This window comes from Calliphora vicina, chromosome 4 (genome assembly GCF_958450345.1).
Source record: "Calliphora vicina chromosome 4, idCalVici1.1, whole genome shotgun sequence".
Taxonomy (NCBI): Eukaryota; Metazoa; Arthropoda; class Insecta; order Diptera; family Calliphoridae; genus Calliphora; species Calliphora vicina.
Genome location: NC_088783.1, coordinates 95,087,827 through 95,159,915, shown reverse-complemented (window position 1 = coordinate 95,159,915; position 72,089 = coordinate 95,087,827). Strand labels below are relative to the sequence as shown.

Below are 72,089 nucleotides of genomic sequence, written 5' to 3'. Positions count from 1 at the left end.
GAAGCTAAATTTTTTTTATATTTGGATTGCATGAGATTGTAGCTTTCTAACAAGGTATAACTTAAGTAGCTAGCATAAATAGTACCCGATATATATGAGGGTATATCGGACATTTTTCGAAAAATGTCACAAAATTACCCCAGTTTTTAACGACTTCATATAAATCGCAATTCTAAAGGCCGCTAAAGAGCTAGGAAACTCATTTTTTTATATTTGGATTGCATGAGATTGTAGCTTTCTAACAAGGTATAACTTAAGTAGCTAGCATAAATAGTACCCGATATATATGCGGGTATATCAGACATTTTTCGAAAAATGTCCCAAAATTACCCCAGTTTTTAACGACTTCATATAAATCGCAATTCTAAAGGCCCCTAAAGACCTAGGAAGCTAATTATTTTTAAATTTGGATTGCATGAGATTGTAGCTTTCTAACAAGGTATAATTTAAGTTGCTAGCATAAATAGTACCCGATATATATGCGGGTATATCAGACATTTTTCGAAAAATGTCCCAAAATTACCCCAGTTTTTAACGACTTCATATAAATCGCAATTCTAAAGGGCCCTAAAGACCTAGGAAGCTAATTATTTTTAAATTTGGATTGCATGAGATTGTAGCTTTCTAACAAGGTATAATTTAAGTTGCTAGCATAAATAGTACCCGATATATATATCAGACATTTTTCGAAAAATGTCCCAAAATTACCCCAGTTTTTAACGACTTCATATAAATCGCAATTCTAAAGGCCCCTAAAGACCTAGGAAGCTAATTATTTTTAAATTTGGATTGCATGAGATTTTAGCTTTCTGACAAGGTATAACTTAAGTAGCTAGCATAAATAGTAGCCGATATATATGTCCCAAAATTACCCCAGTTTTTAGCAACTTCATATAAATCGCAATTTTAAAAGGCCATAAAGAGCTAGGAAGCTAATTATTTTTAAATTTGGATTGCATGAGATTGTAGCTTTCTAACAAGGTATAACTTAAGTAGCTAGCATAAATAGTACCCGATATATATGCGGGTATATCGGACATTTTTCGCAAAATGGCCCAAAATTACACCAGTTTTTAACGACTTCATATAAATCGCAATTCTAAAGGCCCCTAAAGACCTAGGAAGCTAATTATTTTTAAATTTGGATTGCATGAGATTGTAGCTTTCTGACAAGGTATAACTTAAGTAGCTAGCGTAAATAGTACCCGATATATATGTCCCAAAATTACCCCAGTTTTTAACGACTTCATATAAATCGCAATTTTAAAAGGCCATAAAGAGCTAGGAAGCTAATTATTTTTAAATTTGGATTGCATGGGATTGTAGCTTTCTAACAAGGTATAACTTAAGTAGCTAGCATAAATAGTACCCGATATATATGCGGGTATATCGGACATTTTTCGCAAAATGTCCCAAAATTACACCAGTTTTTAACGACTTCATATAAATCGCAATTTTAAAAGGCCCTAAAGAGCTAGGAAGCTAAATTTTTTTTTTATTTGGATTGCATGAGATTGTAGCTTTCTAACAAGGTATAACTTAAGTAGCTAGCATAAATAGTACCCGATATATATGCGGGTATATCGGACATTTTTCGAAAAATGTCACAAAATTACCCCAGTTTTTAACGACTTCATATAAATCGCAATTCTAAAGGCCGCTAAAGAGCTAGGAAACTCATTTTTTTATATTTGGATTGCATGAGATTGTAGCTTTCTAACAAGGTATAACTTGAGTAGCTAGCATAAATAGTACCCGATATATATGCAGGTATATCGGACATTTTTCGAAAAATGTCCCAAAATTACCCCAGCTTTTAACGACTTCATATAAATCGCAATTCTAAAGGCCTCTAAACACCTAGGAAGCTAATTATTTTTAAATTTGGATTGCATGAGATTGTAGCTTTCTAACAAGGTATAACTTAAGTAGCTAGCATAAATAGTACCCGATATATATGTCCCAAAATTACCCCAGTTTTTAACGACTTCATATAAATCGCAATTTTAAAAGGCCATAAAGAGCTAGGAAGCTAATTATTTTTAAATTTGGATTGCATGAGATTGTAGCTTTCTAACAAGGTATAACTTAAGTAGCTAGCATAAATAGTACCCGATATATATGCGGGTATATCGGACATTTTTCGCAAAATGTCCCAAAATTACACCAGTTTTTAACGACTTCATATAAATCGCAATTTTAAAAGGCTCTAAAGAGCTAGGAAACTAAATTTTTTTTATATTTGGATTGCATGAGATTGTAGCTTTCTAACAAGGTATAACTTAAGTAGCTAGAATAAATAGTACCCCAGTTTTTAACGACTTCATATAAATCGCAATTTTAAAAGGCCATAAAGAGCTAGGAAGCTAATTATTTTTAAATTTGGATTGCATGAGATTGTAGCTTTCTAACAAGGTATAATTTAAGTTGCTAGCATAAATAGTACCCGATATATATGCGGGTATATCAGACATTTTTCGAAAAATGTCCCAAAATTACCCCAGTTTTTAACGACTTCAATTCTAAAGGCCCCTAAAGACCTAGGAAGCTAATTATTTTTAAATTTGGATTGCATGAGATTTTAGCTTTCTGACAAGGTATAACTTAAGTAGCTAGCATAAATAATACCCGATATATATGTCCCAAAATTACCCCAGTTTTTAACAACTTCATATAAATCGCAATTTTAAAAGGCCATAAAGAGCTAGGAAGCTAATTATTTTTAAATTTGGATTGCATGAGATTGTAGCTTTCTAACAAGGTATAACTTAAGTAGCTAGCATAAATAGTACCCGATATATATGCGGGTATATCGGACATTTTTCGAAAAATGTCCCAAAATTACACCAGTTTTTAACGACTTCATATAAATCGCAATTTTAAAAGGCCCTAAAGAGCTAGGAAGCTAAATTTGTTTTATATTTGGATTGCATGAGATTGTAGCTTTCTAACAAGGTATAACTTAAGTAGCTAGCATAAATAGTACCCCAGTTTTTAACGACTTCATATAAATCGCAATTTTAAAAGGCCATAAAGAGCTAGGAAGCTAATTATTTTTAAATTTGGATTGCATGAGATTGTAGCTTTCTAACAAGGTATAACTTAAGTAGCTAGCATAAATAGTACCCGATATATATGCGGGTATATCGGACATTTTTCGCAAAATGTCCCAAAATTACACCAGTTTTTATCGACTTCATATAAATCGCAATTTTAAAAGGCCCTAAAGAGCTAGGAAGCTAAATTTTTTTTATATTTGGATTGCATGAGATTGTAGCTTTCTAACAAGGTATAACTTAAGTAGCTAGCATAAATAGTACCCGATATATATGCGGGTATATCGGAAATTTTTCGAAAAATGTCACAAAATTACCGCAGTTTTTAACGACTTCATATAAATCGCAGTTCTAAAGGCCGCTAAAGAACTAGGAAACTAATTACTTTTAAATTTGGATTGCATGAGATTGTAGCTTTCTAACAAGGTATAATTTAAGTTGCTAGCATAAATAGTACCCGATATATATATCAGACATTTTTCGAAAAATGTCCCAAAATTACCCCAGTTTTTAACGACTTCATATAAATCGCAATTCTAAAGGCCCCTAAAGACCTAGGAAGCTAATTATTTTTAAATTTGGATTGCATGAGATTTTAGCTTTCTGACAAGGTATAACTTAAGTAGCTAGCATAAATAGTAGCCGATATATATGTCCCAAAATTACCCCAGTTTTTAACAACTTCATATAAATCGCAATTTTAAAAGGCCATAAAGAGCTAGGAAGCTAATTATTTTTAAATTTGGATTGCATGAGATTGTAGCTTTCTAACAAGGTATAACTTAAGTAGCTAGCATAAATAGTACCCGATATATATGCGGGTATATCGGACATTTTTCGCAAAATGGCCCAAAATTACACCAGTTTTTAACGACTTCATATAAATCGCAATTCTAAAGGCCCCTAAAGACCTAGGAAGCTAATTATTTTTAAATTTGGATTGCATGAGATTGTAGCTTTCTGACAAGGTATAACTTAAGTAGCTAGCGTAAATAGTACCCGATATATATGTCCCAAAATTACCCCAGTTTTTAACGACTTCATATAAATCGCAATTTTAAAAGGCCATAAAGAGCTAGGAAGCTAATTATTTTTAAATTTGGATTGCATGAGATTGTAGCTTTCTAACAAGGTATAACTTAAGTAGCTAGCATAAATAGTACCCGATATATATGTCCCAAAATTACCCCAGTTTTTAACGACTTCATATAAATCGCAATTTTAAAATTCCATAACGAGCTAGGAAGCTAATTATTTTTAAATTTGGATTGCATGAGATTGTAGCTTTCTAACAAGGTATAACTTAAGTAGCTAGCATAAATAGTACCCGATATATATGCGGGTATATCGGACATTTTTCGCAAAATGTCCCAAAATTACACCAGTTTTTAACGACTTCATATAAATCGCAATTTTAAAAGGCCCTAAAGAGCTAGGAAGCTAAATTTTTTTTATATTTGGATTGCATGAGATTGTAGCTTTCTAACAAGGTATAACTTAAGTAGCTAGCATAAATAGTACCCGATATATATGCGGGTATATCGGACATTTTTCGAAAAATGTCACAAAATTACCCCAGTTTTTAACGACTTCATATAAATCGCAATTCTAAAGGCCGCTAAAGAGCTAGGAAACTCATTTTTTTATATTTGGATTGCATGAGATTGTAGCTTTCTAACAAGGTATAACTTAAGTAGCTAGCATAAATAGTACCCGATATATATGCGGGTATATCAGACATTTTTCGAAAAATGTCCCAAAATTACCCCAGTTTTTAACGACTTCATATAAATCGCAATTCTAAAGGCCCCTAAAGACCTAGGAAGCTAATTATTTTTAAATTTGGATTGCATGAGATTGTAGCTTTCTAACAAGGTATAATTTAAGTTGCTAGCATAAATAGTACCCGATATATATGCGGGTATATCAGACATTTTTCGAAAAATGTCCCAAAATTACCCCAGTTTTTAACGACTTCATATAAATCGCAATTCTAAAGGCCCCTAAAGACCTAGGAAGCTAATTATTTTTAAATTTGGATTGCATGAGATTGTAGCTTTCTAACAAGGTATAATTTAAGTTGCTAGCATAAATAGTACCCGATATATATATCAGACATTTTTCGAAAAATGTCCCAAAATTACCCCAGTTTTTAACGACTTCATATAAATCGCAATTCTAAAGGCCCCTAAAGACCTAGGAAGCTAATTATTTTTAAATTTGGATTGCATGAGATTTTAGCTTTCTGACAAGGTATAACTTAAGTAGCTAGCATAAATAGTAGCCGATATATATGTCCCAAAATTACCCCAGTTTTTAACAACTTCATATAAATCGCAATTTTAAAAGGCCATAAAGAGCTAGGAAGCTAATTATTTTTAAATTTGGATTGCATGAGATTGTAGCTTTCTAACAAGGTATAACTTAAGTAGCTAGCATAAATAGTACCCGATATATATGCGGGTATATCGGACATTTTTCGCAAAATGGCCCAAAATTACACCAGTTTTTAACGACTTCATATAAATCGCAATTCTAAAGGCCCCTAAAGACCTAGGAAGCTAATTATTTTTAAATTTGGATTGCATGAGATTGTAGCTTTCTGACAAGGTATAACTTAAGTAGCTAGCGTAAATAGTACCCGATATATATGTCCCAAAATTACCCCAGTTTTTAACGACTTCATATAAATCGCAATTTTAAAAGGCCATAAAGAGCTAGGTAGCTAATTATTTTTAAATTTGGATTGCATGAGATTGTAGCTTTCTAACAAGGTATAACTTAAGTAGCTAGCATAAATAGTACCCGATATATATGCGGGTATATCGGACATTTTTCGCAAAATGTCCCAAAATTACACCAGTTTTTAACGACTTCATATAAATCGCAATTTTAAAAGGCCCTAAAGAGCTAGGAAGCTAAATTTTTTTTTTATTTGGATTGCATGAGATTGTAGCTTTCTAACAAGGTATAACTTAAGTAGCTAGCATAAATAGTACCCGATATATATGCGGGTATATCGGACATTTTTCGAAAAATGTCACAAAATTACCCCAGTTTTTAACGACTTCATATAAATCGCAATTCTAAAGGCCGCTAAAGAGCTAGGAAACTCATTTTTTTATATTTGGATTGCATGAGATTGTAGCTTTCTAACAAGGTATAACTTAAGTAGCTAGCATAAATAGTACCCGATATATATGCGGGTATATCAGACATTTTTCGAAAAATGTCCCAAAATTACCCCAGTTTTTAACGACTTCATATAAATCGCAATTCTAAAGGCCCCTAAAGACCTAGGAAGCTAATTATTTTTAAATTTGGATTGCATGAGATTGTAGCTTTCTAACAAGGTATAATTTAAGTTGCTAGCATAAATAGTACCCGATATATATGCGGGTATATCAGACATTTTTCGAAAAATGTCCCAAAATTACCCCAGTTTTTAACGACTTCATATAAATCGCAATTCTAAAGGCCCCTAAAGACCTAGGAAGCTAATTATTTTTAAATTTGGATTGCATGAGATTTTAGCTTTCTGACAAGGTATAACTTAAGTAGCTAGCATAAATAGTAGCCGATATATATGTCCCAAAATTACCCCAGTTTTTAACAACTTCATATAAATCGCAATTCTAAAGGCCCCTAAAGAGCTAGGAAGCTAACTATTTTTAAATTTGGATTGCATGAGATTGTAGCTTTCTAACAAGGTATAATTTAAGTAGCTAGCATAAATAGTACCCGATATATATGCGGGTATATCAGACATTTTTCGAAAAATGTCCCAAAATTACCCCAGTTTTTAACGACTTCATATAAATCGCAATTCTAAAGGCCCCTACAGACCTAGGAAGCTAATTATTTTTAAATTTGGATTGCATGAGATTGTAGCTTTCTGACAAGGTATAACTTAAGTAGCTAGCATAAATAGTACCCGATATACAGTGAGCCTCAAAAGTGAGTAAACCGCAGCGAATTTTTTGATTTTTTAAGATCATGAAAATCATTATAGTCCGACTTAAATCTATATTTTTCACAACCAAAGATATTATTCAAGCCAATCTCTATCAAACCGAAACTTTAAAATTTTAATCATGGATAAATTTTAGAATTTTCATTATCTTAAAAAATATCCAATAATTTTTGGTGTATACTCACTTTTGCGGCTCACTGTATATGTCCCAAAATTACCCCAGTTTTTAACGACTTCATATAAATCGCAATTTTAAAAGGCCATAAAGAGCTACGAAGCTAATTATTTTTAAATTTGGATTGCATGAGATTGTAGCTTTCTAACAAGGTATAACTTAAGTAGCTAGCATAAATAGTACCCGATATATATGCGGGTATATCGGACATTTTTCGCAAAATGGCCCAAAATTACACCAGTTTTTAACGACTTCATATAAATCGCAATTCTAAAGGCCCCTAAAGACCTAGGAAGCTAATTATTTTTAAATTTGGATTGCATGAGATTGTAGCTTTCTGACAAGGTATAACTTAAGTAGCTAGCGTAAATAGTACCCGATATATATGTCCCAAAATTACCCCAGTTTTTAACGACTTCATATAAATCGCAATTTTAAAAGGCCATAAAGAGCTAGGAAGCTAATTATTTTTAAATTTGGATTGCATGAGATTGTAGCTTTCTAACAAGGTATAACTTAAGTAGATAGCATAAATAGTACCCGATATATACAGTGGTGGCCAGGAATTTAAGACAAAAATTGTTTGCTAAATTCCACGTGATTGTCAATTATTTTTTCAAATATTTCGACAAATATGTATGCATGAGGATTGTTTTAACACACAAGTGTGTTTTATTCGACTGTGTCAATTCATACATATTCACCACGAACACATAACATTTTTCTACAACTTGACCAAAAAAAAAATTTTTTTAAATAAACATATTTTCTCACATTTATATCATTATATTTTTATTATTATAAAATATTCGGACCAAATTTCGTATTTTTAGTTCCATTAGTTTCGGTCATATCATGTTATTAACAGCGGATGTTCGCTGAGGTGGGTCAACGTATTTCCACATATCTTTGTCCATATATGTTTTACCGATTTTTCCAAACATTTTTCAGAAACTAGAAACATTAATAATAAATTTCATACCCTTAGAGGTCCTTTTATTTTGGCTCTATCGCACTTAAAATACAGATGATGAAAAAAATTCAAGTATTTGTCTTAAATTGGTGGCCACCACTGTATGTCCCAAAATTACCCCAGTTTTTAACGACTTCATATAAATCGCAATTTTAAAAGGCCATAAAGAGCTAGGAAGCTAATTATTTTTAAATTTGGATTGCATGAGATTGTAGCTTTCTAACAAGGTATAACTTAAGTAGCTAGCATAAATAGTACCCGATATATATGCGGGTATATCGGACATTTTTCGGTGTAACATAAGTAGCTAGCATAAATAGTACCCGATATATATGGGGGTATATCGGACATTTTTCGAAAAATGTCACAAAATTACCCCAGTTTTTAACGACTTCATATAAATCGCAATTCTAAAGGCCGCTAAAGAGCTAGGAAACTCATTTTTTTATATTTGGATTGCATGAGATTGTAGCTTTCTAACAAGGTATAACTTAAGTAGCTAGCATAAATAGTACCCGATATACATATATGCAGGTATATCGGAAATTTTTCGAAAAATGTCCCAAAATTACCCCAGCTTTTAACGACTTCATATAAATCGCAATTCTAAAGGCCCCTAAAGAGCTAGGAAGCTAATTATTTTTAAATTTGGATTGCATGAGATTGTAGCTTTCTAACAAGGTATAATTTAAGTTGCTAGCATAAATAGTACCCGATATATATGCGGGTATATCAGACATTTTTCGAAAAATGTCCCAAAATTACCCCAGTTTTTAACGACTTCATATAAATCGCAATTCTAAAGGCCCCTAAAGACCTAGGAAGCTAATTATTTTTAAATTTGGATTGCATGAGATTTTAGCTTTCTGACAAGGTATAACTTAAGTAGCTAGCATAAATAGTAGCCGATATATATGTCCCAAAATTACCCCAGTTTTTAACAACTTCATATAAATCGCAATTTTAAAAGGCCATAAAGAGCTAGGAAGCTAATTATTTTTAAATTTGGATTGCATGAGATTGTAGCTTTCTAACAAGGTATAACTTAAGTAGCTAGCATAAATAGTACCCGATATATATGCGGGTATATCGGACATTTTTCGCAAAATGGCCCAAAATTACACCAGTTTTTAACGACTTCATATAAATCGCAATTCTAAAGGCCCCTAAAGACCTAGGAAGCTAATTATTTTTAAATTTGGATTGCATGAGATTGTAGCTTTCTGACAAGGTATAAGTTGCTAGCATAAATAGTACCCGATATATATGCGGGTATATCAGACATTTTTCGAAAAATGTCCCAAAATTACCCCAGTTTTTAACGACTTCATATAAATCGCAATTCTAAAGGCCCCTAAAGAGCTAGGAAGCTAACTATTTTTAAATTTGGATTGCATGAGATTGTAGCTTTCTAACAAGGTATAATTTAAGTAGCTAGCATAAATAGTACCCGATATATATGCGGGTATATCAGACATTTTTCGAAAAATGTCCCAAAATTACCCCAGTTTTTAACGACTTCATATAAATCGCAATTCTAAAGGCCCCTACAGACCTAGGAAGCTAATTATTTTTAAATTTGGATTGCATGAGATTGTAGCTTTCTGACAAGGTATAACTTAAGTAGCTAGCATAAATAGTACCCGATATACAGTGAGCCTCAAAAGTGAGTAAACCGCAGCGAATTTTTTGATTTTTTAAGATCATGAAAATCATTATAGTCCGACTTAAATCTATATTTTTCACAACCAAAGATATTATTCAAGCCAATCTCTATCAAACCGAAACTTTAAAATTTTAATCATGGATAAATTTTAGAATTTTCATTATCTTAAAAAATATCCAATAATTTTTGGTGTATACTCACTTTTGCGGCTCACTGTATATGTCCCAAAATTACCCCAGTTTTTAACGACTTCATATAAATCGCAATTTTAAAAGGCCATAAAGAGCTACGAAGCTAATTATTTTTAAATTTGGATTGCATGAGATTGTAGCTTTCTAACAAGGTATAACTTAAGTAGCTAGCATAAATAGTACCCGATATATATGCGGGTATATCGGACATTTTTCGCAAAATGGCCCAAAATTACACCAGTTTTTAACGACTTCATATAAATCGCAATTCTAAAGGCCCCTAAAGACCTAGGAAGCTAATTATTTTTAAATTTGGATTGCATGAGATTGTAGCTTTCTGACAAGGTATAACTTAAGTAGCTAGCGTAAATAGTACCCGATATATATGTCCCAAAATTACCAAAGTTTTTAACGACTTCATATAAATCGCAATTTTAAAAGGCCATAAAGAGCTAGGAAGCTAATTATTTTTAAATTTGGATTGCATGAGATTGTAGCTTTCTAACAAGGTATAACTTAAGTAGATAGCATAAATAGTACCCGATATATATGTCCCAAAATTACCCCAGTTTTTAACGACTTCATATAAATCGCAATTTTAAAAGGCCATAAAGAGCTAGGAAGCTAATTATTTTTAAATTTGGATTGCATGAGATTGTAGCTTTCTAACAAGGTATAACTTAAGTAGCTAGCATAAATAGTACCCGATATATATGCGGGTATATCGGACATTTTTCGGTGTAACTTAAGTAGCTAGCATAAATAGTACCCGATATATATGCGGGTATATCGGACATTTTTCGAAAAATGTCACAAAATTACCCCAGTTTTTAACGACTTCATATAAATCGCAATTCTAAAGGCCGCTAAAGAGCTAGGAAACTCATTTTTTTATATTTGGATTGCATGAGATTGTAGCTTTCTAACAAGGTATAACTTAAGTAGCTAGCATAAATAGTACCCGATATACATATATGCAGGTATATCGGAAATTTTTCGAAAAATGTCCCAAAATTACCCCAGCTTTTAACGACTTCATATAAATCGCAATTCTAAAGGCCCCTAAAGAGCTAGGAAGCTAATTATTTTTAAATTTGGATTGCATGAGATTGTAGCTTTCTAACAAGGTATAATTTAAGTTGCTAGCATAAATAGTACCCGATATATATGCGGGTATATCAGACATTTTTCGAAAAATGTCCCAAAATTACCCCAGTTTTTAACGACTTCATATAAATCGCAATTCTAAAGGCCCCTAAAGACCTAGGAAGCTAATTATTTTTAAATTTGGATTGCATGAGATTTTAGCTTTCTGACAAGGTATAACTTAAGTAGCTAGCATAAATAGTAGCCGATATATATGTCCCAAAATTACCCCAGTTTTTAACAACTTCATATAAATCGCAATTTTAAAAGGCCATAAAGAGCTAGGAAGCTAATTATTTTTAAATTTGGATTGCATGAGATTGTAGCTTTCTAACAAGGTATAACTTAAGTAGCTAGCATAAATAGTACCCGATATATATGCGGGTATATCGGACATTTTTCGCAAAATGGCCCAAAATTACACCAGTTTTTAACGACTTCATATAAATCGCAATTCTAAAGGCCCCTAAAGACCTAGGAAGCTAATTATTTTTAAATTTGGATTGCATGAGATTGTAGCTTTCTGACAAGGTATAACTTAAGTAGCTAGCGTAAATAGTACCCGATATATATGTCCCAAAATTACCCCAGTTTTTAACGACTTCATATAAATCGCAATTTTAAAAGGCCATAAAGAGCTAGGAAGCTAATTATTTTTAAATTTGGATTGCATGAGATTGTAGCTTTCTAACAAGGTATATTACCCCAGTTTTTAACAACTTCATATAAATCGCAATTCTAAAGGCCCCTAAAGAGCTAGGAAGCTAACTATTTTTAAATTTGGATTGCATGAGATTGTAGCTTTCTAACAAGGTATAATTTAAGTAGCTAGCATAAATAGTACCCGATATATATGCGGGTATATCAGACATTTTTAGAAAAATGTCCCAAAATTACCCCAGTTTTTAACGACTTCATATAAATCGCAATTCTAAAGGCCCCTACAGAGCTAGGAAGCTAATTATTTTTAAATTTGGATTGCATGAGATTGTAGCTTTCTGACAAGGTATAACTTAAGTAGCTAGCATAAATAGTACCCGATATACAGTGAGCCTCAAAAGTGAGTAAACCGCAGCGAATTTTTTGATTTTTTAAGATCATGAAAATCATTATAGTCCGACTTAAATCTATATTTTTCACAACCAAAGATATTATTCAAGCCAATCTCTATCAAACCGAAACTTTAAAATTTTAATCATGGATAAATTTTAGAATTTTCATTATCTTAAAAAATATCCAATAATTTTTGGTGTATACTCACTTTTGCGGCTCACTGTATATGTCCCAAAATTACCCCAGTTTTTAACGACTTCATATAAATCGCAATTTTAAAAGGCCATAAAGAGCTACGAAGCTAATTATTTTTAAATTTGGATTGCATGAGATTGTAGCTTTCTAACAAGGTATAACTTAAGTAGCTAGCATAAATAGTACCCGATATATATGCGGGTATATCGGACATTTTTCGCAAAATGGCCCAAAATTACACCAGTTTTTAACGACTTCATATAAATCGCAATTCTAAAGGCCCCTAAAGACCTAGGAAGCTAATTATTTTTAAATTTGGATTGCATGAGATTGTAGCTTTCTGACAAGGTATAACTTAAGTAGCTAGCGTAAATAGTACCCGATATATATGTCCCAAAATTACCAAAGTTTTTAACGACTTCATATAAATCGCAATTTTAAAAGGCCATAAAGAGCTAGGAAGCTAATTATTTTTAAATTTGGATTGCATGAGATTGTAGCTTTCTAACAAGGTATAACTTAAGTAGATAGCATAAATAGTACCCGATATATATGTCCCAAAATTACCCCAGTTTTTAACGACTTCATATAAATCGCAATTTTAAAAGGCCATAAAGAGCTAGGAAGCTAATTATTTTTAAATTTGGATTGCATGAGATTGTAGCTTTCTAACAAGGTATAACTTAAGTAGCTAGCATAAATAGTACCCGATATATATGCGGGTATATCGGACATTTTTCGGTGTAACTTAAGTAGCTAGCATAAATAGTACCCGATATATATGCGGGTATATCGGACATTTTTCGAAAAATGTCACAAAATTACCCCAGTTTTTAACGACTTCATATAAATCGCAATTCTAAAGGCCGCTAAAGAGCTAGGAAACTCATTTTTTTATATTTGGATTGCATGAGATTGTAGCTTTCTAACAAGGTATAACTTAAGTAGCTAGCATAAATAGTACCCGATATACATATATGCAGGTATATCGGAAATTTTTCGAAAAATGTCCCAAAATTACCCCAGCTTTTAACGACTTCATATAAATCGCAATTCTAAAGGCCCCTAAAGAGCTAGGAAGCTAATTATTTTTAAATTTGGATTGCATGAGATTGTAGCTTTCTAACAAGGTATAATTTAAGTTGCTAGCATAAATAGTACCCGATATATATGCGGGTATATCAGACATTTTTCGAAAAATGTCCCAAAATTACCCCAGTTTTTAACGACTTCATATAAATCGCAATTCTAAAGGCCCCTAAAGACCTAGGAAGCTAATTATTTTTAAATTTGGATTGCATGAGATTTTAGCTTTCTGACAAGGTATAACTTAAGTAGCTAGCATAAATAGTAGCCGATATATATGTCCCAAAATTACCCCAGTTTTTAACAACTTCATATAAATCGCAATTTTAAAAGGCCATAAAGAGCTAGGAAGCTAATTATTTTTAAATTTGGATTGCATGAGATTGTAGCTTTCTAACAAGGTATAACTTAAGTAGCTAGCATAAATAGTACCCGATATATATGCGGGTATATCGGACATTTTTCGCAAAATGGCCCAAAATTACACCAGTTTTTAACGACTTCATATAAATCGCAATTCTAAAGGCCCCTAAAGACCTAGGAAGCTAATTATTTTTAAATTTGGATTGCATGAGATTGTAGCTTTCTGACAAGGTATAACTTAAGTAGCTAGCGTAAATAGTACCCGATATATATGTCCCAAAATTACCCCAGTTTTTAACGACTTCATATAAATCGCAATTTTAAAAGGCCATAAAGAGCTAGGAAGCTAATTATTTTTAAATTTGGATTGCATGAGATTGTAGCTTTCTAACAAGGTATATTACCCCAGTTTTTAACAACTTCATATAAATCGCAATTCTAAAGGCCCCTAAAGAGCTAGGAAGCTAACTATTTTTAAATTTGGATTGCATGAGATTGTAGCTTTCTAACAAGGTATAATTTAAGTAGCTAGCATAAATAGTACCCGATATATATGCGGGTATATCAGACATTTTTAGAAAAATGTCCCAAAATTACCCCAGTTTTTAACGACTTCATATAAATCGCAATTCTAAAGGCCCCTACAGAGCTAGGAAGCTAATTATTTTTAAATTTGGATTGCATGAGATTGTAGCTTTCTGACAAGGTATAACTTAAGTAGCTAGCATAAATAGTACCCGATATACAGTGAGCCTCAAAAGTGAGTAAACCGCAGCGAATTTTTTGATTTTTTAAGATCATGAAAATCATTATAGTCCGACTTAAATCTATATTTTTCACAACCAAAGATATTATTCAAGCCAATCTCTATCAAACCGAAACTTTAAAATTTTAATCATGGATAAATTTTAGAATTTTCATTATCTTAAAAAATATCCAATAATTTTTGGTGTATACTCACTTTTGCGGCTCACTGTATATGTCCCAAAATTACCCCAGTTTTTAACGACTTCATATAAATCGCAATTTTAAAAGGCCATAAAGAGCTACGAAGCTAATTATTTTTAAATTTGGATTGCATGAGATTGTAGCTTTCTAACAAGGTATAACTTAAGTAGCTAGCATAAATAGTACCCGATATATATGCGGGTATATCGGACATTTTTCGCAAAATGGCCCAAAATTACACCAGTTTTTAACGACTTCATATAAATCGCAATTCTAAAGGCCCCTAAAGACCTAGGAAGCTAATTATTTTTAAATTTGGATTGCATGAGATTGTAGCTTTCTGACAAGGTATAACTTAAGTAGCTAGCGTAAATAGTACCCGATATATATGTCCCAAAATTACCAAAGTTTTTAACGACTTCATATAAATCGCAATTTTAAAAGGCCATAAAGAGCTAGGAAGCTAATTATTTTTAAATTTGGATTGCATGAGATTGTAGCTTTCTAACAAGGTATAACTTAAGTAGATAGCATAAATAGTACCCGATATATATGTCCCAAAATTACCCCAGTTTTTAACGACTTCATATAAATCGCAATTTTAAAAGGCCATAAAGAGCTAGGAAGCTAATTATTTTTAAATTTGGATTGCATGAGATTGTAGCTTTCTAACAAGGTATAACTTAAGTAGCTAGCATAAATAGTACCCGATATATATGCGGGTATATCGGACATTTTTCGGTGTAACTTAAGTAGCTAGCATAAATAGTACCCGATATATATGCGGGTATATCGGACATTTTTCGAAAAATGTCACAAAATTACCCCAGTTTTTAACGACTTCATATAAATCGCAATTCTAAAGGCCGCTAAAGAGCTAGGAAACTCATTTTTTTATATTTGGATTGCATGAGATTGTAGCTTTCTAACAAGGTATAACTTAAGTAGCTAGCATAAATAGTACCCGATATACATATATGCAGGTATATCGGAAATTTTTCGAAAAATGTCCCAAAATTACCCCAGCTTTTAACGACTTCATATAAATCGCAATTCTAAAGGCCCCTAAAGAGCTAGGAAGCTAATTATTTTTAAATTTGGATTGCATGAGATTGTAGCTTTCTAACAAGGTATAATTTAAGTTGCTAGCATAAATAGTACCCGATATATATGCGGGTATATCAGACATTTTTCGAAAAATGTCCCAAAATTACCCCAGTTTTTAACGACTTCATATAAATCGCAATTCTAAAGGCCCCTAAAGACCTAGGAAGCTAATTATTTTTAAATTTGGATTGCATGAGATTTTAGCTTTCTGACAAGGTATAACTTAAGTAGCTAGCATAAATAGTAGCCGATATATATGTCCCAAAATTACCCCAGTTTTTAACAACTTCATATAAATCGCAATTTTAAAAGGCCATAAAGAGCTAGGAAGCTAATTATTTTTAAATTTGGATTGCATGAGATTGTAGCTTTCTAACAAGGTATAACTTAAGTAGCTAGCATAAATAGTACCCGATATATATGCGGGTATATCGGACATTTTTCGCAAAATGGCCCAAAATTACACCAGTTTTTAACGACTTCATATAAATCGCAATTCTAAAGGCCCCTAAAGACCTAGGAAGCTAATTATTTTTAAATTTGGATTGCATGAGATTGTAGCTTTCTAACAAGGTATAACTTAAGTAGCTAGCATAAATAGTACCCGATATATATACGGGTATATCGGACATTTTTCGAAAAATGTTCCAAAATTACACCAGTTTTTAACGACTTCATATAAATCGCAATTTTAAAAGGCTCTAAAGAGCTAGGAAGCTAAATTTTTTTTATATTTGGATTGCATGAGATTGTAGCTTTCTAACAAGGTATAACTTAAGTAGCTAGCATAAATAGTACCCGATATATATGTCCCAAAATTACCCCAGTTTTTAACGACTTCATATAAATTGCAATTTTAAAAGGCCATAAAGAGCTAGGAAGCTAATTATTTTTAAATTTGGATTGCATGAGATTGTACCTTTCTAACAAGGTATAACTTAAGTAGCTAGCATAAATAGTACCCGATATATATGCGGGTATATCGGACATTTTTCGCAAAATGTCCCAAAATTACACCAGTTTTTAACGACTTCATATAAATCGCAATTTTAAAAGGCCCTAAAGAGCTAGGAAGCTAAATTTTTTTTATATTTGGATTGCATGAGATTGTAGCTTTCTAACTAGGTATAACTTAAGTAGCTAGCATAAATAGTACCCGATATATATGCGGGTATATCGGACATTTTTCGAAAAATGTCACAAAATTACCCCAGTTTTTAACGACTTCATATAAATCGCAATTCTAAAGGCCGCTAAAGAGCTAGGAAGCTAATTATTTTTAAATTTGGATTGCATGAGATTGTAGCTTTCTAACAAGGTATAATTTAAGTAGCTAGCATAAATAGTACCCGATATATATGCGGGTATATCGGACATTTTTCGAAAAATGTCCCAAAATTACCCCAGATTTTAACGACTTCATATAAATCGCAATTCTAAAGGCCCCTAAAGACCTAGGAAGCTAATTATTTTTAAATTTGGATTGCATGAGATTTTAGCTTTCTGACAAGGTATAACTTAAGTAGCTAGCATAAATAGTACCCGATATATATGTCCCAAAATTACCCCAGCTTTTAACGACTTCATATAAATCGCAATTCTAAAGGCCCCTAAAGAGCTAGGAAGCTAATTATTTTTAAATTTGGATTGCATGAGATTGTAGCTTTCTAACAAGGTATAATTTAAGTAGCTAGCATAAATAGTGCCCGATATATATGTCCCAAAATTACCCCAGTTTTTATCGACTTCATATAAATCGCAATTTTAAAAGGCCCTAAAGAGTTAGGAAGCTAAATTTTTTTTATATTTGGATTGCATGAGATTGTAGCTTTCTAACAAGGTATAACTTGAGTAGCTAGCATAAATAGTACCCGATATATATGCGGGTATATCGGACATTTTTCGCAAAATGTCCCAAAATTACACCAAGTTTTAACGACTTCATATAAACCGAAATTTTAAAAGGCTCTAAAGAGCTAGGAAACTAAATTTTTTTTATATTTGGATTGCATGAGATTGTAGCTTTCTAACAAGGTATAACTTAAGTAGCTAGCATAAATAGTACCCGATATATATGTCCCAAAATTACCCCAGTTTTTAACGACTTCATATAAATCGCAATTTTAAAATGCCATAAAGAGCTAGGAAGCTAATTATTTTTAAATTTGGATTGCATGAGATTGTAGCTTTCTAACAAGGTATAACTTAAGTAGCTAGCATAAATAGTACCCGATATATATGCGGGTATATCGGACATTTTTCGCAAAATGTCCCAAAATTACACCAGTTTTTATCGACTTCATATAAATCGCAATTTTAAAAGGCCCTAAAGAGTTAGGAGCTAAATTTTTTTTATATTTGGATTGCATGAGATTGTGGCTTTCTAACAAGGTATAACTTGAGTAGCTAGCATAAATAGTACCCGATATATATGTCCCAAAATTACCCCAGTTTTTAACGACTTCATATAAATCGCAATTTTAAAAGGCCATAAAGAGCTAGGAAGCTAACTATTTTTAAATTTGGATTGCATGAGATTGTAGCTTTCTAACAAGGTATAACTTAAGTAGCTAGCATAAATAGTACCCGATATATATGCGGGTATATCGGACATTTTTCGCAAAATGTCCCAAAATTACACCAGTTTTTATCGACTTCATATAAATCGCAATTTTAAAAGGCCCTAAAGAGTTAGGAGCTAAATTTTTTTATATTTGGATTGCATGAGATTGTAGCTTTCTAACAAGGTATAACTTGAGTAGCTAGCATAAATAGTACCCGATATATATGCAGGTATATCGGAAATTTTTCGAAAAATGTCCCAAAATTACCCCAGCTTTTAACGACTTCATATAAATCGCAATTCTAAAGGCCTCTAAAGACCTAGGAAGCTAATTATTTTTAAATTTGGATTGCATGAGATTGTAGCTTTCTAACAAGGTATAACTTAAGTAGCTAGCGTAAATAGTACCCGATATATATGTCCCAAAATTACCCCAGTTTTTAACGACTTCATATAAATCGCAATTTTAAAAGGCCATAAAGAGCTAGGAAGCTAATTATTTTTAAATTTGGATTGCATGAGATAGTAGCTTTCTAACAAGGTATAACTTAAGTAGCTAGCATAAATAGTACCCGATATATATGCGGGTATATCGGACATTTTTCGCAAAATGTCCCAAAATTACACCAGTTTTTAACGACTTCATATAAATCGCAATTTTAAAAGGCTCTAAGGAGCTAGGAAACTAAATTTTTTTTATATTTGGATTGCATGAGATTGTAGCTTTCTAACAAGGTATAACTTAAGTAGCTAGCATAAATAGTACCCCAGTTTTTAACGACTTCATATAAATCGCAATTTTAAAAGGCCATAAAGAGCTAGGAAGCTAATTATTTTTAAATTTGGATTGCATGAGATCGTAGCTTTCTAACAAGGTATAATTTAAGTTGCTAGCATAAATAGTACCCGATATATATGCGGGTATATCAGACATTTTTCGAAAAATGTCCCAAAATTACCCCAGTTTTTAACGACTTCATATAAATCGCAATTCTAAAGGCCCCTAAAGACCTAGGAAGCTAATTATTTTTAAATTTGGATTGCATGAGATTTTAGCTTTCTGACAAGGTATAACTTAAGTAGCTAGCATAAATAGTACCCGATATATATGTCCCAAAATTACCCCAGTTTTTAACAACTTCATATAAATCGCAATTTTAAAAGGCCATAAAGAGCTAGGAAGCTAATTATTTTTAAATTTGGATTGCATGAGATTGTAGCTTTCTAACAAGGTATAACTTAAGTAGCTAGCATAAATAGTACCCGATATATATGCGGGTATATCGGACATTTTTCGCAAAATGTCCCAAAATTACACCAGTTTTTAACGACTTCATATAAATCGCAATTTTAAAAGGCTCTAAAGAGCTAGGAAGCTAAATTTTTTTTATATTTGGATTGCATGAGATTGTAGCTTTCTAACAAGGTATAACTTAAGTAGCTAGCATAAATAGTACCCGATATATATGTCCCAAAATTACCCCAGTTTTTAACGACTTCATATAAATCGCAATTTTAAAAGGCCATAAAGAGCTAGGAAGCTAATTATTTTTAAATTTGGATTGCATGAGATTGTAGCTTTCTAACAAGGTATAACTTAAGTAGCTAGCATAAATAGTACCCGATATATATGCGGGTATATCGGACATTTTTCACAAAATGTCCCAAAATTACACCAGTTTTTAACGACTTCATATAAATCGCAATTTTAAAAGGCCCTAAAGAGCTAGGAAGCTAAATTTTTTGGATTGCATGAGATTGTAGCTTTCTAACAAGGTATAACTTAAGTAGCTAGCATAAATAGTACCCGATATATATGCGGGTATATCGGACATTTTTCGAAAAATGTCACAAAATTACCCCAGTTTTTAACGACTTCATATAAATCGCAATTCTAAAGGCCGCTAAAGAGCTAGGAAACTCATTTTTTTATATTTGGATTGCATGAGATTGTAGCTTTCTAACAAGGTATAACTTAAGTAGCTAGCATAAATAGTACCCGATATATATGCAGGTATATCGGAAATTTTTCGAAAAATGTCCCAAAATTACCCCAGCTTTTAACGACTTCATATAAATCGCAATTCTAAAGGCCCCTAAAGAGCTAGGAAACTAAATTTTTTTTATATTTGGATTGCATGAGATTGTAGCTTTCTAACAAGGTATAACTTAAGTAGCTAGCATAAATAGTACCCGATATATATGTCCCAAAATTACCCCAGTTTTTAACGACTTCATATAAATCGCAATTTTAAAAGGCCATAAAGAGCTAGGAAGCTAATTATTTTTAAATTTGGATTGCATGAGATTGTAGCTTTCTAACAAGGTATAACTTAAGTAGCTAGCATAAATAGTACCCGATATTATTATAAAAAAATTACACCAGTTTTTATCGACTTCATATAAATCGCAATTTTAAAAGGCCCTAAAGAGCTAGGAAGCTAAATTTTTTTTATATTTGGATTGCATGAGATTGTAGCTTTCTAACAAGGTATAACTTAAGTAGCTAGCATAAATAGTACCCGATATATATGCAGGTATATCGGAAATTTTTCGAAAAATGTCCCAAAATTACCCCAGCTTTTAACGACTTCATATAAATCGCAATTCTAAAGGCCCCAAAAGAGCTAGGAAGATAATTATTTTTAAATTTGGATTGCATGAGATTGTAGCTTTCTAACAAGGTATAATTTAAGTAGCTAGCATAAATAGTACCCGATATATATGCGGGTATATCAGACATTTTTCGAAAAATGTCCCAAAATTACCCCAGTTTTTAACGACTTCATATAAATCGCAATTCTAAAGGCCCCTAAAGACCTAGGAAGCTAATTATTTTTAAATTTGGATTGCATGAGATTTTAGCTTTCTGACAAGGTATAACTTAAGAAGCTAGCATAAATAGTACCCGATATATATGTCCCAAAATTACCCCAGTTTTTAACGACTTCATATAAATCGCAATTTTAAAAGGCCATAAAGAGCTAGGAAGCTAATTATTTTTAAATTTGGATTGCATGAGATTGTAGCTTTCTAACAAGGTATAACTTAAGTAGCTAGCATAAATAGTACCCGATATATATGCGGGTATATCGGACATTTTTCGCAAAATGTCCCAAAATTACACCAGTTTTTATCGACTTCATATAAATCGCAATTTTAAAAGGCCCTAAAGAGTTAGGAGCTAAATTTTTTTTATATTTGGATTGCATGAGATTGTAGCTTTCTAACAAGGTATAACTTGAGTAGCTAGCATAAATAGTACCCGATATATATGTCCCAAAATTACCCCAGTTTTTAACGACTTCATATAAATCGCAATTTTAAAAGGCCATAAAGAGCTAGGAAGCTAATTATTTTTAAATTTGGATTGCATGAGATTGTAGCTTTCTAACAAGGTATAACTTAAGTAGCTAGCATAAATAGTACCCGATATATATGCGGGTATATCGGACATTTTTCGCAAAATGTCCCAAAATTACACCAGTTTTTATCGACTTCATATAAATCGCAATTTTAAAAGGCCCTAAAGAGTTAGGAGCTAAATTTTTTTTATATTTGGATTGCATGAGATTGTAGCTTTCTAACAAGGTATAACTTGAGTAGCTAGCATAAATAGTACCCGATATATATGTCCCAAAATTACCCCAGTTTTTAACGACTTCATATAAATCGCAATTTTAGAAGGCCATAAAGAGCTAGGAAGCTAATTATTTTTAAATTTGGATTGCATGAGATTGTAGCTTTCTAACAAGGTATAACTTGAGTAGCTAGCATAAATAGTACCCGATATATATGCAGGTATATCGGAAATTTTTCGAAAAATGTCCCAAAATTACCCCAGCTTTTAACGACTTCATATAAATCGCAATTCTAAAGGCCTCTAAAGACCTAGGAAACTAATTATTTTTAAATTTGGATTGCATGAGATTGTAGCTTTCTAACAAGGTATAACTTAAGTAGCTAGCATAAATAGTACCCGATATAAGTAGTAGTAAAATGGGGATACTAACACAGAGAATTTTTTTTTCTCATATAAAATTGAGTTTGGGATAATAAATTTTGTGTTTAGTATCTGTATGGGAGAATAATTAGAAATATTTTCTCTCATATAAAATTGATTTTGGGATAGTAAATTTGAAATTTACAATCTCTATGGGAGTGTATTTTGTTTGATTTCTGTGCCTACTTTATGTATTTTTTCCATAAGAAAAAAAATTTTTCTCTCATATAAAATATAGTTTGGGATATAAAATTGAATTTGGGATTATAAATTTTGTGTTTAGAATCTGTATGGGAGAATAATTTTTGTTATGAATTGGGATAAATATATATTTTTCTTTACAATGTATCAAATTACAAAACCAATAAAAAAATGTCAGCTGTGTGTTTTTTTTTTTTTTTTCTATTATTATATAATGTATACATAAAACTGAACTAGCTGTAGTCGACTACACAAACACACTTAAACATAAACACTCAAAAAAATATTTTCAAATTAAATTTTTATTCAAATGTTTACAATAAATATTTCTTTACATTTTCTAAAGTAGATTCTAGAATAATATCAATTTGTTATTCAAAATCAAGGGTTTATTTAGTATACAAACATTGTTGAAGTGTATAACATCTAACCAAAAAATAAATAAAAACAATATGGAAAACAAGTTTAATTGCATTGAATGTGGAAAGAAATTCGCTAGCGAAACAAATTTATTTTCACATGAAAGAGTGCATGCTAGCTCTTCAAGAAGTCTTACAAATTTTCCTTCTCCATGTATTGGAATTAAAAGAAAAAATAGTGCTTTTAAAAGACGAATTCAAACTCTATCTTTTGAAAACACAGATGAAGGATGTCTCATTCCGGAAGATTTCTTAAAGAGAGCGTGTGTCGCGTAAAAGAGGAGATGACTTTGTGGATTTCTTTATATAATGCTATGAAATTCAATATTGAGCTTTTCGCATTATATGTTAAACCTAATTTGGATAACTTAGATGACACTATGATTGAAGTAAAAACATTTCAATCAAAAATGATAACTATATTCTCAATTGAGGATTTCAGCAATGTGTTTTTGGAAAAAATTACAAGCATCTCAACAAAGATGGAGGAATTTCAAGAAAGGGATAGTGGTTGGACCTTGATTCAAATATTAAGAGCAGAAATAAACTTAAATAAGTATCAACCACTAAAGGGTTCAACATATATTCCTACCCCGAAAATGTTATCATTAAAAAAAGCTTGTATCAACATAAGAAACAATGATGAATTTTGTTTTAAATGGGCAATAGTTTCAGCAATATATAATTTTACCATAAGTGCTGAGAGGACATCATCTTATCCAGTGGATATACATTCAACAAAAATTATTATTGGCGAAACCACATTAAACTTTGAAGGTTTATGCTTTCCATTACAAATAAAACATGTTGAGCTTTTTGAAAATCTCAACGAATGGATAAGCATAAACGTCTTTGGATACGATGAAGAAAAAAACATTATAATTGGACCATATTATAAAACTAAAGAGATTAAGACGCAACATATTAATCTTCTGTTTCTTCAAAAGGAAACTAATTCATCAACTACAGCACATTACGTATGGATAAAAAATATTTCAAGGTATAATAATATGAAAACTATCGAATTTTATAAAAATACTTAAATAATTTTATTTCTCAAAAACAGATTAATTAGAAAACAAACCAGCAAACATAAAGGAAAAAATTTTGTTTGTAACTTTTGTCTACAACATTTTACGAAGGAATATATACTATCTAAACATATAACGGAGTGCAACAAACGAGTAGTATATCTGCCTAATGAAGATAAGTCTACACTAAAATTTAATAATCATGGAAAAGCAATAGATGTACCATTTGTTATTTATGCGGATTCCGAATGTATATTTCAAAATATTGATACATCCATTCCAGATCCTAATATTTCGTCAACAACATTCATAAACAAACATATACCTTATGCTTTTTCATACTTTATTAAATGTAGTTTTGATAAGAACTTAGATAAATTAAAATCTTTTAAAGGGTTGAATTCACCCAAATTATTTATAACAGAATTATTTAAGGATGTAGAGTATTTGCACACAAATTTTTTGAAAGATATCAAGCCAATGATTCCTTTGAATGAAGAGGAACAAAGAAATTTTGAAAATGATAATCTATGTCATATTTGTGGATCTCCTTTCATCAATGAATTGAAGGTAAAAGATCATTGTCATTTAAGTGGAAAATATAGAGGACCAGCACACAACATATGTAATTTAAATTATCAAATTCCAAAATTTTTTCCTGTTATATTTCATAACTTTTCTTCTTATGATTGTCATTTATTCATAAAGGAACTTAATTTAATTGATAATGGTCCAATAAATATTATCCCACTTAATAAAGAGTTGTACATATCTCTATCAAAAACTATTAGAGCGGAAAATGAAAATATAGAAATTCGATTTTTAGATTCGTTTAGATTTATGTCATCAAGTCTGGACTCATTAGCAAATAATTTGTCTAAAACTGACTTTATAACAATTAAATCAATATTTCCAGATATAAAACAGTTTTCATTACTAATGAGGAAAGGAGTTTTTCCATATAATTATTTAAATAGTACTGATAAGCTTAAAGAATGTAATTTACCAAAGAGAGAGGATTTTTTTAATATATTAACTGAGTCTGAATGTTCTATTGATGATTACAATCATGCTAAAGAAGTTTGGAAAGAATTCGATTGTAAATCATTAGAGGATTACCTTATGCTTTATCTGAAAACCGATGTACTACTGTTAAAAGACGTTTTTGAAAATTTTAGATTGCTATGCAAAAATATTTATAAACTTGATCCCTGTCACTATTATACAGCACCTGGGTTTTCATGGGATGCCATGCTAAAAATAACCAAAATAGAATTAGAACTCTTAATGGATATTGACATGATAACTTTTATTCAAAAGGGAATAAGGGGAGGAATTGTTCAATGTTCAAAGAGACATTCTGTAGCTAATAATAAATATATGGTAGATTACAATCGAAATCTGCCATCCAAATATTTAATGTATCTAGATGCAAACAATTTGTACGGATGGGCTATGTCACAGTATTTGCCAGAAAGTAATTTTGAGTGGCTTAGTGATATAGACAATTTCTCAATAAATTTAATTCCTGATGACTCAACTATTGGTTATATTCTAGAAGTTGATTTGATATATCCTATAGAGATTCATGATAATCACAACTATCTACCATTTTGTTGCGAAAATAAAATCCCTCCGAATGCCAAAGAATCAAAATTAGTTTCTGATTTAACTGATAAAAAAAAATATGTTATTTACTATACAAATTTACAGCATTGTCTTAAACATGGCTTGAAATTAAAAAAAATTCATAGAATACTAAAATTTAAACAGTCCGACTGGTTAAAAAAATATATATCTTTAAATACCTTACATAGAACCAATGCTAAAAATACATTCGAGAAAAATTTCTTTAAGTTATTAAATAATGCTATATATGGAAAAACCATGGAAAACGATGACAAACGCAAGATCATAAAAATTGCAAACTCTTGGGAAAATACTAATAAAAGAAGGTTAGGAGCTCGTGCACTAATTTCTAAACCAGAATTCAACTCCATGAGTGTTTTTGAGGAAAACATGATTGCAGTAGAATTAAATAAAACTCATTCCCTTTACAATAAACCCATTTATCTTGGATTTTGTATTTTAGAACTTTCAAAGTGGAAAATGTATAATTTCCATTATGATTACATGCTACCTAAATATGAATCTAATATTGAACTTAATTATATGGACACAGATTCATTTATTTATACTATTCATACTGATGATTTTTATAAAGATATCTACAATGACATTGACGATAAATTTGATACATCTGAATATGCAATAGATAATAAATTCAATATTCCTCAAAAAAATAAAAAAATATTAGGATTGATGAAAGATGAAAACAATGGAATTATAATGAGAGAATTCATTGGCTTGAGATCAAAAATGTACTCCTTTATTACTGAAGATATGAGGGAAGTAAAAAAAGCAAAAGGAGTAAAAAGTAATGTTTGTAGAAAGTTAAGTTTATCTGATTATAAAAATTGTTTATATAACCAACAAATTTATTATTCTAACATGTATACATTTAAGTCTAAACTACATACTTTATATACAACATTAATTAATAAAATATCTTTAAGTTGTATGGATGAAAAAAGATACATTTGTGATAATAAAATAGACACTATTGCATGGGGTCATTTTATAATTGATGTATTAATGGATGAGAGCTAAATAGTTGTTCACATTCAAGATTAATATATATATTAATCTTGAATATATATAAAATCTCAAATATACCTAAAACATACTAATATATATTTATTGAAAAAACAAATTAGTTTCTTCTTATACTATATTATTAATAAAGAAAAACAATAAAAAATTATTCAATTAAAAAGGAGATTGTACTTTATTTATTCTTTTCAGATATTTGATATAAAAATTCAAGACATAAGTGTCCACAATTAAATGAATCATAATTCTGATGACGATTGTAGTTATATTTAATATTTTTCCCCAAATATTCGATTAATTCCAATGGAGGTTGTAAATTTCCAAAGCTGTCGAAATATTCCTTTTGTTGTTTATCTTTATAATATGCCACCCAATGTGTTCCAGTTCCGGTTATAGAATCTAAATTAACTATTCCACATTCTGATTTTCTTGAGCGTTTTGGTAGTGAGTCTAACATAAAAACTCCTCTAAAATTTGGAATATTTGATGCAAACATTTTCAGGTCAACATCTCTTAATGGTCTCTTAGGTAGCATCTTTACAAGTTTTTTGATTTTTCTTCACAAACTAATCCATATCCTTTTTTATATGGTTTGAGGTATAAACCTTTCCCCATTGCAACAGCTTCCATCGTTTTATTATGTCTAATCGCTTCATCAAGTTGAGTTTTAGCATTTTTTGCAGCATTTACAGCTTTAGCTATGGCAGCACCTCCAGCCGATAGACTACCAATTGCTCCCAGAGCAGTCAAAATGGGTATTAAAGGTAAAAACCCTCCAATTTTGGGTACATTTATTACTCGCGGTATTACAACTTGTGACTTTTTTCCCTTAAATGATTTTTTTACGATTTTGCGGGCAATCTTAATAGCAGAATTTATATCTTGGGGTTTTTCCTTATTTAAAATTTTTGTTGCCGTTTTAATTGTTGTATTGAAAAGTTTTCTTCCATTAGATTTGTTTATTAACCTTTTCTTCTCTATCCCCATACCAAATTTAGTTTTAGCTTTCATTATGTTAGCGGTCAAATATGCAAATGATTTTTCTCCAAGACTGCTATCTTTTGAAATAACTCGATCCCAAGCTTTATTTTCAAGAATTTTATCTGCTTGATGTCTTATATTTATATCTTTACTTTTGGAATATGCTATATCGTGATCTTTGCAAGCAGCATCTAATAAATTTATTCCTGGATCAAATCGATTTAAACGTTTTTGTAGTTTTGTACCAGGACCACAGTATTGATATCCAGGAAAATGTAGTTCAATAGGTAGATTGTTTATTAATTTATCTACTAAACCTCTCCCAATGACAGCTCTTTTACAATTAACGTAATTCTTATAGTGTATTACCATGTTATTATTATTATATTCTATAAGAAAAAGGTTATTATGAGTTATTGCATTCAGTTGTAAAGATGCGTTTAGTTAAACAACATAAAAGTATTTTAATTCGCAATATAGATTCTTCAGCGAATATCAATTCAGAAATAAAACATAGTTTTTTATTACCAAATTCTATTCGTGCACTGATAGTTGGTCCTTCGAATTGTGGAAAGACTAATGTTATGATTGGATTATTAGAAAGTCCTAACGGGGTTAAATTTGAAAATATCTATTTATACTCGAAATCATTAGATCAACCAAAATATAACTATTTGAAGAGTCTTATATCATCAATTAAAGGAATGGGTTATTTTACATTTTCAGATAATGAATCGGTAATATCGCTAGATAAAGCAAAAAGAAACTCAATTATGATATTTGATGATGTTGCATGTGAAAAACAGAATAATATATGCGAATATTTCTGTATGGGTCGACATAAAAATGTTGACTCATTCTATTTATGTCAAACATATACAAGAATTCCAAAACATTTAGTTAGAGATAATGCTAATATGATTATAATGTTTAAACAAGATGAAATGAATATGAGACATGTTTATAGCGATCATGTTGCTGGCGATATGAGTTTTGAAAAGTTTCATGAAATTTGTCGAGAATGTTGGAAGGATAAATATGGATTTTTGGTGATTAATAAAGATGACGAATTGAATAACGGACGCTATCGAAAGCTGTTTAATTATTTTATAACAATATAAATTATTATAAATTGTATATTGATATTAGTATAACAGTAACGTTTGAACAATATACAACATTACTAATATCTTTATCAGATAAATCATAATAAATCCTTACTATCTGATATTTGTTATCTAAAATTGTCTACCCTGATATCTGATACCTGATTATCTGATTTATTTTCTAATCCACTAAACTGATCTGATCGTATAGCTAATCTAATATCTGAAACATAATTTAGTAATATCTAAACCAAATAACTACAAAAAAAACACAAAAATGAATGAAAAAGTTTTAAAGGAGTTGATAAAAACCAGAAATGTATTAAAGAAAAAGTTTCGTAGTATTAAAATTGGTGAAGCAGATGCGAATAAACAACTAAAAGATACATTTAAAACCATAACAGAACCTTTGAATAATTTCATTAATAAATCTAACATTGTTAGAAATATCCCTAAAACCGAAAGAAAAGAAATTAAAAATGAAATCATAAATAATACAAGTCTTATGTCTAACAAATTTCTGATGAATGTGGATACAAGTACTCCAAAGAAACTTGTTGAAGATACATTATTAAATACAACCCACTCAGTTGATCAGGATGATGATGATGATTTTTACTCTCAATCAGAAACTGAAAATTTAAATAGTGATATGGATTTATTACATTTGGAAAAAAATAATCAGTTAGACAATCTCTATGGCCCACATAAAGATGATAATAATGAGTGGAAATTTGGTGATAGTAAAATCAAATTTAATGAAGATAAAATTCAAATTGGTAATCAAATATGGGCCCTTACACCAGGTTTATTTTCATTAATGTTTCATAAAACACCAAAGAACTACGATAAATCAGAATTAGAAATTTATAAAAAGATTCTGATTAATACTAACGCGTATAAAAGAGATTATAGATCTGATGGTCAAATAAAGGGCACGAAAGCCTATAAATACAAACACATTATTGGAAAATTATTTAAAGAAAAATCTTCAAACAAATCCTTAATATTACCATCACCAATTACAACAACAACAGATAATTATTTAGGAAATGGAATCATGAACTTAAACATACATAGACCCAACTATATATACTGGGATGATCCAAATGAGTTAGTAGATCGACTTAAACTATTGCTAGCATCACAAGCAGCAGGTCATAGCAATCATAATAACGAAATTGTATCAATCATTGAAGAATTATATGAAGCTAACATTATTGAATAACATTACTAAATGAACAAACTATGTCTATTGATAAATTTGGACACTACCTTAATGACAGAAGTGATATAATTTCAATGAAAAATGCACATAAATTGTTGGGGTTCTTTATAGATATGGACAACAACATTGACGTTCAAAGCAAAAGAATTAGAAATGTTGCAAATGCTTTAGAAGAGAATGATGTTGTTAATAAAATGTTTTTGCAATCTCAGATTGAAAAGGCACAAAAGGAAATAATGAACCATTTAGGAAAGAATATTAATGAAATTCAAGATGTAATTTTAAATATACAGTTATATTTTGAAGAACAAATCAAAATATTAAAAGAAATCATTTATACACATAATAATTTAGAACACATCACAATAGGTGAAAGTACATCAGTAGATAACAATCCATACGAAATTGTTTTCAATAAAGATTAAATAATGCTTACAAAAAGAGACTTAGTAAATGAACTACATAAACAAGCTCGAAAAAATTTCACTCGTCGAAGAGTTGTGATGAAAGGATTAGACGATCTTTGGCAAGCTGATTTAGTTGAAATGGGAAATTATTCTACATATAATAAAAGTTATCGATATTTGTTAACTGTAATTGATACATTCTCAAAATATGCATGGGCCGCACCACTTAAAACAAAAACTGCTCTTGAAGTATTCCAAGCAATGGAATATATTTTTAAATTAGGTCGGATTCCAAAAAATTTACAGACAGACGATGGTAAAGAATTCTTTAATAAACACTTTCAAAAACTAATGGATAAACATAAGATAAATCACTACTCAACATTTAGTGTAATGAAAGCGTCAATAATAGAACGATTTAATCGAACATTAAAAGGAATGATGTGGAAAGAATTTAGTTTTAACGGTTCATATTATTGGCTCGACATTTACAAAGAATTGATTAATAGATATAACAAAAAATTTCATCGGACCATCAAAATGGCCCCCATTGAAGTGAATTCTATAAACGAGAAAAAATTGTTAAATACAATATACAACCATTTGAAGATATATAAAACATCTAAATTTACTGTTGGAAATTATGTCCGCATTAGTAAATATAAGCATATTTTTGAAAAAGGGTATACACCAAACTGGACAACAGAAATTTTCAAAATAATAACAGTAAAAAAAATACATATCCTACAACATATATATTAGAAGACTATCGTGGAAATTCAATAGAAGGCGGATTCTATGGTGAGGAACTTTGTAAAACTCAATTTCCGGATACGTACCTTGTTGAAAAGATTCTAAGAACTAAAGGAGAAAAGGCGTATGTAAAATGGTTGGGATTTTCAAATCAACATAACTCTTGGATTAATAAAAATGAAATACTATAATTATAAGAAAAATTATGAATGTATTTAATCTTATTTATAATAAAATAAATAAAACCTTTTAATAAAGCAACATTATACCAGATTTGTTTTATTTACAATCCAGCTGGCATAATGTCAATAACATTAACTCTTAGCTCTAACTCATCTGAGTTAACAGCCAATTATTTTCCTAGAATTGATTTGGATAGTGAATATGAGTGCGCTCTAACTGATTTTCATTCATACAATAGTATTCCTAATGTAGATGTTTATAATAATTTGTTTCATATTGGTGAATATGTAATTGAAATTCCAATTGGATCGTATGAATTAAATGATATAGTTGATTATATTAAAGAACAATATAAACGATATAGTCCAAAAAATGAAATTAATATAGAAGCAAATAATAATACAATGCAAGTTAAAATTTTTAGCTCTAATGATCCAATCTATTTTAATAAAACAAACACGATTGGTAATCTTTTTGGATTTAAAAATAAAATTCTTTATGCAAACGAAGTCTACTACTCAGATCTTCCAGTTAATATTTTTAAAGTAAATGTTTTACGAATTGAAAGCAATATAGTCGTCAACACGTATATGAATAACTCTAGAGCACATACATTACATGAATTTGCGCTTAATGTACCTCCTGGGTATAAAATAGATGAGAATCCTAGAAATCTCATTTATTTACCAGTCAACTGTCGAGAGATAAGTAGTCTAACTTTACGAGTAGTTGATCAACACGGAGATTTAGTGAACTTCCGAGGAGAGGAAATCACAATTCGAATCCACTTAAAACCGACAAAATAATGCTAATTTACAATAAGAATATTTCAAAAAATAATATTTCTTATCATCGCAATAAATTATTCAACAATATATCTCAATTACACAAATCACTACCACATATAAAATTAACTCAAGCAAACAAAAATTTTCTCAAATTATTGAATTTTAAATTAAAAAAAACATGAATTCTGTAATAGATATTTTAGAAAAACCGATTTCTGATGAGAATATTATAAAAAAAGATTATCATACTTATTCACCATATCTTCAGTCTTACAACAGTAATGATGAAATTAGAATTTCAATACAAAATCAAGATTTATATGTTTTACCTGGTGAAAGTTTTATATATGTAGAGGGGTTCGTTACTGATGCTAACAATACAAAATTGATAACTACTTCATCCAATTTTAAAGTGAAGAATAATTTTCTTGCCTATCTCTTTGATGAAATTCGTTATGAGCTTAATGGTATTGAGCTCATTAAAAATTTAGTTTCATTATCACCAACGGATAGTAATGCTATGGAAAATTCAGGATGGAACAAAATTGACGATATTAAACTTATTAATGGATATTTTAATTTCTATGCTCCACTGAAAATGTTATTGGGATTCGCAGAAGACTATAATAAAATTATATTAAATGGTAAACATGAGTTGATTCTTTTGCGTAGTAAAAATGATGCTGATCTTGTGTACTCATCTGTTTCCACTGAAAAACCAAAAATGACAATTTCAAATATTTCATGGAGAATACCACACGTTCAGTTATCTGATTTAAGTAAATTAAATATGATGAAGACAATCAACAGTGGTGCTTCTATACCAATAGCATTTCGTAGCTGGGATTGTCATATTAATCCACAACTAAATATAGGTGTTAATCATATATGGAATGTTAAATTAGCTTCAAATAGAGAACGTCCTCGTTTTGTATTGATTGCTTTTCAACATGAAGACAAATTCATTCATTGTGATTTAACTAATTTAAAAGTACATTTAAATTCTGAATCGTATCCATATGATGATCTAAATATTAAATTTAAGAATGAGCGTTTTGCGATTCTATATGATATGTATGCTAGATTTCAGGAAAATTATTATTATATGAGAGATGCCAAACCACTACTCACTTCTCAAGAGTTTAAAAATAAAGCTCCGATAATTGTAATAGATGTACAACATCAAAACGAATCAGTTAGCAGTGGACCAATCGATATAAAAATCGAATTTGAAACAGATACTAATATTCCCGAAAAGACATCAGCTTATTGTATTCTTATTCACGATCGCATAATTGAATAAATCCATTAAGAGGACAAGTTATAAAAGTCTTATAAATCATACAACATGATAAATACAATTTTTATCGATTTACAAGGATTTAAAGTCAACGGAAATATTTTTATTGCTAAAGAAGTTGCAGTTGTTTTTAATTCTAAAGAGTACATCAATTTCCTCATAAAACCACCATTTAATTTTAAGTGTTTATCAACAAAGTATCAAAGAGAAGCAAATTGGTTAATGAGAAATTATCATCACCTGAACTGGAATGATGGATCCATATCATTTAAGAGTCTATGTATTTTTTTAAAAGCAAATGTGAGATATTCTAAAGTATTTGTAAAAGGTGTTGAAAAAACTAAATGGTTGGAAACAATTATACAACAAAGAGTATTTAATGTTGAGGATATAGATTATATTAATTTTAAGCAATTAGAATCAAAATATCCATTCTGCAATTATTGTAATTATCACAGTTATGGAGTATGTGCCTTAAGAAATGCTCTTTTACTTGAAAAAGAAATGAAATAATTTTTTTATATTTTTTTTATTTTCAATATACTATATAAATTTATTAAATATATACATATGTATTAATATATTCTTAAGTAATATTCAATAAAAAAATATGTATAAATAAATATCAAAAATAAAATTGTTTTTTTTATAATTCTGCCTCAGCTCTTGTCGCAACATCCACCAGTAATTGATCCTGACCATCAAACATAGCTAGGAAAAGCGACATGTCCAAATTGGGAAGAACTGTTACATCTTCTATTAAGGAACTGTCAGACGTTATCTTCTTTGGTTCTTTGTAGGACTTTGCTTTTTTATAAGCAAAGTTGTGAAACGACATAAAATGTCGTTTTTTGTTGCCAATATTTGAAAATGATATGTTTTGGCAAAACTCACAACTTAGGCTTTGAGCTTCCATTTTTGAAATGAATTAGATTATCGAAATTTAAGAATTCATACTTACAGAATTTGTTAAACAAATATTTTTATGTTATCCATGACCATACTTAACAATAATTTTTATAAGAAAGTTCAAAAACTTTACATATAAACAAAAAATATTAGAAATGCATTGTAAGCAATTTCTTAAGACAAAAATTGTCACAGATTTTGTGTGGTCGGCTATTGCTAGTTTTATGGTTATTAGTAAATCAATACATTGTATAATAAAAAAAAAGAAGATTTTGAAGATTTTTTAAATGTCTGTGTAATTTGAAACTGAAATTAATTTGAAAAATATTCATGTTTTTTTTGTTTTTAATATAAACACAATAATTTTTATTTCAGTAGTATTTAAAATACGGTCAATTAAAATTGTGTTTTTTTGAGTTTGCTGTTGTGAACAACTACATCTAGTTTTATGTTTCTTTTTATTACAATACATTGTATAATTTTTATTTCGATTTTTTTTATTGTTTGTGAATATAAATATAGAACACACAGAATTCGTTTGTGTTTTTTTTTAAGTACAGTTGCGTTCAATTTAGTGGTATAACAAAGAATTTGTAAAAGCAAACAAAAATTTGGAAAATAAATAAAAACATTCTTAAAAAGGACAATAAAACAAAAACTTTTTTATAATTTTTATATATGTAGGTTTTATTATTATTTTTTACAATATTTACTTAATAAATGTATATACATAAATAAATTTAAAAAAATACTATATAAAAATTAAAAACGTTTCGATAATAAATAATATTTTTTTATTATGTCATTTATCTTGCTTTTAAGTCTATCGTATGCTATACAACTGCATGTGTCAGGACCTTCAGTAGCGTTTTTCCTCGACCAAGGACAATTTTTATAGTGAGCACCATGTTTAGAACTTATAATCATTATTAGTTCTTGTCCATCCAATTTTAAAAATTCATCTATTAAATCCTTATGTTCAGGAAAAATGTCATTTTCAAAATCTTTTAAAAACTTGAGGATTTTTTGTTCCATATTTGTATTTGGTATGTCTTCTATAATTCCTTAAGATTGAATGACCATAGCTTTTTTAATTTATAATACTTATATAGAATTTTTATTCAAAACTTTTATTTTTATACAAATATATGTATATACATTATCTATATACTATTTTTTAGATACATATAACATATATATAGATAATTAAATATTATTGTTAATATATTCTTGGTATTTTTGTTGCTTCCCAACTAAAAAAAGGTTGAGAATTAGGGATGAAAAAGTCTTCTTCAGCATCTTTATCATTGGGATCCACTGGGATTGCCTCTTCCAATTCTAATATATAAGAGTTGTTCTCCAACTTCTTTGTTAAATTAAATTTTTCATCGCCAGCTCCTACAATTATTTTATCCTCCAAGCTATTGTAACGCTTAGGGAGATACAGCATTCCATCCTCTAGTTCTGCAATTACCACATTTCCATATTTGTTTCTATGACGAAACATATTCAAAATTTTATATGACTTTGATGGTTGCAAGTCCTTAACCGATAAATATGATTTTGCTTTTAATTTATTAAAAGCGGTTACAATCTCGGCGTTTGTAATTGTATCGGAACTCATATTTACTCTTTTTAGAACCTTCTATGAACGAATGCAATTATATTGTTTTAAAACCTAGTATTTATAACAATTATTTTCAATAAGTTTAGTTTTTTATTTAAAAATACTCAATTTATAGATCTATAAAATCTACGAATAAACATTTTTAAATTTTGTTATTAACATAAAAAGTACTCAATACTTGAATAAATACCAAAAAAAGGTGTGAGAAATAGAGAAAAAAATAATCAAAAACCTATAAATACTCAAAAAAAAAGGTTTGAGAAATGAATAACCTTTTCAACAGAAAAAAATATATTATAAGAAAAATATATATTTATCCCAATTCATAACAAAAATTATTCTCCCATACAGATTCTAAACACAAAATTTATAATCACAAATTCAATTTTATATCCCAAACTATATTTTATATGAGAGAAAATTTTTTTTTCTTATGGAAAAAATACATAAAGTAGGCACAGAAATCAAACAAAATACACTCCCATAGAGATTGTAAATTTCAAATTTACTATCCCAAAATCAATTTTATATGAGAGAAAATATTTCTAATTATTCTCCCATACAGATACTAAACACAAAATTTATTATCCCAAACTCAATTTTATATGAGAAAAAAAAAATTCTCTGTGTTAGTATCCCCATTTTACTACTACTGATATATATGTCCCAAAATTACCCCAGTTTTTAACGACTTCATATAAATCGCAATTTTAAAAGGCCATAAAGAGCTAGGAAGCTAATTATTTTTAAATTTGGATTGCATCAGATTGTAGCATATAAATCGCAATTCTAAAGGCCCCTAAAGACCTAGGAAGCTAATTATTTTTAAATTTGGATTGCATGAGATTTTAGCTTTCTGACAAGGTATAACTTAAGTAGCTAGCATAAATAGTACCCGATATATATGTCCCAAAATTACCCCAGTTTTTAACAACTTCATATAAATCGCAATTTTAAAAGGCCATAAAGAGCTAGGAAGCTAATTATTTTTAAATTTGGATTGCATGAGATTGTAGCTTTCTAACAAGGTATAACTTAAGTAGCTAGCATAAATAGTACCCGATATATATGCGGGTATATCGGACATTTTTCGCAAAATGTCCCAAAATTACACCAGTTTTTAACGACTTCATATAAATCGCAATTTTAAAAGGCTCTAAAGAGCTAGGAAGCTAATTTTTTTTTATATTTGGATTGCATGAGATTGTAGCTTTCTAACAAGGTATAACTTAAGTAGCTAGCATAAATAGTACCCGATATATATGTCCCAAAATTACCCCAGTTTTTAACGACTTCATATAAATCGCAATTTTAAAAGGCCATAAAGAGCTAGGAAGCTAATTATTTTTAAATTTGGATTGCATGAGATTGTAGCTTTCTAACAAGGTATAACTTAAGTAGCTAGCATAAATAGTACCCGATATATATGCGGGTATATCGGACATTTTTCGCAAAATGTCCCAAAATTACACCAGTTTTTAACGACTTCATATAAATCGCAATTTTAAAAGGCCCTAAAGAGCTAGGAAGCTAAATTTTTTTTATATTTGGATTGCATGAGATTGTAGCTTTCTAACAAGGTATAACTTAAGTAGCTAGCATAAATAGTACCCGATATATATGTCCCAAAATTACCCCAGTTTTTAACGACTTCATATAAATTGCAATTTTAAAAGGCCATAAAGAGCTAGGAAGCTAATTATTTTTAAATTTGGATTGCATGAGATTGTAGCTTTCTAACAAGGTATAATTTAAGTAGCTAGCATAAATAGTACCCGATATATATGCGGGTATATCAGACATTTTTCGAAAAATGTCCCAAAATTACCCCAGTTTTTAACGACTTCATATAAATCGCAATTCTAAAGGCCCCTAAAGACCTAGGAAGCTAATTATTTTTAAATTTGGATTGCATGAGATTTTAGCTTTCTGACAAGGTATAACTTAAGTAGCTAGCATAAATAGTACCCGATATATATGCGGGTATATCGGACATTTTTCGCAAAATGTCCCAAAATTACACCAGTTTTTAACGACTTCATATAAATCGCAATTTTAAAAGGCTCTAAAGAGCTAGGAAACTAAATTTTTTTTATATTTGGATTGCATGAGATTGTAGCTTTCTAACAAGGTATAACTTAAGTAGCTAGCATAAATAGTACCCCAGTTTTTAACGACTTCATATAAATCGCAATTTTAAAAGGCCATAAAGAGCTAGGAAGCTAATTATTTTTAAATTTGGATTGCATGAGATTGTAGCTTTCTAACAAGGTATAACTTAAGTAGCTAGCATAAATAGTACCCGATATATATGCGGGTATATCGGACATTTTTCGAAAAATGTCCCAAAATTACACCAGCTTTTAACGACTTCATATAAATCGCAATTTTAAAAGGCTCTAAAGAGCTAGGAAGCTAAAATTTTTTATATTTGGATTGCATGAGATTGTAGCTTTCTAACAAGGTATAACTTAAGTAGCTAGCATAAATAGTACCCGATATATATGTCCCAAAATTTTTTTATATTTGGATTGCATGAGATTGTAGCTTTCTAACAAGGTATAACTTAAGTAGCTAGCATAAATAGTACCCGATATATATGCGGGTATATCGGACATTTTTCGCAAAATGTCCCAAAATTACACCAGTTTTTATCGACTTCATATAAATCGCAATTTTAAAAGGCCCTAAAGAGCTAGGAAGCTAAATATTTTTAAATTTGGATTGCATGAGATTTTAGCTTTCTGACAAGGTATAACTTAAGTAGCTAGCATAAATAGTAGCCGATATATATGTCCCAAAATTACCCCAGTTTTTAACAACTTCATATAAATCGCAATTTTAAAAGGCCATAAAGAGCTAGGAAGCTAATTATTTTTAAATTTGGATTGCATGAGATTTTAGCTTTCTGACAAGGTATAACTTAAGTAGCTAGCATAAATAGTACCCGATATATATGCGGGTATATCGGACATTTTTCGCAAAATGTCCCAAAATTACCCCAGTTTTTAACGACTTCATATAAATCGCAATTCTAAAGGCCCCTAAAGACCTAGGAAGCTAATTATTTTTAAATTTGGATTGCATGAGATTTTAGCTTTCTGACAAGGTATAACTTAAGTAGCTAGCATAAATAGTACCCGATATATATGCGGGTATATCGGACATTTTTCGCAAAATGTCCCAAAATTACACCAGTTTTTAACGACTTCATATAAATCGCAATTTTAAAAGGCTCTAAAGAGCTAGGAAACTAAATTTTTTTTATATTTGGATTGCATGAGATTGTAGCTTTCTAACAAGGTATAACTTAAGTAGCTAGCATAAATAGTACCCCAGTTTTTAACGACTTCATATAAATCGCAATTTTAAAAGGCCATAAAGAGCTAGGAAGCTAATTATTTTTAAATTTGGATTGCATGAGATTGTAGCTTTCTAACAAGGTATAACTTAAGTAGCTAGCATAAATAGTACCCGATATATATGCGGGTATATCGGACATTTTTCGAAAAATGTCCCAAAATTACACCAGCTTTTAACGACTTCATATAAATCGCAATTTTAAAAGGCTCTAAAGAGCTAGGAAGCTAAAATTTTTTATATTTGGATTGCATGAGATTGTAGCTTTCTAACAAGGTATAACTTAAGTAGCTAGCATAAATAGTACCCGATATATATGTCCCAAAATTTTTTTATATTTGGATTGCATGAGATTGTAGCTTTCTAACAAGGTATAACTTAAGTAGCTAGCATAAATAGTACCCGATATATATGCGGGTATATCGGACATTTTTCGCAAAATGTCCCAAAATTACACCAGTTTTTATCGACTTCATATAAATCGCAATTTTAAAAGGCCCTAAAGAGCTAGGAAGCTAAATATTTTTAAATTTGGATTGCATGATATTTTAGCTTTCTGACAAGGTATAACTTAAGTAGCTAGCATAAATAGTAGCCGATATATATGTCCCAAAATTACCCCAGTTTTTAACAACTTCATATAAATCGCAATTTTAAAAGGCCATAAAGAGCTAGGAAGCTAATTATTTTTAAATTTGGATTGCATGAGATTTTAGCTTTCTGACAAGGTATAACTTAAGTAGCTAGCATAAATAGTACCCGATATATATGCGGGTATATCGGACATTTTTCGCAAAATGTCCCAAAATTACCCCAGTTTTTAACGACTTCATATAAATCGCAATTCTAAAGGCCCCTAAAGACCTAGGAAGCTAATTATTTTTAAATTTGGATTGCATGAGATTTTAGCTTTCTGACAAGGTATAACTTAAGTAGCTAGCATAAATAGTACCCGATATATATGCGGGTATATCGGACATTTTTCGCAAAATGTCCCAAAATTACACCAGTTTTTAACGACTTCATATAAATCGCAATTTTAAAAGGCTCTAAAGAGCTAGGAAACTAAATTTTTTTTATATTTGGATTGCATGAGATTGTAGCTTTCTAACAAGGTATAACTTAAGTAGCTAGCATAAATAGTACCCCAGTTTTTAACGACTTCATATAAATCGCAATTTTAAAAGGCCATAAAGAGCTAGGAAGCTAATTATTTTTAAATTTGGATTGCATGAGATTGTAGCTTTCTAACAAGGTATAACTTAAGTAGCTAGCATAAATAGTACCCGATATATATGCGGGTATATCGGACATTTTTCGAAAAATGTCCCAAAATTACACCAGCTTTTAACGACTTCATATAAATCGCAATTTTAAAAGGCTCTAAAGAGCTAGGAAGCTAAAATTTTTTATATTTGGATTGCATGAGATTGTAGCTTTCTAACAAGGTATAACTTAAGTAGCTAGCATAAATAGTACCCGATATATATGTCCCAAAATTTTTTTATATTTGGATTGCATGAGATTGTAGCTTTCTAACAAGGTATAACTTAAGTAGCTAGCATAAATAGTACCCGATATATATGCGGGTATATCGGACATTTTTCGCAAAATGTCCCAAAATTACACCAGTTTTTATCGACTTCATATAAATCGCAATTTTAAAAGGCCCTAAAGAGCTAGGAAGCTAAATATTTTTAAATTTGGATTGCATGAGATTTTAGCTTTCTGACAAGGTATAACTTAAGTAGCTAGCATAAATAGTAGCCGATATATATGTCCCAAAATTACCCCAGTTTTTAACAACTTCATATAAATCGCAATTTTAAAAGGCCATAAAGAGCTAGGAAGCTAATTATTTTTAAATTTGGATTGCATGAGATTTTAGCTTTCTGACAAGGTATAACTTAAGTAGCTAGCATAAATAGTACCCGATATATATGCGGGTATATCGGACATTTTTCGCAAAATGTCCCAAAATTACCCCAGTTTTTAACGACTTCATATAAATCGCAATTCTAAAGGCCCCTAAAGACCTAGGAAGCTAATTATTTTTAAATTTGGATTGCATGAGATTTTAGCTTTCTGACAAGGTATAACTTAAGTAGCTAGCATAAATAGTACCCGATATATATGCGGGTATATCGGACATTTTTCGCAAAATGTCCCAAAATTACACCAGTTTTTAACGACTTCATATAAATCGCAATTTTAAAAGGCTCTAAAGAGCTAGGAAACTAAATTTTTTTTATATTTGGATTGCATGAGATTGTAGCTTTCTAACAAGGTATAACTTAAGTAGCTAGCATAAATAGTACCCCAGTTTTTAACGACTTCATATAAATCGCAATTTTAAAAGGCCATAAAGAGCTAGGAAGCTAATTATTTTTAAATTTGGATTGCATGAGATTGTAGCTTTCTAACAAGGTATAACTTAAGTAGCTAGCATAAATAGTACCCGATATATATGCGGGTATATCGGACATTTTTCGAAAAATGTCCCAAAATTACACCAGCTTTTAACGACTTCATATAAATCGCAATTTTAAAAGGCTCTAAAGAGCTAGGAAGCTAAAATTTTTTATATTTGGATTGCATGAGATTGTAGCTTTCTAACAAGGTATAACTTAAGTAGCTAGCATAAATAGTACCCGATATATATGCGGGTATATCGGACATTTTTCGCAAAATGTCCCAAAATTACACCAGTTTTTATCGACTTCATATAAATCGCAATTTTAAAAGGCCCTAAAGAGCTAGGAAGCTAAATATTTTTAAATTTGGATTGCATGAGATTTTAGCTTTCTGACAAGGTATAACTTAAGTAGCTAGCATAAATAGTAGCCGATATATATGTCCCAAAATTACCCCAGTTTTTAACAACTTCATATAAATCGCAATTTTAAAAGGCCATAAAGAGCTAGGAAGCTAATTATTTTTAAATTTGGATTGCATGAGATTTTAGCTTTCTGACAAGGTATAACTTAAGTAGCTAGCATAAATAGTACCCGATATATATGCGGGTATATCGGACATTTTTCGCAAAATGTCCCAAAATTACACTAGTTTTTAACGACTTCATATAAATCGCAATTTTAAAAGGCTCTAAAGAGCTAGGAAACTAAATTTTTTTTATATTTGGATTGCATGAGATTGTAGCTTTCTAACAAGGTATAACTTAAGTAGCTAGCATAAATAGTACCCCAGTTTTTATCGACTTCATATAAATCGCAATTTTAAAAGGCCATAAAGAGCTAGGAAGCTAATTATTTTTAAATTTGGATTGCATGAGATTGTAGCTTTCTAACAAGGTATAACTTAAGTAGCTAGCATAAATAGTACCCGATATATATGTCCCAAAATTTTTTTATATTTGGATTGCATGAGATTGTAGCTTTCTAACAAGGTATAACTTAAGTAGCTAGCATAAATAGTACCCGATATATATGCGGGTATATCGGACATTTTTCGCAAAATGTCCCAAAATTACACCAGTTTTTATCGACTTCATATAAATCGCAATTTTAAAAGGCCCTAAAGAGCTAGGAAGCTAAATATTTTTAAATTTGGATTGCATGAGATTTTAGCTTTCTGACAAGGTATAACTTAAGTAGCTAGCATAAATAGTAGCCGATATATATGTCCCAAAATTACCCCAGTTTTTAACAACTTCATATAAATCGCAATTTTAAAAGGCCATAAAGAGCTAGGAAGCTAATTATTTTTAAATTTGGATTGCATGAGATTTTAGCTTTCTGACAAGGTATAACTTAAGTAGCTAGCATAAATAGTACCCGATATATATGCGGGTATATCGGACATTTTTCGCAAAATGTCCCAAAATTACACTAGTTTTTAACGACTTCATATAAATCGCAATTTTAAAAGGCTCTAAAGAGCTAGGAAACTAAATTTTTTTTATATTTGGATTGCATGAGATTGTAGCTTTCTAACAAGGTATAACTTAAGTAGCTAGCATAAATAGTACCCCAGTTTTTATCGACTTCATATAAATCGCAATTTTAAAAGGCCATAAAGAGCTAGGAAGCTAATTATTTTTAAATTTGGATTGCATGAGATTGTAGCTTTCTAACAAGGTATAACTTAAGTAGCTAGCATAAATAGTACCCGATATATATGCGGGTATATCGGACATTTTTCGCAAAATGTCCCAAAATTACACCAGTTTTTATCGACTTCATATAAATCGCAATTTTAAAAGGCCCTAAAGAGCTAGGAAGCTAAATATTTTCAAATTTGGATTGCATGAGATTTTAGCTTTCTGACAAGGTATAACTTAAGTAGCTAGCATAAATAGTACCCGATATATATGCGGGTATATCGGACATTTTTCGCAAAATGGCCCAAAATTACACCAGTTTTTAACGACTTCATATAAATCGCAATTCTAAAGGCCCCTAAAGACCTAGGAAGCTAATTATTTTTTATATTTGGATTGCATGAGATTGTAGCTTTCTAACAAGGTATAACTTAAGTAGCTAGCATAAATAGTACCCGATATATATGCGGGTATATCGGACATTTTTCGCAAAATGTCCCAAAATTACACCAGTTTTTATCGACTTCATATAAATCGCAATTTTAAAAGGCCCTAAAGAGCTAGGAAGCTAAATATTTTTAAATTTGGATTGCATGAGATTTTAGCTTTCTGACAAGGTATAACTTAAGTAGCTAGCATAAATAGTAGCCGATATATATGTCCCAAAATTACCCCAGTTTTTAACAACTTCATATAAATCGCAATTTTAAAAGGCCATAAAGAGCTAGGAAGCTAATTATTTTTAAATTTGGATTGCATGAGATTTTAGCTTTCTGACAAGGTATAACTTAAGTAGCTAGCATAAATAGTACCCGATATATATGCGGGTATATCGGACATTTTTCGCAAAATGTCCCAAAATTACACTAGTTTTTAACGACTTCATATAAATCGCAATTTTAAAAGGCTCTAAAGAGCTAGGAAACTAAATTTTTTTTATATTTGGATTGCATGAGATTGTAGCTTTCTAACAAGGTATAACTTAAGTAGCTAGCATAAATAGTACCCCAGTTTTTATCGACTTCATATAAATCGCAATTTTAAAAGGCCATAAAGAGCTAGGAAGCTAATTATTTTTAAATTTGGATTGCATGAGATTGTAGCTTTCTAACAAGGTATAACTTAAGTAGCTAGCATAAATAGTACCCGATATATATGTCCCAAAATTTTTTTATATTTGGATTGCATGAGATTGTAGCTTTCTAACAAGGTATAACTTAAGTAGCTAGCATAAATAGTACCCGATATATATGCGGGTATATCGGACATTTTTCGCAAAATGTCCCAAAATTACACCAGTTTTTATCGACTTCATATAAATCGCAATTTTAAAAGGCCCTAAAGAGCTAGGAAGCTAAATATTTTTAAATTTGGATTGCATGAGATTTTAGCTTTCTGACAAGGTATAACTTAAGTAGCTAGCATAAATAGTAGCCGATATATATGTCCCAAAATTACCCCAGTTTTTAACAACTTCATATAAATCGCAATTTTAAAAGGCCATAAAGAGCTAGGAAGCTAATTATTTTTAAATTTGGATTGCATGAGATTTTAGCTTTCTGACAAGGTATAACTTAAGTAGCTAGCATAAATAGTACCCGATATATATGCGGGTATATCGGACATTTTTCGCAAAATGTCCCAAAATTACACTAGTTTTTAACGACTTCATATAAATCGCAATTTTAAAAGGCTCTAAAGAGCTAGGAAACTAAATTTTTTTTATATTTGGATTGCATGAGATTGTAGCTTTCTAACAAGGTATAACTTAAGTAGCTAGCATAAATAGTACCCCAGTTTTTATCGACTTCATATAAATCGCAATTTTAAAAGGCCATAAAGAGCTAGGAAGCTAATTATTTTTAAATTTGGATTGCATGAGATTGTAGCTTTCTAACAAGGTATAACTTAAGTAGCTAGCATAAATAGTACCCGATATATATGCGGGTATATCGGACATTTTTCGCAAAATGTCCCAAAATTACACCAGTTTTTATCGACTTCATATAAATCGCAATTTTAAAAGGCCCTAAAGAGCTAGGAAGCTAAATATTTTCAAATTTGGATTGCATGAGATTTTAGCTTTCTGACAAGGTATAACTTAAGTAGCTAGCATAAATAGTACCCGATATATATGCGGGTATATCGGACATTTTTCGCAAAATGGCCCAAAATTACACCAGTTTTTAACGACTTCATATAAATCGCAATTCTAAAGGCCCCTAAAGACCTAGGAAGCTAATTATTTTTAAATTTGGATTGCATGAGATTGCAGCTTTCTGACAAGGTATAACTTAAGTAGCTAGCGTAAATAGTACCCGATATATATGTCCCAAAATTACCCCAGTTTTTAACGACTTCATATAAATCGCAATTTTAAAAGGCCATAAAGAGCTAGGAAGCTAATTATTTTTAAATTTGGATTGCATGAGATTGTAGCTTTCTAACAAGGTATAACTTAAGTAGCTAGCATAAATAGTACCCGATATATATGCGGGTATATCGGACATTTTTCGAAAAATGTTCCAAAATTACACCAGTTTTTAACGACTTCATATAAATCGCATTTTTAAAAGGCTCTAAAGAGCTAGGAAGCTAAATTTTTTTTATATTTGGATTGCATGAGATTGTAGCTTTCTAACAAGGTATAACTTAAGTAGCTAGCATAAATAGTACCCGATATATATGTCCCAAAATTACCCCAGTTTTTAACGACTTCATATAAATTGCAATTTTAAAAGGCCATAAAGAGCTAGGAAGCTAATTATTTTTAAATTTGGATTGCATGAGATTGTAGCTTTCTAACAAGGTATAACTTAAGTAGCTAGCATAAATAGTACCCGATATATATATGCGGGTATATCGGACATTTTTCGCAAAATGTCCCAAAATTACACCAGTTTTTAACGACTTCATATAAATCGCAATTTTAAAAGGCCCTAAAGAGCTAGGAAGCTAAATTTTTTTTATATTTGGATTGCATGAGATTGTAGCTTTCTAACAAGGTATAACTTAAGTAGCTAGCATAAATAGTACCCGATATATATGCGGGTATATCGGACATTTTTCGAAAAATGTCACAAAATTACCCCAGTTTTTAACGACTTCATATAAATCGCAATTCTAAAGGCCGCTAAAGAGCTAGGAAGCTAATTATTTTTAAATTTGGATTGCATGAGATTGTAGCTTTCTAACAAGGTATAACTTAAGTAGCTAGCATAAATAGTACCCGATATATATGCGGGTATATCGGACATTTTTCGAAAAATGTCCCAAAATTACACCAGCTTTTAACGACTTCATATAAATCGCAATTTTAAAAGGCTCTAAAGAGCTAGGAAGCTAAAATTTTTTATATTTGGATTGCATGAGATTGTAGCTTTCTAACAAGGTATAACTTAAGTAGCTAGCATAAATAGTACCCGATATATATGTCCCAAAATTTTTTTATATTTGGATTGCATGAGATTGTAGCTTTCTAACAAGGTATAACTTAAGTAGCTAGCATAAATAGTACCCGATATATATGCGGGTATATCGGACATTTTTCGCAAAATGTCCCAAAATTACACCAGTTTTTATCGACTTCATATAAATCGCAATTTTAAAAGGCCCTAAAGAGCTAGGAAGCTAAATATTTTTAAATTTGGATTGCATGAGATTTTAGCTTTCTGACAAGGTATAACTTAAGTAGCTAGCATAAATAGTAGCCGATATATATGTCCCAAAATTACCCCAGTTTTTAACAACTTCATATAAATCGCAATTTTAAAAGGCCATAAAGAGCTAGGAAGCTAATTATTTTTAAATTTGGATTGCATGAGATTTTAGCTTTCTGACAAGGTATAACTTAAGTAGCTAGCATAAATAGTACCCGATATATATGCGGGTATATCGGACATTTTTCGCAAAATGTCCCAAAATTACACTAGTTTTTAACGACTTCATATAAATCGCAATTTTAAAAGGCTCTAAAGAGCTAGGAAACTAAATTTTTTTTATATTTGGATTGCATGAGATTGTAGCTTTCTAACAAGGTATAACTTATGTAGCTAGCATAAATAGTACCCCAGTTTTTATCGACTTCATATAAATCGCAATTTTAAAAGGCCATAAAGAGCTAGGAAGCTAATTATTTTTAAATTTGGATTGCATGAGATTGTAGCTTTCTAACAAGGTATAACTTAAGTAGCTAGCATAAATAGTACCCGATATATATGCGGGTATATCGGACATTTTTCGCAAAATGTCCCAAAATTACACCAGTTTTTATCGACTTCATATAAATCGCAATTTTAAAAGGCCCTAAAGAGCTAGGAAGCTAAATATTTTCAAATTTGGATTGCATGAGATTTTAGCTTTCTGACAAGGTATAACTTAAGTAGCTAGCATAAATAGTACCCGATATATATGCGGGTATATCGGACATTTTTCGCAAAATGGCCCAAAATTACACCAGTTTTTAACGACTTCATATAAATCGCAATTCTAAAGGCCCCTAAAGACCTAGGAAGCTAATTATTTTTAAATTTGGATTGCATGAGATTGCAGCTTTCTGACAAGGTATAACTTAAGTAGCTAGCGTAAATAGTACCCGATATATATGTCCCAAAATTACCCCAGTTTTTAACGACTTCATATAAATCGCAATTTTAAAAGGCCATAAAGAGCTAGGAAGCTAATTATTTTTAAATTTGGATTGCATGAGATTGTAGCTTTCTAACAAGGTATAACTTAAGTAGCTAGCATAAATAGTACCCGATATATATGCGGGTATATCGGACATTTTTCGAAAAATGTTCCAAAATTACACCAGTTTTTAACGACTTCATATAAATCGCATTTTTAAAAGGCTCTAAAGAGCTAGGAAGCTAAATTTTTTTTATATTTGGATTGCATGAGATTGTAGCTTTCTAACAAGGTATAACTTAAGTAGCTAGCATAAATAGTACCCGATATATATGTCCCAAAATTACCCCAGTTTTTAACGACTTCATATAAATTGCAATTTTAAAAGGCCATAAAGAGCTAGGAAGCTAATTATTTTTAAATTTGGATTGCATGAGATTGTAGCTTTCTAACAAGGTATAAGTTAAGTAGCTAGCATAAATAGTACCCGATATATATATGCGGGTATATCGGACATTTTTCGCAAAATGTCCCAAAATTACACCAGTTTTTAACGACTTCATATAAATCGCAATTTTAAAAGGCCCTAAAGAGCTAGGAAGCTAAATTTTTTTTATATTTGGATTGCATGAGATTGTAGCTTTCTAACAAGGTATAACTTAAGTAGCTAGCATAAATAGTACCCGATATATATGCGGGTATATCGGACATTTTTCGAAAAATGTCACAAAATTACCCCAGTTTTTAACGACTTCATATAAATCGCAATTCTAAAGGCCGCTAAAGAGCTAGGAAGCTAATTATTTTTAAATTTGGATTGCATGAGATTGTAGCTTTCTAACAAGGTATAATTTAAGTAGCTAGCATAAATAGTACCCGATATATATGCGGGTATATCGGACATTTTTCGAAAAATGTCCCAAAATTACCCCAGTTTTTAACGACTTCATATAAATCGCAATTCTAAAGGCCCCTAAAGACCTAGGAAGCTAATTATTTTTAAATTTGGATTGCATGAGATTTTAGCTTTCTGACAAGGTATAACTTAAGTAGCTAGCATAAATAGTACCCGATATATATGTCCCAAAATTACCCCAGCTTTTAACGACTTCATATAAATCGCAATTCTAAAGGCCCCTAAAGAGCTAGGAAGCTAATTATTTTTAAATTTGGATTGCATGAGATTGTAGCTTTCTAACAAGGTATAACTTAAGTAGCTAGCATAAATAGTACCCGATATATATGCGGGTATATCAGACATTTTTCGAAAAATGTCCCAAAATTACCCCAGTTTTTAACGACTTCATATAAATCGCAATTCTAAAGGCCCCTAAAGACCTAGGAAGCTAATTATTTTTAAATTTGGATTGCATGAGATTTTAGCTTTCTGACAAGGTATAACTTAAGTAGCTAGCATAAATAGTACCCGATATATATGAGGGTATATCGGACATTTTTCGCAAAATGTCCCAAAATTACACCAGTTTTTAACGACTTCATATAAATCGCAATTTTAAAAGGCTCTAAAGAGCTAGGAAACTAATTTTTTTTTATATTTGGATTGCATGAGATTGTAGCTTTCTAACAAGGTATAACTTAAGTAGCTAGCATAAATAGTACCCCAGTTTTTAACGACTTCATATAAATCGCAATTTTAAAAGGCCATAAAGAGCTAGGAAGCTAATTATTTTTAAATTTGGATTGCATGAGATTGTAGCTTTCTAACAAGGTATAATTTAAGTAGCTAGCATAAATAGTACCCGATATATATGCGGGTATATCGGACATTTTTCGCAAAATGTCCCAAAATTACACCAGTTTTTATCGACTTCATATAAATCGCAATTTTAAAAGGCCCTAAAGAGCTAGGAAGCTAAATTTTTTTTATATTTGGATTGCATGAGATTGTAGCTTTCTAACAAGGTATAACTTAAGTAGCTAGCATAAATAGTACCCGATATATATGCGGGTATATCGGACATTTTTCGAAAAATGTCACAAAATTACCGCAGTTTTTAACGACTTCATATAAATCGCAATTCTAAAGGCCGCTAAAGAGCTAGGAAACTCATTTTTTTATATTTGGATTGCATGAGATTGTAGCTTTCTAACAAGGTATAACTTAAGTAGCTAGCATAAATAGTACCCGATATATATGCAGGTATATCGGAAATTTTTCGAAAAATGTCCCAAAATTACCCCAGCTTTTAACGACTTCATATAAATCGCAATTCTAAAGGCCCCTAAAGAGCTAGGAAGCTAATTATTTTTAAATTTGGATTGCATGAGATTGTAGCTTTCTAACAAGGTATAATTTAAGTAGCTAGCATAAATAGTACCCGATATATATGCGGGTATGTTTTTAACGACTTCATATAAATCGCAATTCTAAAGGCCCCTAAAGACCTAGGAAGCTAATTATTTTTAAATTTGGATTGCATGAGATTTTAGCTTTCTGACAAGGTATAACTTAAGTAGCTAGCATAAATAGTACCCGATATATATGTCCCAAAATTACCCCAGCTTTTAACGACTTCATATAAATCGCAATTCTAAAGGCCCCTAAAGAGCTAGGAAGCTAATTATTTTTAAATTTGGATTGCATGAGATTGTAGCTTTCTAACAAGGTATAATTTAAGTAGCTAGCATAAATAGTACCCGATATATATGCGGGTATATCAGACATTTTTCGAAAAATGTCCCAAAATTACCCCAGTTTTTAACGACTTCATATAAATCGCAATTCTAAAGGCCCCTAAAGACCTAGGAAGCTAATTATTTTTAAATTTGGATTGCATGAGATTGTAGCTTTCTGACAAGGTATAACTTAAGTAGCTAGCATAAATAGTACCCTATATATATGTCCCAAAATTACCCCAGTTTTTAACGACTTCATATAAATCGCAATTCTAAAGGCCCCTAAAGACCTAGGAAGCTAATTATTTTTAAATTTGGATTGCATGAGATTGTAGCTTTCTGACAAGGTATAACTTAAGTAGCTAGCGTAAATAGTACCCGATATATATGTCCCAAAATTACCCCAGTTTTTAACGACTTCATATAAATCGCAATTTTAAAAGGCCATAAAGAGCTAGGGAGCTAATTATTTTTAAATTTGGATTGCATGAGATTGTAGCTTTCTAACAAGGTATAACTTAAGTAGCTAGCATAAATAGTACCCGATATATATGCGGGTATATCGGACATTTTTCGAAAAATGTTCCAAAATTACACCAGTTTTTAACGACTTCATATAAATCGCAATTTTAAAAGGCTCTAAAGAGCTAGGAAGCTAAATTTTTTTTATATTTGGATTGCATGAGATTGTAGCTTTCTAACAAGGTATAACTTAAGTAGCTAGCATAAATAGTACCCGATATATATGTCCCAAAATTACCCCAGTTTTTAACGACTTCATATAAATCGCAATTTTAAAAGGCCATAAAGAGCTAGGAAGCTAATTATTTTTAAATTTGGATTGCATGAGATTGTAGCTTTCTAACAAGGTATAACTTAAGTAGCTAGCATAAATAGTACCCGATATATATGCGGGTATATCGGACATTTTTCGCAAAATGTCCCAAAATTACACCAGTTTTTAACGACTTCATATAAATCGCAATTTTAAAAGGCCCTAAAGAGCTAGGAAGCTAATTATTTTTAAATTTGGATTGCATGAGATTGTAGCTTTCTAACAAGGTATAACTTAAGTAGCTAGCATAAATAGTACCCGATATATATGCGGGTATATCGGACATTTTTCGCAAAATGTCCCAAAATTACACCAGTTTTTAACGACTTCATATAAATCGCAATTTTAAAAGGCCCTAAAGAGCTAGGAAGCTAAATTTTTTTTATATTTGGATTGCATGAGATTGTAGCTTTCTAACAAGGTATAACTTAAGTAGCTAGCATAAATAGTACCCGATATATATGCGGGTATATCGGACATTTTTCGAAAAATGTCACAAAATTACCCCAGTTTTTAACGACTTCATATAAATCGCAATTCTAAAGGCCGCTAAAGAGCTAGGAAACTCATTTTTTTATATTTGGATTGCATGAGATTGTAGCTTTCTAACAAGGTATAACTTAAGTAGCTAGCATAAATAGTACCCGATATATATGCAGGTATATCGGAAATTTTTCGAAAAATGTCCCAAAATTACCCCAGCTTTTAACGACTTCATATAAATCGCAATTCTAAAGGCCCCTAAAGAGCTAGGAAGCTAATTATTTTTAAATTTGGATTGCATGATTGCATTGTAGCTTTCTAACAAGGTATAATTTAAGTTGCTAGCATAAATAGTACCCGATATATATGCGGGTATATCAGACATTTTTCGAAAAATGTCCCAAAATTACCCCAGTTTTTAACGACTTCATATAAATCGCAATTCTAAAGGCCCCTAAAGACCTAGGAAGCTAATTATTTTTAAATTTGGATTGCATGAGATTTTAGCTTTCTGACAAGGTATAACTTAAGTAGCTAGCATAAATAGTAGCCGATATATATGTCCCAAAATTACCCCAGTTTTTAACAACTTCATATAAATCGCAATTTTAAAAGGCCATAAAGAGCTAGGAAGCTAATTATTGTAGATTGCATGAGATTGTAGCTTTCTAACAAGGTATAATTTAAGTAGCTAGCATAAATAGTACCCGATATATATGCGGGTATATCAGACATTTTTCGAAAAATGTCCCAAAATTACCCCAGTTTTTAACGACTTCATATAAATCGCAATTCTAAAGGCCCCTAAAGACCTAGGAAGCTAATTATTTTTAAATTTGGATTGCATGAGATTGTAGCTTTCTGACAAGGTATAACTTAAGTAGCTAGCATAAATAGTACCCGATATATATGTCCCAAAATTACCCCAGTTTTTAACGACTTCATATAAATCGCAATTCTAAAGGCCCCTAAAGACCTAGGAAGCTAATTATTTTTAAATTTGGATTGCATGAGATTGTAGCTTTCTGACAAGGTATAACTTAAGTAGCTAGCGTAAATAGTACCCGATATATATGTCCCAAAATTACCCCAGTTTTTAACGACTTCATATAAATCGCAATTTTAAAAGGCCATAAAGAGCTAGGGAGCTAATTATTTTTAAATTTGGATTGCATGAGATTGTAGCTTTCTAACAAGATATAACTTAAGTAGCTAGCATAAATAGTACCCGATATATATGCGGGTATATCGGACATTTTTCGAAAAATGTTCCAAAATTACACCAGTTTTTAACGACTTCATATAAATCGCAATTTTAAAAGGCTCTAAAGAGCTAGGAAGCTAAATTTTTTTTATATTTGGATTGCATGAGATTGTAGCTTTCTAACAAGGTATAACTTAAGTAGCTAGCATAAATAGTACCCGATATATATGTCCCAAAATTACCCCAGTTTTTAACGACTTCATATAAATTGCAATTTTAAAAGGCCATAAAGAGCTAGGAAGCTAATTATTTTTAAATTTGGATTGCATGAGATTGTAGCTTTCTAACAAGGTATTACTTAAGTAGCTAGCATAAATAGTACCCGATATATATGCGGGTATATCGGACATTTTTCGCAAAATGTCCCAAAATTACACCAGTTTTTAACGACTTCATATAAATCGCAATTTTAAAGGGCCCTAAAGAGCTAGGAAGCTAAATTTTTTTTATATTTGGATTGCATGAGATTGTAGCTTTCTAACAAGGTATAACTTAAGTAGCTAGCATAAATAGTACCCGATATATATGTCCCAAAATTACCCCAGTTTTTAACGACTTCATATAAATCGCAATTTTAAAAGGCCATAAAGAGCTAGGAAGCTAATTATTTTTAAATTTGGATTGCATGAGATTGTAGCTTTCTAACAAGGTATAACTTAAGTAGCTAGCATAAATAGTACCCGATATATATGCGGGTATATCGGACATTTTTCGCAAAATGTCCCAAAATTACACCAGTTTTTAACGACTTCATATAAATCGCAATTTTAAAAGGCCCTAAAGAGCTAGGAAGCTAAATTTTTTTTATATTTGGATTGCATGAGATTGTAGCTTTCTAACAAGGTATAACTTAAGTAGCTAGCATAAATAGTACCCGATATATATGCGGGTATATCGGACATTTTTCGAAAAATGTCACAAAATTACCCCAGTTTTTAACGACTTCATATAAATCGCAATTCTAAAGGCCGCTAAAGAGCTAGGAAACTCATTTTTTTATATTTGTATTGCATGAGATTGTAGCTTTCTAACAAGGTATAACTTAAGTAGCTAGCATAAATAGTACCCGATATATATGCAGGTATATCGGAAATTTTTCGAAAAATGTCCCAAAATTACCCCAGCTTTTAACGACTTCATATAAATCGCAATTCTAAAGGCCCCTAAAGAGCTAGGAAGCTAATTATTTTTAAATTTGGATTGCATGATTGCATTGTAGCTTTCTAACAAGGTATAATTTAAGTTGCTAGCATAAATAGTACCCGATATATATGCGGGTATATCAGACATTTTTCGAAAAATGTCCCAAAATTACCCCAGTTTTTAACGACTTCATATAAATCGCAATTCTAAAGGCCCCTAAAGACCTAGGAAGCTAATTATTTTTAAATTTGGATTGCATGAGATTTTAGCTTTCTGACAAGGTATAACTTAAGTAGCTAGCATAAATAGTAGCCGATATATATGTCCCAAAATTACCCCAGTTTTTAACAACTTCATATAAATCGCAATTTTAAAAGGCCATAAAGAGCTAGGAAGCTAATTATTTTTAAATTTGGATTGCATGAGATTGTAGCTTTCTAACAAGGTATAACTTAAGTAGCTAGCATAAATAGTACCCGATATATATGCGGGTATATCGGACATTTTTCGCAAAATGGCCCAAAATTACACCAGTTTTTAACGACTTCATATAAATCGCAATTCTAAAGGCCCCTAAAGACCTAGGAAGCTAATTATTTTTAAATTTGGATTGCATGAGATTGTAGCTTTCTGACAAGGTATAACTTAAGTAGCTAGCGTAAATAGTACCCGATATATATGTCCCAAAATTACCCCAGTTTTTAACGACTTCATATAAATCGCAATTTTAAAAGGCCATAAAGAGCTAGGAAGCTAATTATTTTTAAGTTTGGATTGCATGAGATTGTAGCTTTCTAACAAGGTATAACTTAAGTAGCTAGCATAAATAGTACCAGATATATATGCGGGTATATCGGACATTTTTCGAAAAATGTTCCAAAGTTACACCAGTTTTTAACGACTTCATATAAATCGCAATTTTAAAAGGCTCTAAAGAGCTAGGAAGCTAAATTTTTTTTATATTTGGATTGCATGAGATTGTAGCTTTCTAACAAGGTATAACTTAAGTAGCTAGCATAAATAGTACCCGATATATATGTCCCAAAATTACCCCAGTTTCTAACGACTTCATATAAATCGCAATTTTAAAAGGCCATAAAGAGCTAGGAAGCTAATTATTTTTAAGTTTGGATTGCATGAGATTGTAGCTTTCTAACAAGGTATAACTTAAGTAGCTAGCATAAATAGTACCCGATATATATGCGGGTATATCGGACATTTTTCGCAAAATGTCCCAAAATTACACCAGTTTTTAACGACTTCATATAAATCGCAATTTTAAAAGGCCCTAAAGAGCTAGGAAGCTAAATTTTTTTTATATTTGGATTGCATGAGATAGTAGCTTTCTAACAAGGTATAACTTAAGTAGCTAGCATAAATAGTACCCGATATATATGCGGGTATATCGGACATTTTTCGAAAAATGTCACAAAATTACCCCAGTTTTTAACGACTTCATATAAATCGCAATTCTAAAGGCCGCTAAAGAGCTAGGAAGCTAATTATTTTTAAATTTGGATTGCATGAGATTGTAGCTTTCCAACAAGGTATAATTTAAGTAGCTAGCATAAATAGTACCCGATATATATGCGGGTATATCGAACATTTTTCGAAAAATGTCCCAAAATTACCCCAGTTTTTAACGACTTCATATAAATCGCAATTCTAAAGGCCCCTAAAGACCTAGGAAGCTAATTATTTTTAAATTTGGATTGCATGAGATTGTAGCTTTCTGACAAGGTATAACTTAAGTAGCTAGCATAAATAGTACCCGATATATATGTCCCAAAATTACCCCAGCTTTTAACGACTTCATATAAATCGCAATTCTAAAGGCCCCTAAAGAGCTAGGAAGCTAATTATTTTTAAATTTGGATTGCATGAGATTGTAGCTTTCTAACAAGGTATAATTTAAGTAGCTAGCATAAATAGTACCCGATATATATGCGGGTATATCAGACATTTTTCGAAAAATGTCCCAAAATTACCCCAGTTTTTAACGACTTCATATAAATCGCAATTCTAAAGGCCCCTAAAGACCTAGGAAGCTAATTATTTTTAAATTTGGATTGCATAAGATTGTAGCTTTCTGACAAGGTATAACTTAAGTAGCTAGCATAAATAGTACCCGATATATATGTCCCAAAATTACCCCAGTTTTTAACGACTTCATATAAATCGCAATTTTAAAAGGCCATAAAGAGCTAGGAAGCTAATTATTTTTAAATTTGGATTGCATGAGATTGTAGCTTTCTAACAAGGTATAACTTAAGTAGCTAGCATAAATAGTACCCGATATATATGCGGGTATATCGGACATTTTTCGCAAAATGGCCCAAAATTACACCAGTTTTTAACGACTTCATATAAATCGCAATTCTAAAGGCCCCTAAAGACCTAGGAAGCTAATTATTTTTAAATTTGGATTGCATGAGATTGTAGCTTTCTGACAAGGTATAACTTAAGTAGCTAGCGTAAATAGTACCCGATATATATGTCCCAAAATTACCAAAGTTTTTAACGACTTCATATAAATCGCAATTTTAAAAGGCCATAAAGAGCTAGGAAGCTAATTATTTTTAAATTTGGATTGCATGAGATTGTAGCTTTCTAACAAGGTATAACTTAAGTAGCTAGCATAAATAGTACCCGATATATATGCGGGTATATCGGACATTTTTCGAAAAATGTCCCAAAATTACACCAGCTTTTAACGACTTCATATAAATCGCAATTTTAAAAGGCTCTAAAGAGCTAGGAAGCTAAAATTTTTTATATTTGGATTGCATGAGATTGTAGCTTTCTAACAAGGTATAACTTAAGTAGCTAGCATAAATAGTACCCGATATATATGTCCCAAAATTTTTTTATATTTGGATTGCATGAGATTGTAGCTTTCTAACAAGGTATAACTTAAGTAGCTAGCATAAATAGTACCCGATATATATGCAGGTATATCGGAAATTTTTCGAAAAATGTCCCAAAATTACCCCAGCTTTTAACGACTTCATATAAATCGCAATTCTAAAGGCCCCTAAAGAGCTAGGAAGCTAAATTTTTTTTATATTTGGATTGCATGAGATTGTAGCTTTCTAACAAGGTATAACTTAAGTAGCTAGCATAAATAGTACCCGATATATATGTCCCAAAATTACCCCAGTTTTTAACGACTTCATATAAATCGCAATTTTAAAAGGCCATAAAGAGCTAGGAAGCTAATTATTTTTAAATTTGGATTGCATGAGATTGTAGCTTTCTAACAAGGTATAACTTAAGTAGCTAGCATAAATAGTACCCGATATATATGCGGGTATATCGGACATTTTTCGCAAAATGTCCCAAAATTACACCAGTTTTTAACGACTTCATATAAATCGCAATTTTAAAAGGCCCTAAAGAGCTAGGAAGCTAATTTTTTTTTATATTTGGATTGCATGAGATTGTAGCTTTCTAACAAGGTATAACTTAAGTAGCTAGCATAAATAGTACCCGATATATATGCGGGTATATCGGACATTTTTCGAAAAATGTCACAAAATTACCCCAGTTTTTAACGACTTCATATAAATCGCAATTCTAAAGGCCCCTAAAGGCCTAGGAAGCTAATTATTTTTAAATTTGGATTGCATGAGATTTTAGCTTCCTGACAAGGTATAACTTAAGTAGCTAGCATAAATAGTAGCCGATATATATGTCCCAAAATTACCCCAGTTTTTAACAACTTCATATAAATCGCAATTTTAAAAGGCCATAAAGAGCTAGGAAGGTAGCTCTACCCTGCTGCGGGTAGTCACCTTGAGTCTTCGGGCACGGTGCAGGGGCTTAAGCATCCTAAGGATGTGATCTAAGAACTACCCTCCCCATACCTCACAGCGTCTGTCCTCTATGTTAAGAGCGGCTGTGGGGTAAATGACCATCTTCGGTCGCCTAGCGATCACGACCTCAACTTGGTAGCGCCTGTTCCCTTAGTTAGGGCGGCTACCAATTTCCTCTGTCTGCATTTTCTGATGTCGGTCCGGGACTGTGGTTTGGGTTACCTAGGCAACATAACCGTACCTTCTAGCGTCTGTTCCCTATGTTAAGGGCGGCTGGAAATTACAATCTGGTTCTGTCAGTCCGAATGTTTTTGGTGAAAACTCAAATCCAGGATGCGTCTGTCTCACATTGAGCGGCATCCTGGTCTGCGTCTGACTCCAGTGGAGCGGCAGTGTCTTTTTCTTACCTATGGTAGAGGTATAAACTGCCAAAACCCCCCCCCCCCATGAAATGTCAGTTTCTAACGACGGCCCTATGTCCTTGGTCGAGGGTGCTAAAATCTCCAAGGGTAACGTGAGTACTCAGGCGGAAGCCACAGGTCTGAGTGCCACTGGAGCTACTGTGACTGCGACGAATCAGACGAATACCCCGGGTCTGGTAGTCGGTGATGCTACTGGGGTAAACAAAACGAATAGTTTTTTGACTAGACAGGAAAGAGTGACCATGGACGACAGCGACGACAACCTCTCAGGTCTGAAAGGGTTAAACCTTTATGAGACTGATGAGGAGGACTTACTCATGGTGTCCTCCGAGCCGCTAAAAGCGAATGAAGACGTACATCCGGAGGCCCATGACCCTGCAAAGGGAGACACAGAACAGAAAAACAGGAAACAGGACTCAGAACAGGACGAACGGAAAAGGTTGGCGGGCTACAAACGCTCTCTCCGGTATGTCAGGACGTTGGACTCGCGAGATCCCGCGTCTTTGACCACCAGGGAAAAGCGTTTGCGGCGTAAACATACCTACCACATACAGAAGTATGAGGCCATGCTAAATACTACTGTTGTGGAGGTAAGGCCAGCCAAGACTAAGACCGAACCAAACCAGAGTAGGCAGGTGATCACATCTAAACATGTGCCCCATGCCAGCACTGGACCGAACACGATCATCGTCTCGGAGGATCTTGACGTACGCCCATCTACATCAAAGAGGGCCACGTCGGGGCCAAAGAGAGGTGATGACCAATGCGGCACGACGAAGTCTGCTAGCACAACACCCAAGGTGCTGTCCGCAATCTCCTCTACTCGAGGAACCGCGATGGCTTCCAAAGGTACAGCAAGCAGGCCTAGTATTAAGCGGCAAAGGTCAGGTGAAACGCAGGTGTCTGAGGGTAAGCGGCTGAAACCATCAACTAGCTTAACATCAGCACCTGAGCTACAAGTAGCCATCATAGATCGTAGTCAACCTGATGGGAAAATGACTACGGACAGATGGCTGCTTCTGGAGGAGAAGATCTTGCGGGCACTAGTGGACGAACTCGCATGCAGTGAGGATGATTCCTTCACTGCATTCGATGGCGCCAAATGGTTAAAGGGTGTCAAGATCATCGGGTGCGGTAACGAGAAGGCCCTAGGCTTTCTCAGTAACTGTATCCGAGGAGTTGGCGAACTCTGGCCCAACGCAAGAATCGAAATCGTCCCACTGGATCAAGTACCTTTTCGTACGACGGTGAGAGTGTGGGTCCCTCCTCCCCTTTTGGAGGACGAAGCCACGCTAACACTTATAAAGCGTCAGAATAAGGAACTTGGTACAGAGGACTGGACGATTGAACGAGGGCGCTCTAGGGACAAAGGAGAAGGCAAGGATCTCTGGATCAAAATTGGTTCAGAATCCCTCCGACTCCTGCGTTCTTCGCAAGGCGTCATCAAATACGGGCTAAACCAACTCCGGTTGATCTTGCCCGCGGTGAAGCGCAATGATGAACCCAAGCGGCCTGAGAGTGGTACAGATTAATCTGCACCACTCCGAAGCAGCATCGGACGATTTGCTGCGCTTCATGGAGAAGGAAGCTATCCACGTGGCCTTAATCCAAGAACCCTGGCTTGTAGCCAGTAAAGTTCGAGGCGTCCGGTCACGAAACTATGTGCTCCTTTCTCCGAACCCTGAAGGTAAAGTAAGGAGCTGTATTTTGGTCAGGAAAGACATTAAGGTTTTCCTTCTATCTAATTACAGTTCTGGTGATTTAACGGTAGTTGCACTAGAGCGACAAGGGTTACCAACCCTAATCATATCATCTGCGTACCTACCATACGACGAAGCTAATCCGCCCTCACGTGCCGTACGCACACTTGTAGACTGGTGTAACACAAGGGGCCATGATCTCATCATAGGATGTGATGCTAATGCCCATCATACTCTGTGGGGGAGCTCGGATATAAATGACAGGGGTGAGTGTTTACTTCAATATCTTCTATCTACTAACCTAAGTGTTTGCAATAGGGGTAATATACCAACGTTCTTCAATAGGATCAGGGAGCAGGTCATTGATATTACTTTGGTAGGGAACACTGACTCAGTTAGAATTCTTGATTGGAGAGTTTCACTCGAGTGCTCATTCTCCGATCACCACAGGATAGTGTTTACGATACAGCTTACACTGGATAGGGAAAAACCCTTTAGAAATCCTAGGAAAACCGACTGGGTCAAATTCTGTAATCTTAGTGACACCATACCACATCCAGCAATGGATAGATTAAATGGTACACGGGACTTGGACGACTCGGTGGATTTTCTATCCAGGTCATTAAGGGAAGCCTACTATGCTTCGTGTAGGGAGCGGCAGGGACCTAGGAAATTCCGGCAACCATGGTGGAATCCTAGACTAATGCAGCTAAGAAAGGAATGTAGAAAACTTTTTAATAAGGCGAAGAGGGACCAAGACTTGTTAAGCTGGGACGATTATCGTCAAAGCTTCAACACTTTCAAGAGGGAAACCAGACGGGCAAATAGGGAATCTTGGGAGCGTTTCTGTGGGGAACTGGAGAATACCACGGAGGCATCGCGTCTACGAAAGGTACTATCCAAGGATCCTGGTACGCCTGGATTACTGATGAAACCGGATGGTAACTTTACTGAAAGTAGTATCGAAACTTTGGAACTGCTAATGGAGACACACTTTCCGGGTTGCAGGGATGATGAAAATGAGGTATCCGCTTCGGAGCATCTTGCAGCTTCTCAAATCCACATAAGTGAATTAGTTAGATCCATTGTTAGCGTGGAGAAAATCTCGTGGGCGGTGTCATCTTTTAAGCCCTATAAATCACCAGGGCCAGATGGCATATTCCCAGCGTTACTCCAAAAATCGATTTCAACCATCATGCCATGGCTTATAATGATATTTAGGTACAGCCTGGAAACAGGATACATCCCTAAAGAATGGAGAGAGGTTACAGTGGTATTTATCCCCAAAGCGGGAAAGGTAAACCACAGTACCGCAAAGGACTATAGACCGATCAGTCTGTCATCGTTTTTATTGAAAACACTGGAAAGATTGGTCGATATCCACGTCAGGAACATCCTCTCCCCTGATAATTTCTGTAGGGCACAGCACGCATACCTTAAAGGCAGGTCGGTGGAGACAGCCTTGCATGACGTTGTCGGAACTATAGAGGGGACACTTGACAAGAAGGAATATGTTATGGCATCTTTCTTGGATATAGAGGGTGCGTTTAATAATGTGAACATATCCGCAATAGTTGATGCACTGGGTGACTTATGTGTTGATCAGCGGATAAGGAATTGGACAGAAAATATGCTTAGGAGCAGGGCCATTAACTCTAATATGGGTATTGGTAGGACAAGGAAAGTTGTGACAAGAGGCACACCACAAGGTGGGGTCATCTCTCCACTTCTGTGGAATCTTGTCGTAAATAAAATCCTTTTCAGGCTCAGTAGGATAGGTACCAAAGTAGTCGCATATGCTGACGACGTTGTGCTTCTTATTCAAGGGAAGTTTCTTCCCACAATAAGTGAACTCATGGAATCAGCGCTCAGCGTTCTGCTATCATGGGCCAAGGAAAACGGTTTGGGTGTTAACCCTGCCAAAACCGAACTGGTTCTTTTCACCAGGAGATATAAAACTCCAGAATTTAAACCTCCACGACTGGATGGTACTTTTCTGAAGTTTTCAAGCGAAGCCAAATATCTTGGCGTAATTTTGGACTCTAAGCTCTCGTGGAAACGTAATGCTGAGAGTCGAATGAAGAAGGCATTATGTGCCTTCTATATATGCAAGAAAACCTTTGGGAAGAGATGGGGTCTTAAACCATACATTGTACACTGGATGTACACCGCGGTCATAAGACCTATTTTGACCTATGGGGCTCTTGTTTGGTGGAGAGTGGTGGACACTAAGTCTCACCTCTCTATTCTAAACAAGGTACAAAGATTAGCATGTCTTGCAATTACTGGCTCTATGAATTCCACACCTCAGGCCAGTCTAGAGACGATGCTAAATATAACTCCCCTTGATATATATATCAAATGCATTTCTGCTAAGTCTGCTCTACGACTCAAACAGTCGAGCGGACTGAAGCACGATCGTATTGGTCATGGCACCATCCTACAAAAGATAGACAGGCCAATCATAGGGAGGGAAACGGATTATATAATACCCACACCGAATTTTGATAGAACATTTAGGATCAGAATACCGACAAGGGATGATTGGGCCGCGAACTCTGTCCTAAGAGATGACGTGATCTCAATCTATACTGATGGTTCAAAGACAGAAAGAGGCACGGGCTCGGGAATCTTCTCAGATGAGCTGGACCTTTTGATGTCTCTTCGATTACCCGATACCTGCACGGTTTTCCAGGCAGAGATTTATGCTATTGATACAGCCGCGAGAAGAATCCGGGAACTGAATCTCGAAAATTCGACCATACATATCTACTTGGACAGCCTGGCATCAATCAAGGCTCTTAACTCCAACGTGATTAGGTCGAAATGTCTTCTCAATTGTATCAAATCACTGGCACAACTGACACAACATCACGTGGAGTTGATATGGGTTCCAGGACATGCGGGCATCCGGGGAAATGAAGTATCTGATGAGTGCGCAACCAACGGGTCGTCCCTGGACGTATAATTACTGGGCACTGCATGATTGGACATATGTCGGAACGTATGGGTTACCCACGTTATGGCTATTGTAGAAGTTGTTTAGATGAAGAGGAGGAGGAATCGGTACAGCACCTTCTATGTGAATGCCCAGCCTTACAAGAGCATAGACTACTACATCTTGGTAGAGCTCTTTTCCATGATCTGGACTGTCTCAGGGATGTGTCACTAGTGAATATGATTGGGTTTATTAGAAGTACCGGCTGGTTCCCATAGGGACCACAGAAATCACATAATAGACGAAACTAGGGAGGGAAACTATTCTCACTTTATGTGTGACATTTTCAGCATAAGGGAATAGTACTTCTAAGGGTACCACAATGGGCCGCAAGGCCTCCGAGTGAACTCGCTAACTTGCGAGCAACCCACGTAACCTAACCTAACCTAAGTAGCTAGCATAAATAGTACCCGATATATATGCGGGTATATCGGACATTTTTCGCAAAATGGCCCAAAATTACACCAGTTTTTAACGACTTCATATAAATCGCAATTCTAAAGGCCCCTAAAGACCTAGGAAGCTAATTATTTTTAAATTTGGATTGCATGAGATTGTAGCTTTCTGACAAGGTATAACTTAAGTAGCTAGCGTAAATAGTACCCGATATATATGTCCCAAAATTACCCCAGTTTTTAACGACTTCATATAAATCGCAATTTTAAAAGGCCATAAAGAGCTAGGAAGCTAATTATTTTTAAATTTGGATTGCATGAGATTGTAGCTTTCTAACAAGGTATAACTTAAGTAGCTAGCATAAATAGTACCAGATATATATGCGGGTATATCGGACATTTTTCGAAAAATGTTCCAAAATTACACCAGTTTTTAACGACTTCATATAAATCGCAATTTTAAAAGGCTCTAAAGAGCTAGGAAGCTAAATTTTTTTAAATTTGGATTGCATGAGATTGTAGCTTTCTAACAAGGTATAACTTAAGTAGCTAGCATAAATACTACCCGATATATATGTCCCAAAATTACCCCAGTTTCTAACGACTTCATATAAATTGCAATTTTAAAAGGCCATAAAGAGCTAGGAAGCTAATTATTTTTAAATTTGGATTGCATGAGATTGTAGCTTTCTAACAAGGTATAACTTAAGTAGCTAGCATAAATAGTACCCGATATATATGCGGGTATATCGGACATTTTTCGCAAAATGTCCCAAAATTACACCAGTTTTTAACGACTTCATATAAATCGCAATTTTAAAAGGCCCTAAAGAGCTAGGAAGCTAAATTTTTTTTATATTTGGATTGCATGAGATTGTAGCTTTCTAACAAGGTATAACTTAAGTAGCTAGCATAAATAGTACCCGATATATATGCGGGTATATCGGACATTTTTAGAAAAATGTCACAAAATTACCCCAGTTTTTAACGACTTCATATAAATCGCAATTCTAAAGGCCGCTAAAGAGCTAGGAAGCTAATTATTTTTAAATTTGGATTGCATGAGATTGTAGCTTTCCAACAAGGTATAATTTAAGTAGCTAGCATAAATAGTACCCGATATATATGCGGGTATATCGAACATTTTTCGAAAAATGTCCCAAAATTACCCCAGTTTTTAACGACTTCATATAAATCGCAATTCTAAAGGCCCCTAAAGACCTAGGAAGCTAATTATTTTTAAATTTGGATTGCATGAGATTGTAGCTTTCTGACAAGGTATAACTTAAGTAGCTAGCATAAATAGTACCCGATATATATGTCCCAAAATTACCCCAGCTTTTAACGACTTCATATAAATCGCAATTCTAAAGGCCCCTAAAGAGCTAGGAAGCTAATTATTTTTAAATTTGGATTGCATGAGATTGTAGCTTTCTAACAAGGTATAATTTAAGTAGCTAGCATAAATAGTACCCGATATATATGCGGGTATATCAGACATTTTTCGAAAAATGTCCCAAAATTACCCCAGTTTTTAACGACTTCATATAAATCGCAATTCTAAAGGCCCCTAAAGACCTAGGAAGCTAATTATTTTTAAATTTGGATTGCATAAGATTGTAGCTTTCTGACAAGGTATAACTTAAGTAGCTAGCATAAATAGTACCCGATATATATGTCCCAAAATTACCCCAGTTTTTAACGACTTCATATAAATCGCAATTTTAAAAGGCCATAAAGAGCTAGGAAGCTAATTATTTTTAAATTTGGATTGCATGAGATTGTAGCTTTCTAACAAGGTATAACTTAAGTAGCTAGCATAAATAGTACCCGATATATATGCGGGTATATCGGACATTTTTCGCAAAATGGCCCAAAATTACACCAGTTTTTAACGACTTCATATAAATCGCAATTCTAAAGGCCCCTAAAGACCTAGGAAGCTAATTATTTTTAAATTTGGATTGCATGAGATTGTAGCTTTCTGACAAGGTATAACTTAAGTAGCTAGCGTAAATAGTACCCGATATATATGTCCCAAAATTACCAAAGTTTTTAACGACTTCATATAAATCGCAATTTTAAAAGGCCATAAAGAGCTAGGAAGCTAATTATTTTTATATTTGGATTGCATGAGATTGTAGCTTTCTAACAAGGTATAACTTAAGTAGCTAGCATAAATAGTACCCGATATATATGCGGGTATATCGAACATTTTTCGAAAAATGTCCCAAAATTACCCCAGTTTTTAACGACTTCATATAAATCGCAATTCTAAAGGCCCCTAAAGACCTAGGAAGCTAATTATTTTTAAATTTGGATTACATGAGATTGTAGCTTTCTGACAAGGTATAACTTACGTAGCTAGCATAAATAGTACCCGATATATATGTCCCAAAATTACCCCAGTTTTTAACGACTTCATATAAATCGCAATTTTAAAAGGCCATAAAGAGCTAGGAAGCTAATTATTTTTAAATTTGGATTGCATGAGATTGTAGCTTTCTAACAAGGTATAACTTAAGTAGCTAGCATAAATAGTACCCGATATATATGCGGGTATATCGGACATTTTTCGCAAAATGGCCCAAAATTACACCAGTTTTTAACGACTTCATATAAATCGCAATTCTAAAGGCCCCTAAAGACCTAGGAAGCTAATTATTTTTAAATTTGGATTGCATGAGATTGTAGCTTTCTGACAAGGTATAACTTAAGTAGCTAGCGTAAATAGTACCCGATATATATGTCCCAAAATTACCAAAGTTTTTAACGACTTCATATAAATCGCAATTTTAAAAGGCCATAAAGAGCTAGGAAGCTAATTATTTTTAAATTTGGATTGCATGAGATTGTAGCTTTCTAACAAGGTATAACTTAAGTAGCTAGCATAAATAGTACCCGATATATATGCGGGTATATCGGACATTTTTCGAAAAATGTCCCAAAATTACACCAGCTTTTAACGACTTCATATAAATCGCAATTCTAAAAGGCTCTAAAGAGCTAGGAAGCTAAAATTTTTTATATTTGGATTGCATGAGATTGTAGCTTTCTAACAAGGTATAACTTAAGTAGCTAGCATAAATAGTACCCGATATATATGTCCCAAAATTTTTTTATATTTGGATTGCATGAGATTGTAGCTTTCTAACAAGGTATAACTTAAGTAGCTAGCATAAATAGTACCCGATATATATGCAGGTATATCGGAAATTTTTCGAAAAATGTCCCAAAATTACCCCAGCTTTTAACGACTTCATATAAATCGCAATTCTAAAGGCCCCTAAAGAGCTAGGAAGCTAATTATTTTTAAATTTGGATTGCATGAGATTGTAGCTTTCTAACAAGGTATAATTTAAGTTGCTAGCATAAATAGTACCCGATATATATGCGGGTATATCAGACATTTTTCGAAAAATGTCCCAAAATTACCCCAGTTTTTAACGATTTCATATAAATCGCAATTCTAAAGACCCCTAAAGACCTAGGAAGCTAATTATTTTTAAATTTGGATTGCATGAGATTTTAGCTTTCTGACAAGGTATAACTTAAGTAGCTAGCATAAATAGTAGCCGATATATATGTCCCAAAATTACCCCAGTTTTTAACAACTTCATATAAATCGCAATTTTAAAAGGCCATAAAGAGCTAGGAAGCTAATTATTTTTAAATTTGGATTGCATGAGATTGTAGCTTTCTAACAAGGTATAACTTAAGTAGCTAGCATAAATAGTACCAGATATATATGCGGGTATATCAGACATTTTTCGAAAAATGTTCCAAAATTACACCAGTTTTTAACGACTTCATATAAATCGCAATTTTAAAAGGCCCTAAAGAGCTAGGAAGCTAATTTTTTTTTATATTTGGATTGCATGAGATTGTAGCTTTCTAACAAGGTATAACTTAAGTAGCTAGCATAAATAGTACCCGATATATATGTCCCAAAATTACCCCAGTTTTTAACGACTTCATATAAATCGCAATTTTAAAAGGCCATAAAGAGCTAGGAAGCTAATTTTTTTTTATATTTGGATTGCATGAGATTGTAGCTTTCTAACAAGGTATAACTTAAGTAGCTAGCATAAATAGTACCCGATATATATGCGGGTATATCGGACATTTTTCGAAAAATGTCACAAAATTACCCCAGTTTTTAACGACTTCATATAAATCGCAATTCTAAAGGCCGCTAAAGAGCTAGGAAGCTAATTATTTTTAAATTTGGATTGCATGAGATTGTAGCTTTCCAACAAGGTATAAGTTAAGTAGCTAGCATAAATAGTACCCGATATATATGCGGGTATATCGAACATTTTTCGAAAAATGTCCCAAAATTACCCCAGTTTTTAACGACTTCATATAAATCGCAATTCTAAAGGCCCCTAAAGACCTAGGAAGCTAATTATTTTTAAATTTGGATTGCATGAGATTGTAGCTTTCTGACGAGGTATAACTTACGTAGCTAGCATAAATAGTACCCGATATATATGTCCCAAAATTACCCCAGTTTTTAACGACTTCATATAAATCGCAATTTTAAAAGGCCATAAAGAGCTAGGAAGCTAATTATTTTTAAATTTGGATTGCATGAGATTGTAGCTTTCTAACAAGGTATAACTTAAGTAGCTAGCATAAATAGTACCCGATATATATGCGGGTATATCGGACATTTTTCGCAAAATGGCCCAAAATTACACCAGTTTTTAACGACTTCATATAAATCGCAATTCTAAAGGCCCCTAAAGACCTAGGAAGCTAATTATTTTTAAATTTGGATTGCATGAGATTGTAGCTTTCTGACAAGGTATAACTTAAGTAGCTAGCGTAAATAGTACCCGATATATATGTCCCAAAATTACCAAAGTTTTTAACGACTTCATATAAATCGCAATTTTAAAAGGCCATAAAGAGCTAGGAAGCTAATTATTTTTAAATTTGGATTGCATGAGATTGTAGCTTTCTAACAAGGTATAACTTAAGTAGCTAGCATAAATAGTACCCGATATATATGCGGGTATATCGGACATTTTTCGAAAAATGTCCCAAAATTACACCAGCTTTTAACGACTTCATATAAATCGCAATTCTAAAAGGCTCTAAAGAGCTAGGAAGCTAAAATTTTTTATATTTGGATTGCATGAGATTGTAGCTTTCTAACAAGGTATAACCTAAGTAGCTAGCATAAATAGTACCCGATATATATGTCCCAAAATTACCCCAGTTTTTAACGACTTCATATAAATCGCAATTTTAAAGGCCATAAAGAGCTAGGAAGCTAATTATTTTTAAATTTGGATTGCATGAGATTGTAGCTTTCTAACAAGGTATAACTTAAGTAGCTAGCATAAATAGTACCCGATATATATGCGGGTATATCGGACATTTTTCGCAAAATGTCCCAAAATTACACCAGTTTTTAACGACTTCATTTAAATTTGGATTGCATGAGATTTTAGCTTTCTGACAAGGTATAACTTAAGTAGCTAGCATAAATAGTAGCCGATATATATGTCCCAAAATTACCCCAGTTTTTAACAACTTCATATAAATCGCAATTTTAAAAGGCCATAAAGAGCTAGGAAGCTAATTATTTTTAAATTTGGATTGCATGAGATTGTAGCTTTCTAACAAGGTATAACTTAAGTAGCTAGCATAAATAGTACCCGATATATATGCGGGTATATCGGACATTTTTCGCAAAATGGCCCAAAATTACACCAGTTTTTAATGACTTCATATAAATCGCAATTCTAAAGGCCCCTAAAGACCTAGGAAGCTAATTATATGTCCTAAAATTACCAAAGTTTTTAACGACTTCATATAAATCGCAATTTTAAAAGGCCATAAAGAGCTAGGAAGCTAATTATTTTTAAATTTGGATTGCATGAGATTGTAGCTTTCTAACAAGGTATAACTTAAGTAGCTAGCATAAATAGTACCCGATATATATGCGGGTATATCGGACATTTTTCGAAAAATGTCCCAAAATTACACCAGCTTTTAACGACTTCATATAAATCGCAATTCTAAAAGGCTCTAAAGAGCTAGGAAGCTAAAATTTTTTATATTTGGATTGCATGAGATTGTAGCTTTCTAACAAGGTATAACCTAAGTAGCTAGCATAAATAGTACCCGATATATATGTCCCAAAATTACCCCAGTTTTTAACGACTTCATATAAATCGCAATTTTAAAGGCCATAAAGAGCTAGGAAGCTAATTATTTTTAAATTTGGATTGCATGAGATTGTAGCTTTCTAACAAGGTATAACTTAAGTAGCTAGCATAAATAGTACCCGATATATATGCGGGTATATCGGACATTTTTCGCAAAATGTCCCAAAATTACACCAGTTTTTAACGACTTCATATAAATCGCAATTTTAAAAGGTCCTAAAGAGCTAGGAAGCTACATTTTTTTTATATTTGGATTGCATGAGATTGTAGCTTTCTAACAAGGTATAACTTAAGTAGCTAGCATAAATAGTACCCGATATATATGCGGGTATATCGGACATTTTTCGAAAAATGTCACAAAATTACCCCAGTTTTTAACGACTTCATATAAATCGCAATTCTAAAGGCCGCTAAAGAGCTAGGAAACTCATTTTTTTATATTTGGATTGCATGAGATTGTAGCTTTCTAACAAGGTATAACTTAAGTAGCTAGCATAAATAGTACCCGATATATATGCAGGTATATCGGAAATTTTTCGAAAAATGTCCCAAAATTACCCCAGCTTTTAACGACTTCATATAAATCGCAATTCTAAAGGCCCCTAAAGAGCTAGGAAGCTAATTATTTTTAAATTTGGATTGCATGAGATTGTGGCTTTCTAACAAGGTATAACTTAAGTAGCTAGCATAAATAGTACCCGATATATATGCGGGTATATCAGACATTTTTCGAAAAATGTCCCAAAATTACCCCAGTTTTTAACGACTTCATATAAATCGCAATTCTAAAGGCCCCTAAAGATCTAGGAAGCTAATTATTTTTAAATTTGGATTGCATGAGATTTTATCTTTCTGACAAGGTATAACTTAAGTAGCTAGCATAAATAGTACCCGATATATATGCGGGTATATCGGACATTTTTCGCAAAATGTCCCAAAATTACACCAGTTTTTAACGACTTCATATAAATCGCAATTTTAAAAGGCTCTAAAGAGCTAGGAAACTAAATTTTTTTTATATTTGGATTGCATGAGATTGTAGCTTTCTAACAAGGTATAACTTAAGTAGCTAGCATAAATAGTACCCCAGTTTTTAACGACTTCATATAAATCGCAATTTTAAAAGGCCATAAAGAGCTAGGAAGCTAATTATTTTTAAATTTGGATTGCATGAGATTGTAGCTTTCTAACAAGGTATAACTTAAGTAGCTAGCATAAATAGTACCCGATATATATGCGGGTATATCGGACATTTTTCGCAAAATGTCCAAAAATTACACCAGTTTTTATCGACTTCATATAAATCGCAATTTTAAAAGGCCCTAAAGAGCTAGGAAGCTAAATTTTTTTTATATTTGGATTGCATGAGATTGTAGCTTTCTAACAAGGTATAACTTAAGTAGCTAGCATAAATAGTACCCGATATATATGCGGGTATATCGGACATTTTTCGAAAAATGTCACAAAATTACCGCAGTTTTTAACGACTTCATATAAATCGCAATTCTAAAGGCCGCTAAAGAGCTAGGTAGCTAATTATTTTTAAATTTGGATTGCATGAGATTGTAGCTTTCTAACAAGGTATAATTTAAGTTGCTAGCATAAATAGTACCCGATATATATGCGGGTATATCAGACATTTTTCGAAAAATGTCCCAAAATTACCCCAGTTTTTAACGACTTCATATAAATCGCAATTCTAAAGGCCCCTAAAGACCTAGGAAGCTAATTATTTTTAAATTTGGATTGCATGAGATTTTAGCTTTCTGACAAGGTATAACTTAAGTAGCTAGCATAAATAGTAGCCGATATATATGTCCCAAAATTACCCCAGTTTTTAACAACTTCATATAAATCGCAATTTTAAAAGGCCATAAAGAGCTAGGAAGCTAATTATTTTTAAATTTGGATTGCATGAGATTGTAGCTTTCTAACAAGGTATAACTTAAGTAGCTAGCATAAATAGTACCCGATATATATGCGGGTATATCGGACATTTTTCGCAAAATGGCCCAAAATTACACCAGTTTTTAACGACTTCATATAAATCGCAATTCTAAAG

General features: G+C 32.2%; 2 protein-coding genes across 2 annotated transcripts; both read left to right on the top strand.

Annotated features, from left to right (window-relative positions):
• Positions 1-32,446: 32,446 nt before the first annotated feature.
• LOC135958586 (uncharacterized) lies at positions 32,447-33,571 on the top strand. The gene has a single exon (XM_065509482.1). The coding sequence runs from the start codon at positions 32,447-32,449 to the stop codon at positions 33,569-33,571; it is 1,125 nt and encodes a 374-aa protein (XP_065365554.1).
• A 25,234-nt stretch (positions 33,572-58,805) lies between these two features.
• Positions 58,806-60,722, top strand: LOC135958585 (uncharacterized). Its single transcript, XM_065509481.1, has 2 exons — positions 58,806-60,439; positions 60,504-60,722. The coding sequence occupies exon 1, from the start codon at positions 58,806-58,808 to the stop codon at positions 60,282-60,284; it is 1,479 nt and encodes a 492-aa protein (XP_065365553.1). The 3' UTR covers positions 60,285-60,439; positions 60,504-60,722.
• The last annotated feature ends 11,367 nt before the right edge of the window (positions 60,723-72,089 follow it).

Excerpts from the sequence above, each read along its gene's own strand:
- LOC135958586 (XM_065509482.1), top strand. The coding sequence starts at position 32,447 with ATGAATTCTGTAATAGATATTTTAGAAAAACCGATTTCTGATGAGAAT.
- LOC135958585 (XM_065509481.1), top strand. The coding sequence starts at position 58,806 with ATGTCCTTGGTCGAGGGTGCTAAAATCTCCAAGGGTAACGTGAGTACT.